At 47.7% G+C, this 71,251-nt stretch overlaps 1 protein-coding gene across 2 annotated transcripts; it reads left to right on the top strand.

Annotated features, from left to right (window-relative positions):
* The first annotated feature begins 13,192 nt into the window (after positions 1 to 13,192).
* Positions 13,193 to 40,769, top strand: Galnt12 (polypeptide N-acetylgalactosaminyltransferase 12). 2 transcript variants are annotated; one of them, XM_021160646.3, is made up of 10 exons: positions 13,193 to 13,603; positions 21,854 to 22,023; positions 26,080 to 26,269; positions 29,135 to 29,320; positions 30,010 to 30,127; positions 31,396 to 31,572; positions 35,607 to 35,738; positions 37,210 to 37,323; positions 38,041 to 38,187; positions 40,168 to 40,769. In XM_021160646.3, the coding sequence occupies exons 1-10, from the start codon at positions 13,248 to 13,250 to the stop codon at positions 40,306 to 40,308; spliced, it is 1,731 nt and encodes a 576-aa protein (XP_021016305.1). In that variant the 5' UTR covers positions 13,193 to 13,247; the 3' UTR covers positions 40,309 to 40,769. The 2 variants fall into 2 exon arrangements, with proteins under 2 accessions (XP_021016305.1, XP_085695435.1); XM_085839309.1 differs by lacking the exon at positions 29,135 to 29,320.
* Positions 40,770 to 71,251: the final 30,482 nt, after the last annotated feature.

The following is a 71,251-nucleotide window of genomic DNA, read 5'->3' as shown; positions in this document are numbered from 1 at the left end:
ATGGACTGTCACTGGACCTCAGACCCCTTTGAGATAAGACTCTCCAGAGCTTATTAACCCGAGATTCACAATCCTCATCAGCCCAAGCCTGGTCATGGGAATTTAGTAAAACCAGGGGTTGAGAAACTATCTTTTGATAGACCTCTGCTCTCTGCTCTGTGTCCCTTCCAAGGATAGGATAATGTGGGTCTAGGGGAGAGATGAGGATCAGTAAATCGGGTTGTGGAGAAGACTGGCTGGAAAAGGCCTATAGGGATCACAATTTTATGCACTCCCTGCCAGTGGTGGGTTATCCTGTCCTCGTATCTTCAAATTACTTGCTTGCTTGAATTAATATGCACCCTCCAACTCACTGGAAGCTCATACCCCACTCTATGTGTACTGAACTATATTATCTCCCAGGTATATGCCTATAATGGAGAAGAGAGTTGACCTTGACTCAGTGAAGGTCAAACAGGGCCCTATTCTGGTCCCAATCCTAGTAGCTGGTACAACTGTCATTGCACCTCAGCCTTGATCACTGGGAACCGAAACTTTGAAGAACTCAGCTCTCAGATAGACATAGGCCTAGGCCATATGGAAAATTCCATTTCCAGGCTAGAGATCCAAGTTGACTCCCTTGCAGAGGTAGTCCTGCAGAACTGAAGGAGGCTGGACCCCCTCTTTGAGAAGCAGGGGGGACTTTGCGTGGCCTTCAGGGAAACTTGTTGTTTCTATGCCAACCGATCAGTGCTAATTAGGGAAAACATTGCCATGGTCATAGAAAAGCTAAAAGAAAGGGAAGAAAGGAGACTGAGCAGATGACTGGCATCAGTCTCTGTATCAGTCTCAGTTTACCTGGTCTCCATGGCTGATCACCAGTGGTTCTTAATCTGATTGGCTAACAGTGAGAATCTGCATCCTCAACTACATAGCCAACTAAAGAACTTGTCCTTAGGACCAGTTATGCACCAGAACAGGATGAGCCAATGTTTTGATTTATGCCCATAAACCAGTGGTGAATATGTCTAGGTGGCTATGCCTGGTGGGGTCCCTATAACAAAAGTAATTTAAAAAATTAAAAATAGTAGAGCAAGTCTATAACCCCAGCCCTGGGGTTGTGGGGCTTATGGGCCTACATAATCAATCAACCTAGCTAATTGGTAATCTTCAGATTCACTGAGAGATCCTGTCTCAAAAACTAAGGTGGAGAGCAACTGGGAATGAAAAACAATGTTTTACACACACACACACACACACACACACACACACGAGAGAGAGAGAGAGAGAGAGAGAGAGAGAGAGAGAGAGAGAGAGAGAGAGAAAGAGAGAGAGAGAGAGAGAGAGAGAGAGAGCGAGCACTTTGGCATTGGCTTCACTGAAATTGGTTCCTTTCTTGTTTCTCTGCCGCTCCTCCCTTACTTGGGACCTGCAAGTCAGGACCTGGTTGGTCGGAACTCCATGAGATGGACCTCTGGCCCAGGACTCTGGTGATTCCTGGCTAAGATGACTTAGCTGGAGCTGAGATGACTTGGGAGCTGAAGCGACTTCTGAGCTAAGAGATGGGAGGAACCATGTCTACCACAGCTGCTTCACACACTTGCCTGGTGTCTGAATGCCTGGGGTCTCCTTCAGGGGCACGGAGGCCTGGCTCAGCCTCCCCAGCGTGGCAGTAGCTGTGCAGTTGGATGGCTTGCCTGGTGTCCTTGTCTTTTATGACCAGCTTTGGAACACGTCCACCCCGTTCTATTGACTGAAGCAGTGAGGAGTCTGCTGGCTCAAAGGAGGAAGTGGTCAAGAATCCGAAGCTTGCTTTCTAAGCCACCGCACTGTCAGAGCCAGATTTGGGGGAAGAGTGAGGACTTCATTACAGCTGTTTCAGCAACAACCTGATGTATGTGCATGGACAGGTCAACAGAGATTCACAGAGACCCAAAGGAACTGGGTGCTCACTTCTCCACCACTTACCGGAGGCCTGGAGCAGGCAGTGGGAACGGGTTCACCGTTCTCATGGATGACTTACCCATGATTCACTGCAGTTGCTTGAGCTCCAGTTCTTCAGCCTTTTCCAGCAGGAAGAAAGAAGCTGAAGGCTTCCTTTAAGAACTTTGCAGGCCATCTCTATTAACAGTCTTGAGGAAGTGTAAGTATGACTTGCCTGTCTTACCGAGAAGTTCCTCAAAGTGTGCAGGGTTGTGTTTGACACTTAATATAGAATCAGCACTGGCTATACCTTGCCTGTAAACAATGATATTTACCTCATTATTTGTAATCATATGCTATATAAATATATTAGTCAGGATGGTATGGGTTGCCTGGCCTCCCAATTGTTGTGAAAGACGATAGGTGCCCTGTACAGGGGACACAGGCCACAAGAACTGTAGGTAGGATTGTGAGAGATGAGAAGACAGATAAGGGTGACAGAAAGACACTTGTCACCCTCAGCAGCCAGCAGGTCCCTTAATCTCTTAGGGACCTGGGTTCGTGTCAAACCCAAATCCTGTCTTCAATGCTGGAAATGTTTCAGGATGATGAACCCAAACCAAGCAGAGTTTTTCATTTTCTTTCTTTGAGACAGGGTCTCACTATGTAGCCTTGGCTAGCCTGGAATCTGCTGTGTAGACCAGGCTGTCCTGAAACTCACAGAAATCCACCTGCCTCTGCCTCCCAAATTCTGGGAATTGAAGGCATATACCACTATGCAGGCCAAAGCTAGGATTTTATTGAAAATGGAAAGAAAGACATTCAAAGAAGAAGTAAAAGTATTCTTGGCAGCATGAGTATGGGTTTATAATTTATCAAAGGGTATTTTTGGTACGTATCTGAAGCAGGAGACTTATGAGCAAGATAGCTTCCAGGGTAAGAATCAGACATATTTTCAATAGTGGGTGTGGGCTGACCAAAGGAGAGGCACAATTAAATGTCTTAGCATTAGCCATACATGCCATTTTGATGTGCCTCCCCCACTCTCCTTCTTTTTTCTATTGGTGAGACAAGAGGATGGCTCCAGAGTCACTTGAGCAGAATCAAAATCTGCTGGAGGACACAGACAAGGTTGGTTCCTCCCCACCCCACCTCCAGGTTAGCTTTAGTAACAGAACGTGGCAGGGTATGAACGGAGAGGGAACTTTCTGATTGGAAAACATACTTTTAGAGGTTAGGAGAGGGTTGGGGAGTGGGGAAGAGAGGAAGGAGTCTAGAGAAAGTGAGGGAGAAGTGGAAGAATGACATTCTAGGTGGCTTCATGGGGTGGGTGAAACTGGTGGGTGAGATGTGTCTCTGCCCTTTGACATGTGATGTTTATGATTCCCAAATGTGCCTGCCTTCTCCTCCAGTCCTGGTACCTTGTTGGGAGTTTGCCCTACACATTCAGACAGGCTGTCTCCTTTTCCCTGCAGCATCAGGGAGCCCAGAGGGAACTGTGTGGACTAGCTGACAGATGCCTCACCTCTGGATTTTAGCATTTTTTCCATAAGTGGTGTGGTGGCTGGGAGCCTGTCACAGACTTCCTCCACTAGGAGCCTGCCATAGACTTCCTCCACTAGGAGCCTGCTAGTGTCTATAAGATTGCAGGCAAATGTGATGTTAGCCCTCAGTTCAAATCTCACACTCATAAGGTAAAACTCATAGGGTTGCCCGAAGGGTTTAAGACATGTCCTTTCTCTGTCATGAGGGTTTTGGTGAAAGTCCTAGAAACCTGCAGGTTCACAGCTGGGGAGGAAGAAAAGCCATGAGCAGCTGTAACTGTGCTGGGATTCAGGCTTCTTTGCTGGAGAAGTCAACTGGATTCTAAAGTTTTGTCTTCATTACTTTTTTATTGCTATGACAAGACACCATGACCAATGAAACCTATACAAGAAAGCATTTAGCTGCGTGGTAGTGATGAGCACCTTTAATACCAGCACTTGGGAAGCAAAAGCAGGCCAATCTCTGAGTTCAAGGCCAGCCTGGTCTACAAAGTGAGTTAGTTCTAAGACAGCCAGGGTGGGCTACGCAGAAAACCCTGCCTCAAAATAAAGAAACAAAATCAGAAATTGAAAAGAAAGAAAGAAAGAAAGAAAGAAAGAAAGAAAGAAAGAAAGAAAAGGAAAAGAACAGAAATGAAAGGAAGGAAGGAAGGAAGAGAGAGAGAGAACACAAGCAAGCATTTAATTGTGGGCTTGCTTACAGTCTCAGGGGTGAGTCCATGACCAGCATGGTAAGAGCATGGCTGGCAGGCTGGCATGGCACTGGAGCAGTAGCCGAGTGCTTACGTTTTATCTGAAGTTGGAGGCAGAAACAAAGACTGGGTCTAGGATGGGCTTTGGAAACCTCACTGCCCACCCATCTGCAGTAATACACCTTCGTCAACAAGACACACCTCTTAATCCTTCCCAAAACAGTTCTGCCAACTAGGGACCAGTAATTCAAACATATGAGCCTATGGGGGCTGTACTTGCTAGTTTTGTGTCAACTTGACACAGCTGGAGTTATCACAGAGAAAGGAGCTTCAGTTGGGGTAATGCCTCCATGAGATCCAGCTATAAGACATTTTCTCAATTAGTGATCAAGGGGGGAGGTCCCCTTGTGGGTGGTGCCATCTCTGGGCTGGTATCTTGGTTCTATAAGAGAGCAAGCTGAGCAAGCCAGGGGAAGCAAGCCAGTAAGGAACATTCCTCCATGGCCTCTGCATCAGCTCCTGCTTGAGTTCCAGTCCTGACTTCCTTTAGTGATCAACAGCAGTATGGAAGTGTAAGCCGAATAAGCCCTTTTCTCCCCAACCTGCTTCTTGGTCATGATGTTTGTGCAGGAATAGAAACCCTGACTAAGACAGGGGCATTCTCATTCTAACCACCACATTCTACTCCCTGGCCCCCATAGGTTTGTAGACATATCATAGTGCAAAATTAATTTAATCCAATTTCAAAAGCCCCTATAGTCTTTTACAGCCTCAAGACTGTTTACAGTTCACAGTCTCTTCTGAGACTGTAGGCAGTCTCTTAACTGTAACCTTCTGTTAAATCAAAATGAACAAGCAAACTACATACTTCCAAGATACAGTGGCACAACATAGACATGGTCATTTCAAGAAGGAGGATAGCGAGGAAATACTGGACCAAAGAAAGACCAAACCTGGCAGGGCAAACGCCAAGTCCTGGAATTCTGTCTGATATCGAAGGGCTTAGATGGTTCTTTAGATCTTTCACTCCGTCCAGCTTTGTTGACCGAAGCACACTTCGTTCTCTTGGGCTGGTTCTACTACCTGTATGCACCTCGCCCTGGCAAACAGCCCATGGCTCTGACATCCCCAACATCTTGGAGTGTCCAATACAATCCAGGCTCCGCCTTTGCAGCTTCATGAAATAGTTTCTCTGAACTTCCGTGCAAGGGCTCTCCTCTCTCTCAACCTCCGTGCAGGGGCTCCTCTCCTACATGCCCTACACCAGCAGTTTTTTCTTTTTTTTCCTACAGAGGAAGATTTAACAACCCCCCTAGTCCTGTATCCTTTCTGACTCTTACGCCAGAACCACATAGTTAAAGAAGCCAAGTTGTGCTAGCTTGGTCTGGAACCCTCTTTGAATTATATTTTCATAAGTGTTGGCTTGATGCTTTCCTTTGTTGAATAAGCTTCCCTTTACCTTAGGAGGAAAATCCTTGGGCATTTTCTTCTCATAAGTTGGAAGCCTTGCTGGGTAAGTGTGGTCCTGTCCTGGGGTACCACCCCTTTATTTCATTTCTCATCAGGCCTTTCTTTAAACTTCTCATCTCTTTGAGCCCAAGCCTTAAGTCTGACTTTCCTTTCCTCAGTGCTACTTTTCTCCTCAAACTGTACATTTTGTATTTCATTTTTCTCTGCTCGTTCTTTATCACTGGTGATCTGCATAAGAGTGGTCACTGATAACCACATGACAAGTCAATATTAGGCTGCCTTGAAATCTCCTCTGCCAATGAATGATAGTCTCAAACTCTTCAATTTAGCCTAGGGCAGTTCTTTAGGACAAGAGCAGAAAACAGTCTCATTATTTGCCAAAATATTACAAGAATGGTTTCTAGCCTATCTGCTAATATTGTTCCCTCTGAAACCTTTTGAATTGGACCTCTACAGTCCCACATGGCTCTTTTAGTGTTACTTGGATGGCTGGGTAAACCTGCTTGCAATATTCAACCAATTTTCTAGTCCAAAGTCCCAATGTATTCCGTATATCTTCAACAAACAACATGGTCAGGTCTGTCACAGATATATCCCAGTCCCTGGTACCAATTTCTGTCTTACTGCCTTAGTTAGGGTTTTACTGCTGTGAAGAGACACCATCACCAAGGCAACTCTTATAAAGGAAAACATTTAATTGGGGCTGGCTTACAGGTTCAGAGATTCAGTCTATTATAATCAAGGCATGAGCATGGCCAACATTCAGACAGGCATAGTGCAGGAGCTGAGAGTTCTATATCTTTATCTGCAGACAATTAGCAGAATACTGACTTCCAGGCAGCTAGGATGAGGGTCTTAAAGCCCATACCCACAGTGATAAACCTACTCCAAAAAGGCCACACTTACTCCAAAAGGGCTACAGCCTCTAATAGTGCCACTCCCTGGATCCAGCTTATACAAACCATCACACTTAGTGTTCTATTGCTATGAAGAGACATAACTAACAAACAAACAAATAAACAAACAAAAACAAAAAACCCAAGGCAACTTAGGAAAGCATTTAATCAAGGGCTTGCTTACAATTTCAAAGGGTTAGACCATGATCATCATGGCAAGGAAAAACTGGAGGCAGGCATAACACTGGAGCAGTAGCTGAGAGCTTACATCTTATCTGAAAGTTGAAGCAGAGTGTGTGTGTGTGTGTGTGTGTGAGAGAGAGAGAGAGAGAGAGAGAGAGAGAGACTTGGCCTGGTGTGGACTTTTGAAACCTCAAAGCCCATCCCAAGGGACACACTTTCTCCGACAAGGCCACACCACCCAATCCTTCCCAAAACATTTCCACCAACCAGAGACCAAGCATTCAAAGAGACGAACCTGTGGGGGCCATCCCCATTTAAACCACCACAGGGTTCCTTTTCCTCTTTCATGTTCTTCTACATTTTCCTACCTTTCTCTGCTGCCTTTGTTCCTCTCAAGGAGTCTACGCTCTGAAAGGGGATTTGGGCAGAAGGGTTTCAATCAATGTTTGGGAGCCAGTTCTATCTTTTTCTAACAGTTTTGATTGCTGGTGGCTGGATCTGCAGAAAAGGAAGACAGCCTTGAAAGAGAGTTGTTTGAGTAACAAACTTCAAGGGATCGACTGACACCACTTTGAGGCTCCCAGCAGACAGTGAAGATCCTCATGGACTCACATCAGGAAGACTAAAAGATTCTCTTTGGTCAACTTCCAACTCAACTAATTAAGTCGTTCTACATACAGAGGCTGCATCTGGTTAAATGACGGAAAGGCATTACTGACTTTGCTCACTGCTGTTGCCCTATATTGTCTGTAATCATGAAAATGAAATAAACCGTAGCATTTAATATTTTTAAGAAAGGGCACTGCCGTTACCCCAATAATAGCAGTATACGGTCAGCAATCTCCAGTAGATTCCCAAAACCTTCACTAGTAATAATTTTAGTTACTATTCTCATACCTGTGAGAAAGCAGAGTAAGGGAGCAGGGGTTTCTTTTGGCTCACAGTTCACAGGGCACCACAGCAGGAAGGCATGGCAGTACAATGTGACTTGGAGGGTCACATTGCTTCGCCAGGTGGACAGCAGGGAGGGGACACTGCCACACCCTCAGCCAGTTTTCTCCCTCATGCCTTTTCACTCAGTCTGGGACCACACCCCACGGGTTGCTGCCTCCCACATTCACAGTGGGTCTTCCTTCCTCACTCAGACTTCTCTGGAAACACTCTCACAGGCACATCCAGAAGCATGTCTCATATGGGATTCTAAACCCAGTCACGTTGACCATGAAGAGTAATCACCACAGTAGCAAATACTATATGTGCTATATTTTTCCATCTCTATTATTTATGATAAAGTTTAACTTAAGGCTAACAAAAATAAAAACAAATAATAAAAAGAAGAACAATGATAAGAACATATGTTAAATATGCATGGTCTCTGTCTTTCAAAATATTTTATTCCAGTGTATATCATAGCAACTTTATCTTTGTGTGTGTGTGTGTGTGGTTAGTTGAGAACTGGAGTGTAGGAAGCACTATAAGTTGCCTCTCTGATCTCTCTGAACTGCAGCATCACTGACTCTGCACTTGGAGCTGTTATTAAGTACACTAGGGGGACCTGACCACCAGCATCAGTGCTCAGTACCATAGCTATTTATCCACTATGCAAGACAGGTACCAAATAGCTTACATGTGGGTAGCATATACAATATGGACTCTCTAGACAAGAAGATGACTCATGGTCCGGACAGAACAGAGAAAAACAGACAAGATTTCATCATTTTACTCAGAGAGGTGTTAGGACCTAGGTAAACTATTAAGGCCTAAACAGAATGTTAAGGCCTAGGTGAAATGTTGAGGCCTAGATGGAAGGTTAAGGCCTAGGTAACTGTTACTTGGCCAGCCTGACATTATAAGGAAATTTTCTTACATGTTTCTGCTGTTCCTAGGAAACTTTCTCATGCCCAAGTTGATTATATATTCTGTTATGTTCTGAGCCCTTGAAAATCAATCATGATAGAAATCAGTAGATCTGCTTTGTATAGTTACCCACAATAAGCTTGGATGTGAACCAACCACTCAACAGCACTTCCTGCACCTGTGTGTGAGCTTTTGTGCCATTTTCCCTGGGATGGACTCCAGCGTAAGGGAGGAGAGACAACTGCACCCATACAAGAAACTATTTGGAGTAAGACTTCCATTTTGAGTAGTGGTCTAGTAAAGTTTAAATTCCCAAGACCTCCCTGGGAACTGACATCCTACTTGGCAGAAAGAGACATGTGGGTAACTGACATCCTGGTTGGCAAGTTAAGACACATATATTGGCAAATGAAACATATACTTAAAAAAAGGATCTATTGATAAGGAAGATGAGAGAGGTGAGGAAAATGGCCCGGCCAATTGTAAAAGTATCTTTTATCATCCGATGTAATTGTTGTCTTGGAGGCTTACTGTCTCCCTCTGCTAATCAAGGCCTAGTCCTGGAAGCTACTAGCTTCCATACAGTCTTATGAGGCCTAGAATGTTTTCAGCCTCTGAGATTTACTGCTGAATAAGCTCACCCTTACTACGGCTTTCTGAACTCTGGCTGGCTGGTCAACTCAGCTGTTCTGGCTCAAAACTCCTCTCTATGCTGATTGATTCAAACTGGCTTCTTTAAACTTCTGGATGAATTGCTCTGCTTGGCCTCATACTAACTTTGGCAATCTGTTCTAGTCTTCTGGCTCCTTCTCATTCTCTGGCTTGTTCTGTCTTCACCTGTGTCTAGCTTGTTCTCTTTCTACAACCTGTCTCTGTACAACTGTCTCGGCAAAACTTTCCTCTCTACCTTCTCCCTCTGCTTGCTGTCTCTAAGTAGCTTCCTTTTCCTCTCTGTTCTCAGGAGAGTTCTGCATATCTGATCCTGCCCAAACTTTCTCTGACTTGTCAGCCACTCAATTTAGACATCACTTTCAAACATGGGTGCTTCCTTCTACAAACTAACTTTACCTTCATTGTTTGGGCTTAAAGGTGTGTACTAAGGACGGGTTTGTATTCCAGCTGGAAAAGCCATATTGCTGGATTAAATCCCTCTACAGCCATCAGAGGTTCCTGTCCCATCTTACTCTACCCTCCTTCCTGTTGTGCCTGGTGACCAGTTCCCAAGGAGGGCACTGATGTTTAAATAGGAAGCTCCAAGTATCACGTAGTAAATACCAATGTCCTGGATTCAGGAGCCTGACAGATGACCTGCTTGTCATCTTCCTGCCTGATATATATATATATATATATATATATATATATATATATATATACACACACACGTGTGTGTGTGTGTGTGTATGCATGTATTTACCCAGGAGATAAGGCCTTATATGTAGCCCAGGCTGGCCTCTAAAACTCACATTGCAGCCAAGAATGATCTTTACTCAGCTTCCCAACTGCTGGGCTTCTAGGCACGCTTCACCACGCCTGGCTGCTTGTCATGTTTGGAAGTGGAGGGAGTCTCCCTGCACTTGCCCAGGCTTCATCCTGCTTCAGAACCCTCTCCCTGGATTAATGCCATTACAGAAGCTGAGTGTGCCCTTCGGAGCCAGCCAGGAGCTAAGCACCATTTGCCTCCATCCCAAGTTTTAGCTTTTGTTGGTTTCTTTGCTTTGACCCGGGGTCTCATAATGTACCCATGATCCCGTGCTCTGCCGGGACTTGGGATCTTCCTCCTTCAGCCTGGGATCTCAAGTGTGCCGCAGAGTCGATCTGGAGTTCTAGAATGGATATGGCCCCACATTAGTTCTTTCTGCTGGAAGGGCAGGTGTGAATTCGACATAGTTCTGTGCATCGGGTCCCATAGCCAGGTGATGTCAGCAAGGGCTAGATTATTTCTACTTCTGTGGAAAGAGATATGGAGGGCATCCGGGTGAGTCTGAGCCAGTCCGAGCTTGCCAGAAGTCCAGACCACCCTGACGGCCTATCATGTGGATTTCAGGTTGACCAACCAGCATCTACCATAGTCTGACTTCCTTATAGTGAATGACTTAGTCTCTCCTTCCCTAATTCTGTTTCATGCTGTTATAAAATACAGCAGCCTAAAACTCAGCCTGAAAGTATGGGTCTGCACCCCATATGGGGTGACATAACTAAATGTGGGGAACCAAGAAAAAATTAGCAATAGTAAAATGCAAAGAGCAAACATCTATTCAAAATAAAATGTAAGGAATCCCATGTTTTTCTGGTGGTCTGTGTTATATCAAGTGACTTTACTGCAGCCTCCGTTCTGAACACGCATTGTGTGTGCTTTGTGCTGTGAGCCATCCTAATTTGCAATGCTGGTGGAGCTGCCTGAACCCACCTCAACTCAAACTTGAGACTATTGTATGATGTGGACCACAGTGTTCTTTTGCTTGTTTGTTTGTTTTTTGTTTTACTGAACATACAGTTTTCACTTTTACAGAAACAAAAGTTTCTTCTGGGAAACCGAGTCCCTTACTGCCCATTCGTCAGTATGGAAGTATTAAGCGGGTTGCGTTGTGTAAAGGTGTTTGAGTTTTAAAGTAGCTGTTTGAGTTTTGATTCATAGAAAAAAGATCAGAGACTGGAGAGATGGCTCAGTGGTCCACAGTGGTTGCTGCTTTTGCGGAGGACTAGAGTTGGGTTCCCAGCACCTGTGTGGGGCAGTTCACAGCTACCAGCAACTCTAGCTCCAGGGGACCCAGTGCTCTTTCCTGGCCTCCACTGACACCCCCACATATGTGGTACACATTCACACACACACACATACACATAAATTTTTAAAAACTGGAGATTTTATTTTTCTATTTTATATGTATATATATGTATATATATATGTCATATATAAGGCAGAAACATATATAAAATATTATATATGTCATATAAATACATATGCATATATATACATATATAAATGCACCATGTGTATACAGTGCCCAGGGCACCCAGAATATGGTGTCAGATCCCCAGGGACTGGGATTACAGACAGTTGTGAGCTGCCAAGTAGATGCTGGGAATTGAACCTGGGTCCTCTGGAAGAGCAGCCAGTGCTCTTAATGGCTGAGCTATCTCTACAGCACCAACATAAATCTTTAAAAACAAATTTTCTTGGGACTGGGGCAGAATTTCAAAACAACGCTCCAAAATATAGTTCTGCTACCTGGCACCACACATTGGGGATATGTGAAATGGCACTCCCAGCATTGGGGATTTTTAAAATGAAATTATCAATCAACTCTGAAAATTATGATGATGGTTTGTGTCCTGTAGTATCAAATGCTTAGCCTTAATTTAAGTCTTTATATAAAAATAAGCAAGTCCACCCATCTGAACATGTAAATGGCTTTCTTTTATTAATAGTAAAATTATATGTATTTTAAAGATTGTTTTAAAATGAGTTTCTTTATGACTTACTATGAGTAAGTGGTTGATTTATATACTGGTTTTATATACATATACACCCAGAATTACACAAAAACGTCTGCCGTGAAAATGTGTCATTAGTGTCAAAATTAATAATAATAATAATAAGCCATCCTGAAAACGCTGCAGTGGCTGAAGGCTTCAGGAAGAGTTGGTAAGGTGGAGCAAGGCAAGTGGGTACAGGAACAGAATTTGTAAAGGCACCAGCCTAGCCTGGCTCCTTCCTTTCCCCACAACTAAAGGTAAAAGTGGCAGTTTGTGTACATTACTAAAGACATTTTATTCCTAAAAGTTAGAGGCCAGCCTGGGCTATGTAGAAAGTTTAGAGTCAACCAGGACTACAGAGTGAGACCATATTTCAGTCAACATCAGGGGCTGGGACTGGAGACACTATTTAGCTAGGCTTGGTGCCACTGACCTGTAATTCTAGGACTCAGGAATGGAGGCAGGAGGATCAGGAGTTGGAGGCCAGCCTGGGTTACTTGAGATTCCAACTATGATACAGCAACAAATTTTTGATTTAAACTTTAAATTTAAAACTTTTACCTGTATGCATGTATGTATACACAAGTGTCTATATCACACGTGGGGGTTGGAGGACAACTTGAGGGAGCCCTCCTTTCACCGTGTGGGGATGGATGGAACTCTGTCCTTCAAGCTTCGAAGCAAGGGCCCCGTGGCTCCCCTTTTCTCCTATAAGACCTGAACCAAACCTGATACATTACAGGAAAGGATGGTGTGTGTGTGTGTGTGTGTGTGTGTGTGTGTGTGATGGGCCTGCGGAGTGTAGGTGTCCCTAAAGCAAAGACTGAAAAACATAGCTTGGAAAACCATGGGCTCCAGACGAAAGTTAGTTATTCTAGGCGCCACTGAGTACCGCACAGAACCGCCTGCAGCTTTCATGAGTCTCGGCCAGCACATCCTGAACACATAGTGGCTAAGGTTAAGGACCTTCCATCCGGGATAGTGCTAGTGTCACGTAAGTTCAAGGAAGGGCCCCCAAAGCGCCCAGAGCACTGTGCTCAGCCCACACTCACGCCGCAGAGGTCGCCAAGCTCTTCGCTCTCCCAAGTGCGCACAGGCAGGTGGGCGCGGGAGGCAGCAGCCAGGAAGAGGGCGGGGCGCAGGTGGGGCGGGCCGGGGGCGGGGCGAGCGCGGTTCCGGGATCCGGGTCCAGCCTCGGTCCGAGGCCACGGGGTGCAGCTAGCGGGTGCATGTGGGGGCGTGCGGTGAGGAGGCGCTGCCCGCGGGGGCTGCGGCGCGGCCGGGAGGCGTTGCTGGCACTGCTGGCCCTGGCTGGGCTGGGCGCGCTGCTGCGGGCTCGAAGCAGGTCGGGGACGTTGGACCCGGGACCCCCGCGGACTCCTCTCCCCGGGCGTCACGAGCCAGTGCTGCCCAGGCCGCCGCTGCCCGCCGATGCTCTGGGAGCGCATGGGGAGGCGGTGCGGCTGCAGCTGCAGGGCGAGGAGCTGCGGCTGCAGGAGGAGAGCGTGCAGCAGCACCAGATCAACATCTATCTGAGCGACCGTATCTCGCTGCACCGCCGCCTGCCCGAGCGCTGGAACCCTCTGTGAGTAGTCGCGGAGCACTGGCGCGTGGGACGCAGCATCCTTCTCGGGAGGAGGTGGTGCAGAGCGGGGGTGGTGGTGGGGGGCGTATCTAGAGGGCGAAGAGGCGGGAAAGTTTAAAAAAAAATCAGAACGAACCTAAGAAAGTCAAACTGGTAACTGAGTGGTCCCTTGAATCAGACACCTCAAAGTTGTCTTTCTGTCGGGACAGGGTGAGATTCGAGTTAAGCACACAGAAGAGACCCCCTACTTCGTGCCTGTGAGGGCAGTTAGGACTGTGGGTGTGGCTGTGACTCCGGGGAGCTGACGGCGACTAGCACAGGGCTGACCCCATTCATTGGTGTGGGTGTGCTGTTGCCCAGGGATAGAGCAGAGCCATCGAGATGCCCAATGGCCGTGCCCGAGGCCGGGAGCCGCCTCCCTTTCTCTCTGGCTGTTGAAGTCCTAGCTTGGGGTGGAGGGCGGTGGGAAGAAGAGATTTGTGGGGAGGGCGCCTGTGACTCTTCAGTCCAGCCGAGCACACTCTTGTAGGTGGTGCAGGGCAGATCCTGTGTAGTCAGAGCCTAGTTCCTGTTGGAGCTGCTGGCTTTTCAACAGGTGAGAGACAAGGAAGCAAACACCCCGCAGCAGCTGCTGCTGCCACCTTTGACCCTGGGTCTCCCAGATGCCTCCACCCTTTAAATTTGTTAGAGAACTTTTAGTCCCCACTTGAGCTCGGTAGATTGCCTGGAAAACAGAACTCAGAAAGGGGTCCTGGTTAGAGCCACAGAGCCAGCCTGGTGTGATTATCAGGCGCTTGCCACCTTCTACTCCCCAGGCCTTGACAGTTCATTTTTTTTTTCCACTTTGGAAATGGACTCAGAGGGCATAGGCAACACTGAGCTGCGAGAGGATGAGATCAGCGGTCTGCTGTGCCCCTGCCCCCATCAGGGAGAGTTTAACAGACTTAACTGAATTTCTCTCACCTACTGCCATGGCTGTGCCCGAGGCCCTTTTCACTCTCTTTCTGAGTCAAAATTGCTGGGATTGGCAGGGATTCTCTACTCCTACCCAGTGCCTCAGGCAGCTTCAGCTCTTTGAAAGGGCAGGTCTTTTGCTCACTAGTTCTGCGGTCTCTGACAGTGGGATTCAGTCTTTAGTTGATTTGGCCTCAGTTTCCTCATTTGCCAACTAGGGAACTGATGAGGGTTAGTCTGTATACTCTGGGTGTCACCTGGGAGGGCCCTGTGCTGCTTACTTCCTCTTCCTCAACTGCCCTTCGTGTCATCTGCATTTGGCTGGAAAGTTATTCTTCTCAGGATCCAATTTCCTTTATGGTTAGGAGTTGTGAATATCTCTTTGAAACACTTTAGGTGACCTGTGGGGCTTACGGTTTCCTGTCTCCATGGTGATGCAGCTGCCTTGTGTCCTGCCGGGATTTGAGACTAGATCCTGCTGTGCCATTGACCCTGGAAATTAATCCAACCCAGCAGGATGGGCCTTGCCTCTGACTCGGGCAGCAGAGCCTGCCTCCTTAGTTTTGGCTGGCCTGAGAGAAAGGTGAACTGGAGCTGTGTATGTCTGGATCAGGACAGTCTTTGAGGCACAGCCTCCATATGGTTAGCAGTGCTGGGGCCTTGCAAGGGAGTCTCACTAATACTGCATAATAATAGTCTTACCCCTCCCCCACCCCCTTATTCTCAGGGAGCAGCTTCCAGATCCTAGTAGATGTCTGAATTCTCTCACGTGGTACCAAACCTTATGTATACTAAGCACTGTGATTCCGAGACAGTCCTGCAACAAGATGGCTGCTAAGTGACTACGGCTTGTTGGTGGTCAGTGTGAATACACTGGACAAGGAAGGGGATGAATGATTCATCTCATAGAAAGGGCAAGCTTTTATTACAGTATTTGAGGAGGTTTACAATCTTCCTTTTGTAACTGATTTGTTTCTGGAATTTTCCATTTGATACTTTGGGAATAAGATTGATTGAATAACCAAAGCTACAGAATGGGAACCCCCACACAGGATGGGGTCTCTGTAGTAGTTATGAGTCAATCTTGAGATTTGGGTTGAGAATTCAGATGGTATCCTGTGCTCACAGCATAGGGTCCCTCAGGAGTCCAGTTAATCAGCAGAGAGGTAACCAGGGTCCTTAACTGTCAAGGAGGGCGAGCCTGTAAGTTAACTTCCAGACAAACCAAAGAAAAGCCATGCAGCAGGTCACCCAGAAGGTCTGGGTAGATACGTTCTGTTTTCCTTTTTAGGTGGGAACAGTTATTTATCTGTTTTTATTATAAAAGCAAGATATGTGGGCTTCAGAAATTTTAAAATAAGAAAAGCAAAAACCCCAAACAGCTAAAAAAATGCCAACAAGAGAGCATTAAGGCAGGCATGGTGGTGCATGTCTGGGGCCAGATCAAGCAGAGCCACATAGCAAGACTCCAAAAGTAAAAGGAAAAAAAAATCAGCTTACAACCCCGGCAAAACTGTTATTAACATTTTGCTGTGTATCTGTCTAGACTTTTTCCAAGTATAGAAACAGACTTTGGAAAATATACACGAGATGTGTGGGTGAGAGAGAACATGAGCGTACACGCAAAGTCGAAAGTTTTTGCTGTCTTCACTTTGCCTTTTGCATACATGCCTGAGGACACACAGGACGGGTCAACCCAGAGACATCTGCTTTGGCCCTTGCTGGCAAGGGCAAGGTCTGGCACCGGGGTCCGATCAGTAAAGGGACTTTTGGGAAGTTGACTTTGCTTTCTTGAGATGCGGTGGAGGATCTGACAGTTGCGGGCACAGCTTTGTTTTGTTAGTTTAGTGCTGACTCGAGGAGGAAACAAGGCCCTTGGATAGCGGTCTAGTCAGCGAAGGTTCTGGATAGCAGCATAGTCAATTCATGGGTTCATGGTTCACAGGCCCTTCTCCAGTGCCTCTCATTTGATGCTAGTGAGGAGGGAGGATTTTACTTCTCGATAGCAGGCCCAAGTAGGGGGAGCCCATATAGTTGGGCTCTGCAGTCCTAGGGAATTCTCTCAGTGCCAGGGACCTTCTCTAGAACAATGAAATCAGAATTTCTGTGGCTCTGATGTGTGACCTGGCTGGAGCTGCTGACCTAGTTGTTTTGGACTGCTGGCTCAGAGGAATCATGGTATGATGGAAAGTAGAGGAAATAATTTATAATAACTGCGTTGAAACTAGCAAGGATTATGTCACAGGCCAAGAGTTGCTAACATTACACTAAAAAAAAAAAGTATTCATTAAATACAGTAATAAGATGATTGCTGTCTGCCACTCACATTCTGATCTAGGTATCAGGAAAGAAAGTGGAGTGACTGTGTTGTGGTGGTGTCCTCTGACCCATATCTGGTGATGTCATGTGTGCCAGCACCAGCCACACAGCTGTCTGCTGCTGGCTAGAGGAATGAGCTTTCTTGACCTTTTTGTGACCTTGACTGCTGGGGCTAGGTGTGTGTTTAGGCTCAGAGATCAGGACTTGGGATGTCAGAGGGTCTCAGAATAACTCCTCATAGTTGTCCACAAGACAGAAAGTGCCCTGCTGAGCTTGCAGGAGGAAGCTTGTGGGACTTCTCTTTTGTAGAGAGAGAGCTTATCTGCTCTTGCAACATTAACTTTCTGAAGCATCCCATATCAAGTGGATATTAAACTAGTATTTCTTCTGCTTTCCAAAAAGGATTGCAAAGCATAGAATGTTTTTTTAATCTTTGTCAGACCAAGCTTGTGGCCTTTAGCCAGTGACTCAGATCCACAGAACCTCCTTAGAGCCACAGAACCTCCTCAGAGCCACAGAACCTCCTCAGATCCACAGAACTTCCTCAGATCCACAGAACCTCCTCAGAGCCACAGAACCTCCTCAGAGCCACAGAACCTCCTCAGTTCCACAGAGCCTCCTCAGAGCCACAGAACCTCCTCAGAGCCACAGAACCTCCTCAGTTCCACAGAACCTCCTCAGAGCCACAGAACCTTCACAACACCTCCTCAGATCCACAGAACCTCCTCTGATCCACAGAACCTCCTCAGAGCCACAGAACCTTCTCAGATCCACAGAACCTCCTCAGCTTTGGATCCATTTTCCTGCCCCTTTTTTCCCCCACTCATTTTGGACCTATATGCTTTAGGCATATCACTAAATAGCTGTGAAGGTACAGTATGCTCAAGGCACCTTATAAAAAGGAAGCATTTAGTTTGGGCCTTGCTTTCAGTTTCAGAGGGTGAGACCATGACTGTCATGGCAGGGAGTGTGGTGGCAGGCAGGCAGGCATGGCACTGGAGCAGTAGCTGAGACCTCATATCTGAAAATTGGAGGGAGGGAGGTTGACTGACTTTTAAGCGGATATTTCTATCATTTATATTTATTGTGCACATTAATACTGATACTTTGGATTTGATTATGCCATTTATGTTATAAGTCATATTTGTTATATTCTTGTCTTTTGTTACTTGCTCATTTGGTTTTGTTTTACAACACAGGGCTTCTCTGTATCTCAGGCTGCCCTGGAACTCACCATCATCCCCCTGCCTTGGCCTCTAAAGTACTGGGATTACAGGTGTGACACACCATGCCTGGCTTGTTGCAATATTTTTGTTTTGTTGTTTTTTGAGACAGGGCCTCACTGTATAGGTCCAGCTGGCCTGGAACATTCTATATGACTGATGATGGCTTTGAACCCCTGATCCCCATGCCTCTACTTCTCCAGTGTTTGGATTGTAGGCCAGCACTCATGGTGTTGTGTCCTGACTCAGCCTCTTCCTGTCTCAGGCCACTGACATGAATACAGTGATGTTGGTCTAAGAGTCCCTCATCTTGGACTTCCTTATGGTTTGTTTTGAAGGATGGATCAACACAAAATGTCACAATTTAAATAACAATGGCCATTCATTATTTTATGTTTCTTTGATCAGGAGTTTAGGAATACCATAGATGGGTGGGTCTGGATCAGAGTCTCAGAAAGTCTCAGCCAACATGATGCCTGCATCTTGGTCATCTGAACCCATTATGGGGCAGGAGACTGTGACCCCTAGCGCACTTACCTGTTCACAGCCTCCCCCATGGGGCTGCTCGAATAGTCTCAGGAAGTGGCAGCTGCCTTTCCTGTGCCCCATTACACTGTAATATGGAGAAAATGTCACCCACCACCACCTTCTTTTTCCTCTTCCTTTTCTTCCTCCTCCCTTCCTCTTCCTCCACTTCCCTGCTTCTTCTTCTTCATGTCTTCTCTTCTTGTATGGTAGTTTGAAATATACTATTTTTGCTTTCTTCTTTGATGTTATTCCTTCTGAGGCTGGATTGAATTCTTACCTTGAATATCGATCAGACTCCTGTGTGTGGCTTACTAGAGTTTCCTGATGCTGGTACTGTTGTGCCCATGAATTACAGCCTGGGGTCTGAAGGTATCGCTCCTGCCTGGCTGCATGACAGCGGGATGTCCCTGCTGCCACAGCTCAATTTTCCTTGAGTGCCTTGGGATGCAGCTGGGATGAGACTGTGGAACTGGCTGAGGAGAGAAGCTCCCTGCCCCACACAGAGTCTCTCAAGAGGCCATTTGTGATTCCAGAGAAGCCATTACAGTGGTACTAGAGCCAGGCCATGGCCACGGAGCCTCAGGGCTCACTGCAGAAGTGGTTGTGACATTTATCCTGGGAAAATGTCCTACAGGGCCCTGGGAAGGAGCAAGGGAAGATCACTGTTTGGTGGGAAGGAGTGCCATATAGGATGCCTCCTATTGGATACGAGGAATGAGCCAGGAGCTCCCGAGAAGACCATTGGTTATAGACATCCGGTGTGTTCCCAGCCCTGTGCTCTGTGAGCTGAGCATACCGTTTGACATCACTGAACCTCAGCTTTAAAACCAAACCCGTGAAGCTGACGCGGGGTACATGCTTTTATTATTAATTGTATGTTTGTGTGTATGTGCTGGCAGGCCCAGAGATGTTGAATCCCCTGGAGTTAGAGTTACAGGAGTTGTGAGCCTTCTATTATGGGTACTGGGAATCAAACTGGGTCATCTGCAAGAGCAAATAGCACCCTTAACCACAGAACTAACTCCCTCTCCAGCCCAGGAAGTGATTTCAGAGGTAAAGATTAAATACTGGATTTTATGTGAGTGGAGTCCCATGCTGACATCTCTAAAATGAATCTGTTCTGTACAATTCAGTTGGCAACTTTTCCCTTTCTGGTTCCTGAAACTTTGTCAGCCGCCTGCTTAGCTTTGATGGATGACTACAGAGCAGAGAGCTAGGGTAGCCCCAAAAGACATTCCATTTCTAAAGCGTGGCAGAAACAGATACGTTAAGGAACAAATCTTTATTTTAGAGATACATGTTCAAGAAACTGTGGGTGCTGCGCTATGCAGGGGTTTCTTTACAAACAGTCTGAGATGAGGACGGTGGGGGCGGGGTGGGTAATAAACATGGGTTGAGGTCTCGTGTGTGTGAACTCTTGATGGTGGACAGTCAGCATGGGTTGAGGTCTCGTGTGTGTGAACTCTTGATGGTGGACAGTCAGCATGGGTTGAGGTCTCCTATGTGTGAACTCTTGATGGTGAACAGTCAGCATGGGTTGGGGTCTCGTGTGTGTGAACTCCTGGGTGGACAGTCAGCATGGGTTGGGGTCTCGTGTGTGATAACTCCTGGGTGGACAGTCAGTGGAAGTTTCTGGTCCTCCTGCCTCCTGTTTGAAAAACTTCAAAGTAAAATAAAATGGAAAACGTGCCAGGGGTAAGTTAAGTCACACATGTGCTTTGAGGGGCTAGGTTTCTAACCACCTGGTTTGGTTTGGCTTTTCTGAGTCAGGGTCTCACGTATCCCAGGCGGCGAAGATGACCTTGAACTTCTGATCTGCCTCTCTTTATGTCCCAAGACGATACGTGTACATCGCCAGTCCTGGTTTATGTGGTACTGGGGTCAAACCCAGGGGTTTATGCATGTTAGACAATCACTAAACTTCATGGGGAATGTCACCTCTGCAGAGAGCCCACTACCTCACTAATTCTATCTATGGCCACTTCCGTCTCGCTCCTCTGTGGTTCTTGTCCACTACCCTTCCTGACTTCCTCTGTTACATAGGTCATTTTTGTCATGATTGATTTGCTTCCCTGATTACTGTCCCCCGGAAGGTAAGCTCTAGGGATAAAAGCCCTTGCCTACTTGGCACATGGCAGGCAATCAGGAAATACTTGGTGACTGACTGAGGTGGGCCACCGAAGCATTGCTAGTTAGTGGGCAGCTGTGGGTTGTGCTCCTCTGTGTAGCTCTGTGTCTCTCGAGTCTCACCTGTCTTTCGAGGCCCTCTCTTGGAGGCCAGGAGACTGGCTGCTCTTCGGTGCTTATCTTCTTGTGGTGTAGCCAGCTCATCCCGTGGCATGGTCCCAGAGTCTGAAATCTGGTGGCTCTGCTATCATCTCGTTTTGCCATCAGCACTTCCTGCTGACAATTTCTAGGCATTGCCCCATAGTGAGCGCCACAGCCCTGAGGTGATTCTGAGGATAGATTGTTGTATCGACCAGGAGCCTTCAGTGCACAGTGACACAAACTCCTGACCAAGCCAGGAGATCATTGACTCCCAGGAGCCTTAGTCAGGGCCCCACCTCGATGGTTAGACAGGCTCAGTTTCACCCCCAGAAGCTGTCCCTTACTATAGACGCCATGTATCTAGTTTGTGTGCTCGGCTTCCAACCTTTGTGAGGTGTAGTGACTTTTGCATGCTGGGGAAGGTGGGCACAGTTCCTGGGTGACAGGAATCGTGTGACCTGCACCTGTTGAAATGGAGGAGCCCCCGTGCTGGAGCTCCGTGTGGCCGCCATCTCTCCAGGACAGACATTTTCCTTCTTAGAGGAGATCAGGGCTGAGCTGCTTTTGGAAAGCATAGGGGGTTTTCCAAGAAGAGAAGGGAGGAGGAAGCAGAAACTGCCAGGAGGAGGGAACAGTCTGAGCCGAGCCGGATTGGAATGGGGTGGACAGATAGGATAGCCAAGACCCGAGTGAGTGACAGGCTCTCTCCCTTGGATTCTGTCTAGTTTGTGTGTTGTCCAAGTCTTGACATTGCTTTACGGTTTGAAACCAGTATCCCATAAGCAGGCGTTATGGTTACACCTTCTCTTGAGCATCTTCTGGAGCTCAGTGAGAGATCTTTTAGTAGATTATTTCCCAGGGGAAGCCTAAAGACTATGGTCTGTGTCCCTATCGTCACTCCATCCCCAGTGCTATACGCTCGGGCTTTTCTGCTGTTGAAGTTACATTCTGTTTACAGGTGCAGAGAGGTGAAATACGATTATGATAACCTGCCCAAGACTTCTGTTGTCATAGCATTTTATAATGAAGCCTGGTCCACACTCCTTCGGACAGTTTACAGTGTTCTTGAGACCTCCCCTGACATCCTGCTGGAGGAGGTCATTCTGGTAGATGACTACAGCGACAGAGGTAAGCCCTGTGTCAGGGGCTAGGGGGAGAGGGAGAGGGAAGAGGGACTAGGTGTGCTCAGTGATAATTTGAGGCATACTCTAGGGTCAGCTATTGGCCAGCAGGGAGAGGAGGCTGTACGTGGAGAGCCTTGGAGGTCACCATAAGGTATTAAGATTTCAGGAGTCTGGTAGGAGCCACCTAGAGAGCTTCAGAGGGACAGGTGGGTCGTCAAGAGGTCAGTGTGCTCTATGAGGAATGGCCAAGGGCAGGGGCAAGGCTGGGCAGGGATGGGAATGGGGGAGGGGAGGGCAAACACAGGGCTGCCTTGGCTTAGCTGTGACTAGTATATCCATGGAGTGACCCTCGCCAGTAGATTTTGGGTGACTGGCTAAAGTTGAGACTGTTGGGCTTAACTGAGGAGAAGTGTCAGGAATGAAGCAACAGAGATCACTGAGTGTCATTGCAGTTTAAATGTAACTGTGTCATTGTCCTGAGCTATCACACACTCGGCAGCTGCTACCTGTGGGCTGTGTAACAGCCGGGCTGTGCTCGGACCTACAGGTGCTGGGCTGTTCTCACAGACAGAAATTCACCTGGGGTGACAGGAGTTTGGTGTAATAGGTCAAGATGATGTCTGGACTTGTCCCCTCCTAACACATGTCTCCCCTCTGGGGGATTCTGCAGCTCCAGTCTGCCTGGCCTGGCCTAGCACCTCACACCCCACCATTCTGGTCTGCCAGAAAAGTTAAAAGGATGCTGCAAGAGACTTACCCTTTTTCTAGACGTTCCCAACCTTCTTCCGTCAGGCAGAACGTCAGACCATAGCCGCACCCAGCTGCAAGGGGAATTAGAAATTAATCTTGCACAGCTGTTAAAAACAGTGAATTTATGAAATTCTTAGACAGATGGATGGATCTGGAGAATATCATTCTGAGTGAGGTAGCCCAATCACAAAAGAACACACGTGATATGCACTCACTGATAAGTGGATATTAGCCCAGAAGCTCAGAATACCCAAAATACAATCTGCAAAACACATGAAACTCAAGAAGAAGGAAGATCAAAGTGTGGATACTTTGATCCTTCTTAAAGGGGGAACAAAAGGAAGGAGTTACAAAGTTTAGAGCAGAGACTGAAGGAACGACCATCCAGAGACTGCCCCACTTGGTGGATCCATCCCATAAACAACCACCAAACCCAAACACTATGGCAGATGCCAACAAGAGTTTGCTGACAGGAGCCTAATATAGCTGTCTTCGAGAGGCTCTGCCAGTGCTTGGCAAATACAGAAGTGGATGCTCACAGTCATCTATTGGATGGAGCACAGGGTCCCCAATGAAGGAGCTAGAAAAAGTACCCAGGGAGCTGAAGGGGTCTGAAGCCCCGTAGGAGGAACAACAATATGAACCAACCAGTACCCCCAGAGCTCCCTGGGACTAAACCGCCAATCAAAGAAAACACATGGTGGGACTTGTGGCTCCAGCTGCATAAGTAGCAGAGGATGGCCTAGTTAGTCATCAATGGGAGGAGAGGCCCTTGGTCCTGTGAAGCTTCTATGCCCCAGTATAGGGGAATGTCAGGGCCAGGAAGTGGGAGTGGGTGGGTTAGGGAGCAGGGAGAAGGGGAAGGAGATAGGGGATTTTTCGGAGAGGAAAGTAGGAAAGGGGATAACATTTGAAATGTAAATAAAGAAAATATCTAATAAAAAGTAGCAGAAAGAAAGAAAGAAAGAAAGAAAGAAAGAAAGAAAGAAAGAAAGAAAGAAAGGAAGGAAGGAAGGAAGGAAAGAAGGAAGAGAGAATTACAGTCTTTATTCTGTTGACTGTGAGCTCAGCTAGAATCCCTGGCAGGGAGGAGACGGAGAACAAGCAAGGGCTGGAGTTTGATGTTGAGCACAGCCTGGGGCCCCTGAACTCCAGGTAGAGGATCCCTGGGTCTGAGGCAAGCTCTACCCTGGTCTGGCCACACCATCATGGTACCTTGGGAAGTCACTCCTATTCTCTGAGCTGCAGGTTCTGCCCTGAGAATACATTTATCCACTCCTCTGTCAGAGAATTACATGGAAAAATAAATGAGGTCACATGCAGCCCGCTCATACGTCTCACTGAGGGCTTGGACCCCACGCCTACCCAGGGACTCCACAGCTTTGAGCTCTGGCATTAATGAGTTCAGTCTCCATAAAGGGGTAATCATAAGTCCTACAGTATAGGATTGCTCACAGTGAGGACTACGTGAGATGAGGCTAGGGATGCATGTTAGTGCCTTGAAAATACTTATGCCTCGTTAAATGATAACTTCTGTTTGTATGAAATGGTGTCAGATTTGTAAACTTAGCTCTTGTCTACCATACCAACACTGATCACCAACCAAATGGACTGACATCAACATCAGAACCAAAAATCAAATACCAGATTGCTTATATTATCTGGTGGGAATTAGACAGTTCTTGAGCAGACAGAAGTGCAGTCCCTCACAGTGGGGAGTGTTGAGCTGCTACTGACCTTCCTGTGGTGGCCACATAGAGAGCAAGGGAGGAGCCACGAGGCCTGGGATGCCATTGGCATGGCAGCTCCACTTGCCTTCTCTTTGCTTACCAGAACTGATTGTGGGGTAGGGGGTAGGGAGTTGAGGGTCGACTCCTCAGCCTAGGGAACAGCACAGGCACACCCCACATCAGTTACGGCAAACCCACATGTGTCTCAGGGTGCACACACCACACTGAGGTCAACTGTCATGGCGTGGCTTGTAAAGTCACCTTCTTCATCTGTGCTGTCAGCTCACGGGCAGTCATTTAGAGCTTAAACAGAAAACCAGTGAGGAATGTTAGTGTGTTAAGCACGTCTAGAGAGGACATAGAACATTCACTAATGGATGAGAACTTTGGGTGGCGAGGGAAACGCTCTCTCTTCCCTTTCTTTGGCTCAAGTGGGTTCCCATCATCCTCCCCTGACCCTCTAGTCAGAGTGTGACTCCTTGTCCTGGAATTAGGAGACTGGAGGCTAGTTGTTGCCTGTCATCTTCATGCGTAACCTCTTCTGCAGACCGAGATGTGCACATCCCCTGACAAGCTGTGGTAGCTGCTACCCTATAAAGTGCTGATTCCAAACAAGGAAAATGTCTGCTACCATAATTACTGTTTTAATAAAAACTATGTCTTAGGCAGCTTTCTGTCACTATCGCAATACCTGATGCAGGCCGCTCAGAAGGGAGAAGGGGTTTCTTTGGCTTACAGTTTGGGGAATTCCGTTTCTCATCTTCAGCATGCTATAGTGGAAGGCGTTGGTGGGAAGTTATACTTCCCAGCCTGGGGCTGGGGGCAGAGGGGGTGACAGGAGTCCTGTGTCCCCCCTGGAGTGCACTCTCACAGCAGCCTCAGGGCCTCCCCATAGGCTCCGCCTCCAAAAGGTTCCACCAGCTCCCAACTTCACCATCCTGGTGAGGAAGCTTTAGTCACAGTGCGTCCACAGAGGCAAGGGACCATATTCAGTTGGTTTCAGCTTTTATGTGCACAAGTCAACCTCTGAGGGACTTTTAAATAAAGGTTTATTTGGTGGCTGGAGAGTGGGCTCAGTGGTTAATAGCGGTCACTTGCTGTTCTACCAGAGGACCTGGGTTTGGTTCCCAGCACCTATCTGATGGTTCACAATGGTCTGTCACTACAGTTCCAGGGGATCTGATACCCTATTTTGGCCTCTGCAGGCACCTAACAGGCAAATGATGCATGAATCTACAGGTAGGCCAAACATCCATGCACACATAACATTAAAAATCAGCCACAAGTGTGCGTGTATGTGTGTGCATGCATCATATGTATTTGGTGCCCTTGGAGGCCAGAAGAGAGTGCTGGAACCCCTGGAAATGGAGTTATAGACTGTTAGGGACAGCCTGATGTGGGTACTGGGAACCTGGATCCCGTCCTCAGGAAGGGGACCTCAGATTTTTAACAACTGAGCCCTCTCTGCAGTCCCTTATGAAATACTTTTTAGCATCGGGCAGACACTGGATGGTGGGGGCTGGGATGTTTGCTCTGCCAAAGATGTGGGACAATGACCACTGTTCTGTTTGTGTCCACAGAGCACCTGAAGGAGCGCTTGGCCAACGAGCTGTCACAGCTCCCCAAGGTGCGCCTGATCCGTGCTAGCAGGAGAGAGGGCCTAGTGCGAGCCCGGCTACTGGGAGCCTCTGCGGCCAGGGGCGAAGTGCTGACCTTCCTAGACTGTCACTGTGAATGTCATGAGGGGTGGCTGGAGCCTCTGCTGCAGAGGTGTGTGAGACCCCATGGGGGTGGAAGCAAGGACAGATTTACCTTGGCTGCTGAGGGGGTTGGGGTGTCAGCCCACATCTGGTACCCTTCAGCAGGATCTCTGTGATGGTGCAATGGTAAATGAAGTGGTGTGTGAAAGGTGCTTAGAACTGGCAGCTTGTTGGGAACTGCTACAGTGCCAGCTTCTTATAGCAGAGCCATGGAGTATCATCAACCCCAGGCTTACAAAGTTGTTGCAGACGAACTCTTCATGGGGATGTGCATTTGCATGTGTGTTTCAAGCACGGCTCACTTAGCCATGGATACTGGAGTTACTCAGCATTCATTAAGTACAACACTTGGGGTCCTTGAAACTCAGACCCTAAAAGAGGTAGGGAGGTGTGTGTGTGTGTGTATTTACAAGTATGTGCATATAGTACTAGAGGTTGAACTAAGAGCTTTATATATTTGAAGCATATCCCTAGAGCCTGCAATTTAAAAAAATATTAATTTCTTTAAATATCAGAACTAAAAAATGCAAGTATACATGAGCAGAAAGAACCTAGCCTGTATTTTTACCTTTATGCTAGTTTAGTTGTAAAGTATACTTTTTAAAAATAAAACACACACACACACACACACACACACACACACACGTCTTCAAGGCTGTTCCCTGTCATCCCCAGCCTCTTACCTAGCTGTCTACACTGTAGGTCTGGCTGTGGTCCTCTGTGTCTCCCTCTCCCAGGCTTCCCAATTGTCTACTATAGAAGGCAGAAGTTAGCTAGCAAGCCAGGAGTTCCCCCAGATGGAGCTCTGTTTAGGATCCCCACTGTAGGCAGACAAAAGGTCAGAGCTGTCATTAGTGACGGCCTCGGGGTTTCTCTAGAGCTGAGCTGGAGGCTGAGGTTCAGATCTATATAGTGTGCTATCTAGAGTCTGGCCAACCGGCTCCCCTGTCTCTCCCACAACGTGCAAGCAGATGGCTACCCTTGGGGCCAGTGTGAAGTCTGTGGATGCCAACCTACCCCCTGAGCTGGTGAGCTAACAGAATATCAGAGTGGCAGACTCTTAGACTATCAGCGCAGCTCCTCCCTGTGAGCAAGGCCATTCTGCAGATCCATTGAAAATACCCAGAGGATGTTTGTATCTGACTCTTAGAGTTTCACTGAGCTTCTAGATGGGTTCAAAGCTCACTAGGACTTTGGCACACATTGGAATGAGACCCATAGGGCTGCAGGCTGTGCCTGATAGTCTTAGCTGTATCCTGGCCCTTTCCCTCCAGGGGCCTCTGGAAATAGACGTCTGGGTCGTCATGTCAAAGACTGTTCTTGGTGTGCTGCAGGCGGAGGATGCTGAGTAATGCACGATGTGCTCTTAATTCTGGAAACTTCCCCATGCATACATCTACCCCCAAGGCAGAGCCCTGCACCCGAGTATTAGTGTGGCATTTCCTCAGGTTCCTCTTTGTCTAAAGTTGGGCTCTCTGTGGTTCCCACCAAAGACCTGCAGCCAAGCAGACCTGTCCTTAGTCTGCTCCACCTTTCTAACCAACAGTCCCTCAGTTTGTTTGAAGAGGTGGGTGTTGACAGATGCACTGTCTGCTCCGGCATGGCCTTTGCCAGTCCCACCTCAGCTGGCATCTGCTGTCTCTCTGACTTTGTTCTGTTGGTCTAGGACAGGAGCGGCTCCAGTCTACCTCTCTGTTTCATGTGTCCTCTATGCCGAGATTGGAAGGTCTTACTTACATTTGAGATAGCTTCCCTCCCTGCTGTAACCCAAAGAAATGAGTTCCCAAGGGGAAGTTCCCTTTCAATTCATTTTCTCCCATGTGTCAAAGGTAATGATGTCACGCTGATGGACAGTTGGTCTTGGAGAGTGTTTGTGGATAGCAAAGCCAGCATGTGTGCAGGCTGATGATGTGTACACACACAAGTTAAGACGTTTTAGTTCACTGCATTGTTCACAGTAACAGGGAAAGAAAAGCGGTGGTTCCAGGTTTTCATCCACTGAGCTTACAGACATGCCCTTGGGAATCTTCATTTTAGTCCTGTGAGGACACATCTCCATCTTGTTATCATAGAGGCAATAGATTTTGAGACATCAGGTGACTTGGCTGATACAGTATAGCAAATAAAGAGCAATGTTCAAATCCTTAAAGATGAGAGTCTAACTATGAGCCTGACCTCAGGCTACCTCTTCCTCCTCCTCCTTCTCCTCTTCCTTTTTATTTTTGACATAGTTCCTCTATCTAGCTGTCCTGGAATTCACCATGTAGACCAGGCTGGCTTCATACTCTCCAAAGAACCATCTTGTCTTCCTAGTGCTGAGATTAAAGGCATTTACTACCATGCCTGGTACATCTTCTGGTCTTAAAATAAATTTTTTTTATCAAAAAAATTAATTGCATCACATTTAGAGATAGAGCAAGCATGCATGGGTACCTCACACTGCATGTGTGGAAGTCAGAGGACACTTTGGAGGAGTCAGTCTCTCTTCCCACCAGGTGGGTCCCAGGGATTGAACTCGGGTCATTAGTCTTGGCCATAGGCTCCTTTATCCACCAAGCCATCCCAGAGATAGTTGTTTCTTGATGAAGCGTTTTGCACTCCTGAGAACTTGAGCATGTGTGATATTCACACGCCTTGATTCTTTGAAAGAGATTCAGATTTAGCCAGAATGCCCGAGGACGGGAAGAGAGGAGATGGAATTGTGGGATGTTCCCATTTCAGTTCCTCTCCACCTTCTCCCATGCTCCATGGTGGCCCCCAACATAACCCAGACCCCCGAATAAGGGAGGTGGGTCTTCTCACCCAGGAGTGGTCCTGCTGCCCCCCTGCGAGGTCTGGAGCAGACAGATGAGATGGATGTGTTGGGTATTTACAGGATCCACGAGAAGGAGTCCGCAGTGGTGTGCCCTGTTATCGATGTGATTGACTGGAACACCTTTGAGTACCTGGGCAACTCGGGAGAGCCCCAGATTGGCGGCTTTGACTGGCGGCTGGTATTCACGTGGCACGTGGTTCCCCAGCGGGAGCGGCAGTTGATGCGGTCTCCTATAGATGTTATCAGGTCAGGTTAGCCTTCCTGGCCACTCATCTCAGAGCCTGTCCTATGGGAGGGATGGCTTCCATTCTCTACATCGGTGCTTCCCCAGAGCATTTATCTTATCAAATATCTTTGCTACACAGATAGACTTTATATTGGTATCTTTCAGCTAATTAATTAAAAATTTTAATAGGGAGAAGCATGCATAAGCTAAAATTTGCACTTTTCCCTGATTGAGCTGAAGGTGGAATCCTGGGCATCACACTTGCCAGGCAAGTGCTGGCTCCCCAGCCTCTGATCTCTAAACTTCTAACAGCACTGGGGTTTTCCTGCTCAGGCCATTGTTCATGTCAGGGGGTGTGGCCATGCTCCTTCTTCCCAGACCTCGCCTCCTCAGGAAGCTTGGATCTTCCCTCCCCTCCCTCACAGGGCTCTGGGTAGCCTTTGTCACACATGGAAGACTTGGCTGTTCAGCTCATCTGAACTTCAAAGCGAGGGCTGTGGGGTGTATCTGTGGGCCTCCAGGCTCTGCCTGGTGTAAGGCACAGAGGGAGCGTGAGCTCAGGTGTGCTTGTGGATGGATGAATACATGAAAGCCACTCAGCTTCGTGGATCAGAGACTCGGGGGCGGGGGTGGCAGGGTGAGGGTTGCTCAGCCGTTCATGAGGGCTTTGTGTCTCTTGCATTGAAATATAGGTACTACTTTTTTCTAGGTCTCCAACTATGGCTGGGGGCCTGTTTGCTGTGAGTAAGAGATATTTTGATTATCTGGGGTCTTACGATACAGGAATGGAAGTCTGGGGAGGAGAAAACCTTGAGTTCTCCTTTAGGGTGAGTAGTCTTGTTTGGACTCATTCTGTGTTCTAATTTCTCATATTCTCTCTCTCTCTCTCTCTCTCACACACACACACACACACACACACACATCTCTCCCTCCCCCCCTGTGCTGCCCCCCCTCTTCAGCCTTGGAGGCATATCCAATTAACCTGAAAGACATTGACAAGCACATCTTAGCAACATGCTTGATGTCTTAGTCAGCTATTTTGGGAGATGTACTTTTACATTTCTGCCAGACTTGTGCTGGAAACAGCACAGCAAGTCTTCTAGCGTCTCTCTCTCTCTCTCTCTCTCTCTCTCTCTCTCTCTCTCTCTCTCTTGCAATTGAGGCTAGGAGTGGCCATGACTTGCCCATGCTCACTCAGAACGGGTACCAGAGCCAGAGTCCTGGGCCCACCTCTTGGAGCTGCTTTCTGACCTCTGTGCTCAGCTTAGGAGGCGGCTCCTGCATGTAGCACAGCTGATAACTGTGGGGCGCTGTCTTTTAAACAGGCATGTTCACAGGTTCACTGTACAAAGTCAGACACAATTGATTGAGTCTGTGGTCTGAAGCTTGCCCTCTGCCGCAGGCCTGGCTGCTGCCCTGGAAGCCCCTCTTGCAGAGCCTTAGTGTCTCAGCCATCTCCTCGTCAGCAGAATCTTAACGTGTTTCAGAATCAAAACCAATATTTTTAGCAATGTTTTCTGTTGTCCTACCCTCTTGAAAACAGTTAGCTAAGAAGAATTTGGCCTCCTCCCTACCACACAGTGTTCACACCCTACATTATAAACACCAGATGCTAGGCTCCTTCAAGAATGCCTTTGGGAAAACGAGGCCCCAAGTGACCTGAGTTTTGGGTGTGATTCTAACAGTTTTTCTGCCTCTTCCCTAGGTGTCAGGACGCTCTGCCTCTTCTAGAAGCTTCCTCTCTACCTTTCAAACCTCTCTTCTTCCTTGCTGCTCTCTTCTCTTCTGTGGTGTCAGGTAATGAAGGCACATCCGACCCGCCGAGGAAGTGGGTTGCTGGCGTGGTCTCTAGGGCCCACGCCAGTCAAGTGCATGAGCTGTAGCCTGGGCCTTGAGGTTCTTAGCTTCTGTGTCTTGCCTGTCTCAGGGCTGCTTTCTCATTCTCTCCCTTTGTGCCAGGTGCATGCCAGTTAGTGGCTTCTGTCCCTGGGGAGGGTGAGCGCCTTGGAGGGTGCCACCTCCAGACTGCACTCCCTGTGGACCGGCAGCCATCCCTTGCTCACTGTGTGACCTCCCCTCTCCACGTCCATTGCAGATCTGGCAGTGTGGTGGCACACTGGAAACGCACCCGTGCTCCCACGTGGGCCACGTCTTCCCTAAGCAAGCTCCCTATTCCCGTAGCAAGGCCCTGGCCAACAGTGTCCGAGCTGCAGAAGTGTGGATGGATGAATTTAAAGAACTCTACTACCACCGGAATCCCCAGGCCCGCCTGGTGAGTGAGAAAACCTCTTCTTCCATTTATGGGTAGGAATACCCAGTCAGTTCTCACAATCCACAGAACCATGTTTTATAAAAGCTGCTACAAATACTGAATTAGTGATTTTCATGCCATTGCTTCTAGCAATATTAGGTTCCTGTGAGGCTCAGACACAATAGTTTTGCCAGCTAGTTGGGAGTGTTAGGCGTATCAGGACATACCATTCATGTGTTCTGTTTGAGGACTCTTGATTGATTGATTGATTGATTGATTGTTGGTTCATCAACACTGTTTGCTTAGCCAAGGGCACTGGAACCCATGTCTGAACAGCTCTTACCTACAGGTATTTTCTTTGCAAGGCACATCACAATCTCACAGAGAAAACACCTTTAGATAAGAGCTGTTAGGTATTTTTCTCTTGTGTTTATTTATTTGTGTGTGTGTGTTTATGCTTAGGCATACGCATGCTGTGGCACATGTGTTGTGGTCAGAGGACAACTCTAGGGGAATTGCTTCTCTCTTACTACCACGTAGGTTCCAGGAATCAAACTCATGTTGTCAGACTTTGTGGCAAGTGCCTTTAACAGCTGAGCCATATTGTTGGCCCTGCGTCACTTTCTTACATTTAGGAATGCAAGAAGCACTGACTGGTAGTCACTTTAGATGGCTGTGTCTTAGTTATGGTTTACTGCTGTGAACAGACACCATGACCCAGGCAAGTCTTATACAGGACAGCATTTAATTGGGGCTGGCTTACAGGTTCAGAGGTTCAGTCCACTTTCATCAAGGCGGGAACATGGCAGTGTCCAGACAGACGTAGGGTTGGAGGAGGTGGTAATTCTACCTCTTGTTCCAAAGGCAGCTAGGAGAAGACTTACTTCCAAGAATCTAGGAGGAAGGTCTCAAAGTCCACCTCCACAGTGACATACTTCCTCTAACAAGGCCACACCTACTCCAACAAGGTCATACCTGCAAATAGTGCCACTCCCTGGGCCAAGCAAATTCAAACCACCACAGCTGATAAAGTCAGAAACACGGTGTGAAATCCAAGGCCCCAATAGATTGTGGAAAAGACACTTTTACAGTGTGAATGCAACTCAGAAAGGCATTGGCCTTGTTAGACCTTCCTGGGAGCATGCGTGTTGAACGATTTGAAGGGATTATTTGTGGATGTCCATGACAGTGCGACTCAACACGGAGGTAAAGAGCTAGAGAGCAGCCAGGTCTGGCTGCGCCGGTATGTCCAGTCTGGGTTGTGTGGCGTCATCTGTTGGCACTGCCAGTCTTGGCTGTGCTGACACATTTAGTCTGGGTTGTATGGTGTCATCTGTTGGCACTGGTGCAGGGGTCTTGGCTTTCCTCTTGAGCCCATGTGCTCGGGTTGGGAGTTAAGCACAGATTATTGTCTGAAGTTCCTGCTCAGAGCACACCTGACTTCTTAGCTGGCAGTCTCTTGTGCCCTTCATCCTGCACTCCCTGGAATGGTTCACAAACCTACAGCCTTATTCTTCCACAGCTATATCCCTGCACCCATGGAATCCAGCCACCCATTGAGCTGAGCCCATATTCCATGTGATGAATGAGACCCTATGAGAGCAAGTTAGTATCTCTCTTCAGGACCATACCTCAGGGGCTGCTTGTGCCTCAGAGCCTCATTCTGTCCCTGCCTTAGAGACCTATGGATCTGCCCCACCCCTGCTCCTGTCACAAGGCTTTGGGTCCATGGCCTCTAAACAGCCATCTCTGTAGGTCAGAAGCCAGCTCTGCATATCTAAGGGCCACTTGCTGGCACAGGAGGTCGTTAAGACATCTGCCCTGGCCCTTGATGGAAAATTCTCCCAAGGCCCTGCAGGGTAGCTACCAAATTCTCATCTTATAGCTTTGAAGTCTGACACACAAGGAGACAGGGGAGGAATGGGAGGAGGGGGAGGGGGAGGGGGAAGAAGAGGAGGAGGGAAGGAGACTGAGAAACTAAAGGAACCTCCCTAAGGCCTGGTAGCTCAGGGGAGGCGGTAGCAGGCCTGGGGCCTGCATGCCAGGGGGCTTTTCTCAGTTCAGCTGAACCCAGGAGCCAACAACCTGATCTGCTGCAAGGCCCTGTATCTTAGAGGCTCCCCATCATCTGCCTCCGCTTTTTCTGTCTTGCCTAGAGCAACAGACTAAAATACCTGCTCCTCACTGCCAACCAGCCTGGAACTCTCAGCTGCTATTCTCAAAGTGTACCCCTCTCCCCAGAACAAACATGTCAGTAGGTGTTGAATGCAACTGTATGCTCAATGCTAAGGTGGGCTTTGGTTAAAGCGGTGGGCACTGTGACTCGTTAAAGAAAGGACTTGTGGGACCAGTGAGATGGCTCGTGAAGGGACTTGCCACCAAGTCCGAAGACCTGACTTCAGTCCTGAGGACCCACATGATGGAAGGAGCAAACCGAGTATCACAACTTGTCGTCTGGTTTCCATATGTGCATGCAGGCTGACACAAAACAAATGAAAGGTTATTAGAGGGAAGTACTGGGGATGTCGTAGACATTATTTAATCCGGACCTGGGGTTTCTACCCTGCCTTGTCAGTTCCTGGATAAAAGACACAACTTTTATTATTTATAGTAAGCTTCAAACAGCACAAGAGCTGGGCAGGTCTCTACCCTTCTATGCTATCAGAATCTACTCTCCTATCTGAAACCCGAGTTATCACTTACTGTGTCTCCTCTAGGCTCCAGTTGCCCAGCCCTTAAGCCCATGCTTTATTGACTCCTAACTCATGGTGTCTTTCTTCATCACCCTTCACAGTCTTCTCATGATGGTTCTCTTCAGACCCCAGACCCGGAATCCTAAACCCCACCTATGTCTCTTCTGCCCAGCTGTTGGCTGTCAGCATCTTTATTTACCAATCAGAAATAATTTGGAGGCAAGGTCATATAGGGTCTACGTACGGACCCTGGTCTTGAGGGCCCGCACTTGGCATTGCAATAGATGTGACATCCAGATGTTTATATGTTGCCGTTCCTTGGTGTCCCTCACCAGTCTTCAGCAGGAAAACAAATTAGAGCAAGGACAGTCATATCTCAGACCTTGCTGTTGTTCTTGTGTGAACATTTGCTGTGCTACCTGGTGGCAGGCTTTATTTCATTACTCAAAAGCTCTTGGGAGAATGCAGGACAGTGGTGGCAATCGCCTTTAATCCCAGCACTTGGGAGGCAGAGGCAGGCGGATTTCTGAGTTCGAGGACAGCTTGGTCTATAGGGTGAGTTCTAGGACAGCCAGGACTACACAGAGAAACTCTGTCTCAAAAAACCAAAAAAAAAAAAAAAAAAAAAAAAAAACAAACCAAACCAAAACAAAACCAAAACAACGCTCTTGGAGGGCAACGGGGGTGCCTGTAAAGTCAAACACTTGCTCGCTGCAGTCTTGAGCTCATATTAGTGAGTCAAATGTTCAGCATATGTTTGTACTTCACTATACTGAACATGCCGGTCACTTATAGTAAATGATATCTAGGCCACTTGCCTGTGTTTGAGAGTGAATATTCATATATCAATAATAAGAAGGGTACAGCCGTAAGCCATCCCATTCCTCTGGTTAGACATAAGAACAGCCTGTGGCTAGAGTCCACCAGGGTGCATGGGTCCAGGATATTGATGTGGGGGCTCCTAGGCTCTGTCTGCAGGTGCCTTGTCTCCTGACCCCATAGCTCTGCCAGTGTGACAGTCTCTTCTGCTTATTGCCTTTGATGTGACTGTCCCCACTCTAATGTGTTATTCTGTTGAAGACTGACATGTGACACCCTCCTCCCCAAAAGGGCAATAAGTATCTGGTCCCTTCACACTGCTGTCCCCCTGTTCTTCCTCTTAAAAATAAATCTCATTTCACTTGTTTTATGTGACTGTGAAGGTGCCAGTGGTGCACATATGGAGGACAGGGGACAATTTGAATATTCTGTGCCCAGCACCCAGCTCAGTAAGAGTGTGGCTTGTACATTAGCTAGTGATTTCATCGAGAACAGCTGTGGATAGGCAGCCTGTAGGGACTCAGCGTTCTGTTGTTTTCTCAGGAACCCTTTGGGGACGTGACAGAGAGGAAGAAGCTTCGGGCCAAGCTCCAGTGTAAAGACTTCAAGTGGTTCTTAGATACAGTGTACCCAGAGTTGCACGTGCCGGAGGACAGGCCTGGCTTCTTTGGGATGGTAAGTGGTGGGTCATGGTGGAGTGGATGTTTGCCTTAGGTCTGAACAACAGTCCTGGGGAGGAATTCCCCATTTGTGAGCACCCCAGACCTCCCCCGTTTTCACCCCTCTGGTCTGATCATGTATGTACCGTCCTTTCCTCTCCCCTTGGGCGTCTGGGCCCTGGGTCCGCAAGGTCAGGACTGGAAGGCACCTGGAAATTGTCAGGGGTGAGCTACTGTTTGTTGTTTAATTAACTGGGATGTCTTGCTGCATGTGGAGATCCGAGAACAGTTCTCAGGAGTGGCTTCTCTTCTGTCACTCTGGGACCCGGGGACCAAGTTCCAGTCATTAGACCTGTGTGGACATGCATGCACCCATTGAACATCTCACCAGTCAGTTAATTGTGGGGCATGGGCATATGTGGGGTTTCTGTGTCTTAGTTTCTGCCAGTATTTTCAGATTACTTTAATCTTAATGGCCTGGCCAGTTAGTGATTTGTGGCCCTTAGAAACAACACAAGCAATAGCAGAGGCAGAAGACTCCCTTCCAGTCATCCAGAATATGTAGAGAAAAAAAAAGAGGCCAAACAAGGCGAGAGTCTTGATTTTGCTAGGAGCTGAACCATCTCCCTATGGGCTAACTGTTGCCTATCTGAGATGCTGCTGTCCCATTTTGGATAACTACAAAGCCAGGGTTTAGTGTTAAATTATGTTTTCAAGGTGAAAGTGTTCAAATGTACCGAAGCACCGGGAATAGTGTAATGAGTCCTGTGTCTGTAGTCAACATTCTCTTCCTCTTGCTTCCTCTTCCCTGTCCTGCCTCGGTGCTTTTGGCTATTGGTGTCCTGTGATTTCCTTCTGTACACTCAAGTGGGCACAACCTGCCACGTAACCACGAAGCCTGCCACATTTTCACTAAGCCTGCCACGTAACCATGAAGCCTGCCACGTAACCACGAAGCCTCGCTCCTGTTCACTCTGCCACTCAGCGCACACTCCTCCATTTCTCAGGTTGCTCTGTGGGTGGTTGCAGATTCTAGTGGGGATCCACACACTGTGTCGGGCTGTTGCAGCTTGCTTTGGAAGACTCCTTTAGTCTGAGCCACACCTCCTCATTTTCTCTGCCATGACTGCTTTTACCCCAGCCTGGTTGTGTGCGTACTGTTTCACTCGTGGCACTGTCGGTAAGCTGTACCTCTCTCCTCCGTGTTTCCTAATCGTGGAAGTGAGGCCACACCCAAGATTGTGCTAGGGCAGCAAGAAGGCTGTGACCGAGCAGTTAGAGGTGCAAGCTTTTAGGCCAGGTTTGTTGTCTTAAAGTTTGGCCATGTTCCCATCTGTTGTTAGCATAAGAAAACATTATAGTGACTGGAAAGAGCTGGACAAAGCGACAGGGCTCCTCTCTCATTGTGTTCTCCCCGCTGAACCTGTGTGGAGTCCTTTTGGTGTGTGGAAATCTAGACTGAGGTGCCACCTCTGTGTCTTGTTTAGCTCCAGAACAGAGGACTAAGAGGGTACTGCCTTGACTACAATCCTCCCAATGAAAACCATGTTGAAGGCCACCAGGTCCTTCTGTACCTCTGCCACGGGATGGGTCAGAACCAGGTAGGTCTGGGCCTTGATGGGGAGGGGCAAGCTTTGTTGCTCTTCTTTTAAAACACTTTTTAAAAAATATGTATTTATTTGCCTGTGTATGTGTGTGTGTATATACCTACTCTGTGTGTGTGTGGTGTGTGTGTGTGTGTGTGTGTAAGTCAGAATGGCGGGGGTCAGTTCTCTCTTCCCTCCATGTGGATCCCAGGGACAGGACTCAGGTGAGGTCGTCAGAGCCTTTACCCCTCTCACTAGCCCTCTGCATGAGTATCACTCAGTGGCAGAGCACTAGCCTAGCATGTGGGATTCACGGTGTCTGTTACTTTGGATGTGGCATGACAGAAAAAAAAAATCCAGGAGTAGGGTCTTATCTAGGTTTAAATAAGAGGTCAACTTAGTACCTCAAGATACCTGGAACCGTACTACAGGGTCATGGCAGTGGTGGTGTGGGGTAGGGGTGGTGCTCTAACCCACCCTCACTTATTTCCCGTAGAGAAGTGGTTCTCAGCCTTCCTAATGCTGTGACCTTTCAATACAGTTCCTCATGTTGTGGTGAGCTCCAGCCATATTATTATTATCATTGCTACTTTATAACTATGATTTTGCTACTGTGATGTGAATGTCTGATATGCAGGTTGAGAAATTACCACCCTAGATAAACTTGTGCAGGGCGTCTTCCTCCATATCACAAGGTAAGCTGACATATGTTGGTTGTTAAACTGTTGTTAGTTTTTCGAGTATACGACCCGGAAAGAAATACGCTATAACACCCGCCAGCCCGAAGCCTGCATCACCGTGGAGGACGGGAAGGATACCCTTGTCATGGATCTCTGCCGAGAGACCGTCCCAGAGAACCAGGAGTTCATCCTACAGGAGGTCAGTGAATGCAGCTTTCGGTGCCATCTGCCCACTGTGCGACTGTGCGGAAGCCAGGTGTACTCTAGCCTGGTCCCGGTGGTTCTCAGACACTGGAAACTTCACTTTGACCCTGGGGGAATGACTGTGAGTCTATGGCTTCTGGTGACAGTGAGGCTTTCTTCTTTTTCAGTCTTTTACATTATGAGCTGACAGTGAGGGTTTCTTCTTTTTCAGTCTTTTACATTATGAGCTGCTGTGGGTTGTAATAGAAAGTAGAGTTGACACTAATGTGTGGGGGTGAGGTGGGTATACGAGTGTCGTAAGTGACCCAAGTGCCAGAACATGAGGTTAGACCCAGGCATGACCCACCCTTCTTCTCTGAGCATCATTTCACCTTGCTCTGAAACAGGCTTGATAACAGCAGCCTTGCTCTGCTCCAGGAAGGACTTAGAGATTCCCGGGACTTCCTGTGGAAGCTGTGAGGGCCTGTAGAGAACTCATGGCTGTTTGGGATGGGACCAAAGAGGCAGCCTGGGATAGAGCTGGCTTTCCATATACTGTTGATTGACCCATTTGTGAGCAGTCCGAAATCCCATTCAAAGTTGAAATATATTTTCCTGTAGAGAAATAGAATAATAAGCAGTGGAGTTTGCAGGCTCCCTGGAAGAGCTGCGGTGTTAACCCTGTGGTGTTAACCTGTTTGACAGAAGAAAGTAAGATCTGGATATGGTAGCACACTCCTATGATCCCAGCACTCAGGAGGCTGAGGCAGGAGGATTGTGAGTTCCAGGCTAGCAAGACCTGTCTTAAAATACAATAGTTTAGGAAAAATAATCCACACAGTCCACAATCTGTTGTCCTCTTCCTTTTGCATTTTTCTTCTACCCCACCCCCACCCCCAGAGAACTATAGTACAATCTAGAAACAAGATTGGTCACATGCTGCGTTAAGAATTCCACTGTAAGGCTGGCGGGATGGCTCAGTGGGTAACATGCTTGGCACACAGGCATGAAGACTGGAGTTCAGACTTTCAGCACCCCCACCCCCCGGAAAAGCCCTGACAGGTCACCTGGGAGGCAGTACTTAGGAAACAGGGATTCCCAGGACAGGCTGGCTAGTTAAATTGATGAGCTTTAGAGTCAGAAAAGGCCCTGTCTCAAGTAAAGAAGGTGGAGGTGTGATACCTTGTCATCTTCTGGTCTCTGCATACACATACATGAATGTGTAGACGCCTATGTGTGTGAACGTGCATAGCCCCCACACAAACAAAGATTTTACCTTAAAGTTCACTGGTCACTTTGGAGACGTGGGTTTGTGTAGAAGGCTGGCCAGAGAGATGCTGTAGCGAGCCCCTTACTTTTAGCTTCCTCAGGGGGAAACTTGGAGAGCCATGGAAGGGTGAGGGTTAACAGCATCTAGCAGTTAGCAAAGCCTCTCCCTCGGAACCAGGAGCCTATGCACTGTCACTTTTGGCTGCTGGCCCCTTGTTATGTTTCTTACACTACAGAGGAGAGAGGGGCAAGATACACAGCAAAGAGAGGCTCTCCATGCCCACAGCAAGTATTGAGGAAGCAAGCTGGCTGTCAAAGACTGCCATGACCTGGGATGTGAGACTGTGACCAGGCTGAGAACAGGTGACCTGGGGACTCAGGTCCCTCACCTGGATATGCTGCCACCAAGTTAGAATGTCACGTGATGCTGTTAATCGGCTCAGGAGAAGGAAGTCATGGTTGGAGTTAGGTGATGGAAAGACATGAGGGAGGTGTATGTACATAAAGGATCTCGGCTGTGACTTCACTGAAGGAGGGGCGTGGTGAAGAGCTAGAGGCTCCCTCCCATCCTCTTGAGTAGCCAGCAGGTGGCGCTGTTTTGCATTGCTGACATTTACGAAATGCTAAAAGTCACTCCTTGGGGTCTTCAAAATCTGCCTTAAGGGAAACGTGGCTTTTCTGAGGAATCACTAAAATCATTTTGAACATACAATGTTTTCATTTGTAGGATGGCACTTTAGTTCACAAGCACAGCAGGAAATGTGTGGAGGCCACAGAGAAGGTGTCAGACGACGGCTTTGCACCATACTTACGGGACTGTACCAACTCAGATAACCAGAGGTGGTTCTTCAAGGAGCGCATGGCGTAGTGCATCGCCTTGCCAAGGAAGACGCCCGCCACGGCTGTGGACTGTGTGCCCAATGAGATGGACAACGTACACGGTTGTCATTCGTGAATGTGCTGGGTGTCACAAGAGTGTGAATAAGCTTTGTACAGATTTTGAAAACTTTAAAAATGTCTCCTGGCATCCTGCTTTCTGAGGGCAAAGATGTTGCCTTTGGAAAGGATATTTTCCTATCCAGATGTGCATTTTACAATGGTGCCTTTTATTCTCATTAGCAAAAAAAGGTAAATACTTTATTTTGATACATACAAAGCATCCTGGGTGTTTGTAGCACACTTTACACAAACTGTTAGTACCTCAAATGAATGTTGAGTTAGAGTTCTCTCAGGGGGATGAGGTGGACACTGGAAATACTGTTTTGATTTCTTCAGGTGTGAGTGGGGTGAGATAGTCTAGATTCATACAATAAAGAATGCTTTTGCTTATGTGTTGATGCCACAGCCAAAATTCTATCATAATGTTCATACTGACCAAACCAGGCTAACCACATCTGAAAGCTCAAAGAAACTACATGGTTCGCCAAGGCCCTGTAAACTTAAGAAGGTATTTCCAGCAAGAAATGTAATGTTCTACATGAAACTCAACTTTTAAGTTTTTCCTTAAATAGCATTTGACTATTTAATAATATTATTTTATAATATTATTTGATTATAGATATTATTGCTTATAGTATTTGCTTATTGAGAGTTGGTGATGAGGCAGCTGCTGTGGACATTGCTGGATAATTCAGCTGTCCGAATGACTCCAGATCAGCTCCAAGAGCTCACCAACTTGGTGAAGCTCATAGGAACAATTAGAAATGCCACCAGTGAACTGAGGGTGTGGGTCTCTGGCTAGAGGGCCTGCCTTGCACGCATGAAGCCCTGGGTTAAATCCCCAGGACCCCATTTAAAAAAATCAGCTTGACAGCACACCCCTAATCCCTGCACTTGGGAAGTGGAAGCAGGAGAATCAGAAGTTTAGGGTTATCACTGGATACACAGTTTGAGGTTAGCCTGGGCTACATGAGACCCTGTCTCAAGAAAACATCAGTCAGAAGGTAGACTGCAGATCCTATTTTAGTCCCCGTCAATTGCGAGAACACAAGTGCGACTGATTAAAAGCATTAGCGTATTTCTCTAGCTCTTCTCTCAGACATGTATCCTGAGGGTGTCCTTCTAGAGTGAGGCTTAACAGCTCCTCAGAATCAGGTTTGCTTTGCCTGGACCCACCTGCTCTGTACTGTAGTTCCTGTGAGCGAGATGGAGACCAAGAAACTGGGTGTGGGGGTGGGAGCAGGTAGGGCTTAGCATGTGTGTGTGGGGTCTCTGAGATGTTACCTTTGATATCCTCCGCCACCCTCTTTTATGTGTATGTAGTGTGTTTACATATCTGAGGTACATGTGTGTTGAGGTCAGAGTTTAAATCAAGGTGTCTGCCTTGATCACTCTCTGCAGACCTCCATGTCAGCCAGGCTTTTCTGTGGATGCTGAGGGTCCATCCTCTGGTCCCCACTCTGTGAAGGCAAGCACTTTACCCACTGAGCCATCCCACCCCTTTAGATTCTCATAATAGCCCCGTATAAAGTGCAAAGCACAGCGAGTGTCAGCAGGTGTTTATTCAGAAGCCAGTACAGGATAATGCAGATGTTTTCTCTCTGTGGACTAGGCAGCCCTTCATCAGTGTAGGGTGGGGTGGCTTCGGCACAGCTCAGCTCTCATGCTGAGGCAGGCAGGGTCTGGCCTTCCCCTTGTCCTACTGGGGAGACTTGTGGGTCAGGGGAGGGTCCACAGTTCTGCCTCCCTCTGCCTTCTATAGTGTGGTTAGGTGGGCCTGGTGTAGCAGAGAGCCTCTCCCCAAACAGAGGAAAACAGCCTGGGTGGGCCAGACATGCAGTCGGCGGCATCCCAGACTGCACCCTGCATGTGGGCGGCTGCACCGGTGTCTGTGTGCCTCAGAGGTGGCCAATTGGCTCTGCTCGAGGACTCTTCACTGATCTCTTCCACCAGGAGAAGTAAGCCTCAGGGTGTGGGAGGACCAGGAAAACAATATTCTCTTAGTCTTGAAGATGTTATAATATTTGAGGCGGCTTTCCCTTCAGTGATGGGTGAAGGGTCTAGAAGGCCACATGGGTGTGAGGAAGTGCCCCCAGCTGTCCTGCCTGTGTGTTCCCGTCCCTAGTGGGTGGATGCAGTGCTGGTGTGCAGAGTGGCTGAGGCAGCTTGCTTTGGATCCTAGGGTTCTGTTTTGCTTTTCTATCTGTGACTCACAGAAGAGCATCAGTCCTAGCCTGCCCTGCAGGGGACCTGGGTGTGTGATGATAGATGTTTAGGGTATGATTTGCCTGGGTGACTCCTGAGTCCTGGAGGAGAGCCTGAGGCTCGAGTGTCCGACCTGTGAACAGGTGTCTCTCTCACAGGGTTCGTTCATACTGGCAGGTGGCTGTGGCTCTTCTCTCCCCCAGGACTAATAGAATCTACCGTGACCACCATCGTCTGGGGGAGCCCTGACCTGGAAAGAAAGAGGTTAGGGTTAGAAGTGTTAGCAAGTGGGCCATGGGAAGGAAATGGCATGAAAGGCAAGAAGCAGTGCATCACAGATCCAGGGAGGAATGAGACAGGCTTGTGTTAGGTAGGGTTCTCAGAGGGACAGAACTGATAGATGACTATGTAGATAGGTAGGTGGATGGATGGATGGATGGATGGATGGATGGATGGATGGATGGATGAATAGATAGATAGATAGATAGATAACTAATAGGTGAATATGGATAGATAGATGGGTGGGTGAGTAGGTGGATGGATGAGGAACAAAATTGATAGGTGAATATGGATAGATAGATAGATAGATAGATAGATAGATAGATAGAGAATTGATAAGTGAATAGGTGTAGATAGATAGGTGAGTGGGTGGATGGATGAGGAACAGAACTGAAAGGTGACTATGGATAGATAGATAGATAGATAGATAGATAGATAGATAGATAGATAGATAGATGATTAATTGAGAAAGTAGATTTATTAGAATGGCTTACAGGCTATGGTCCAGCTAGTCCAACAATGGCTACCTCACTCTTCCCTGGCTAGTCTACCAATGGAAGGTCCAAGAACCCAGTAGCTGTTCAGTCCACGAGAATGGATGTCTCCACTGGATTTCAGTATGCACTGGGATCTCAAAGAAGCGGGCTCTAATCCAAGTGAAGGAGTAGACCTGCCAGGGAGAGTGAGAACAGTCAGACAGAGAAAGCAAGCTTCCGTCTTCCATGTCCTTTATGTAGACTCTCAGTAGAAGGCGTGGCCCAAGTTAAGAATGGATCTTCCCACCTCAAAAGACCTAGATTAAAAAGTGGGTCTTCCAGCTTCAAATTATTTAAGAAAAAGCCCTCGCAGCTGTGCCCAGGCACTCGTTACTTCCAGATGTAATCAGGTGACAACTACGAATAGCCACTGTCATGCCCACTTTGCAAACCTCCAAAGACCACCAAGGAGCTGATTCTGATGCAGTTGCACTGGGTCTTTATTCAAGCTCGAGTGTGGGCCACATTGCAGGCACTGATGCGGCTGGACGGGAGGGTGAACCCCCTTGCTTAGTTTCAAGCAAGCTTTTGTTGAGGCAAGCAAACAAGCAAGGGGATTCCAGCCTGGCACACATTTTGTTGCGGGGCTATTATGGAATTTGTTGCCCTTTAGAATGATCGGCTGGTGCTGGGAGCCCAGCTGTAAACTTTCATAAGTAAATATCTTTAGGTACAACAGTAACTTCTGCTTTCCTCCTCATGGGTGGTTGTTAGGAAAGACCTGAAACTAGTGCTAGGTGCAGGCTTGTTGGTTAACTCAAGTTCTTTAAGATGGAGCCTGAACCCAAGATGGAGTTGATGTGGTCTTTTAGCCAGAGGAATAGGGAGCTGGGACATGAACAGTCAACTGAGGAGTAGAAAAGAGTTGTGGTGTTGGGGCACAGGTGACCAAAGCCTTTGCTGTTATTCAGGGTATCTTAGCACTTTCCCTGCAGGCTTTGAACAGGTATGTTCAGAGTTGAGCCTCTTCTGCAAAGCCATACCGAGACAGGTGGTCTTCATAGCAGATCACCTTTCTACACTGAGTGTGGGTATCAGTGGGGTGAGTCTTACAGGAGAGTGGTCACCAGGATGATGGCTCTCATAAAATGATGAGAGTCCAGTACAGATTCATCACCTACCTGCATGATGGCTTAAGTATGTCTTTTGGAGATGTCTCTGCCTCTGTCTCTCTCTCTCTCTCTCTCTCTCTCTCTCTCTCTCTCTCTCTGTCTCTCTCTGTCTGTCTCTCTCTCCCCCCCACACACACATAAACTCACAGGGTCCTTCAGTTTCCTGGTGTAGACACCAGTTCCCGAGTTGTACTTGACATTCTGAGGTTCCACATATCGTTTGCTTGAATTGCAAGGATGTTATACTTCTCTGAAAAGTAGAATCATTTGCATCTGGATGTTTTGCTTATTTGGGAATTTTTTTTAAGCCTTTCTTCCATATTTGTGGGGTAGTTTAGCTGGGTATAGGACCATCCTTGGCATGTCGGGTTATTCCAGGACTGAGGTCACTGTAACTTCACAAGTCAGTTCTACAGAACTCTGCTCCGAAAAGAATGGCCGTTCTCCAGTTTCCACTCTGCAACTCTTCTGTGTTCAAGGTCCAGCATTCTTGTCTTCACCCAACCTCTATTTAGGAACCACAAACATTCTTTGCTAGGCTCCTCAACATTTCCTCCATGCTGAAAGTCTAGGTTCCAGGTGTCCGTTGGATTTTCCTATTGTAGCCAAGAAGTTAGCAGGTGAAGTCAGCGATCACCTCCTTCCTCACCACTCTTGGGGGTCAAAGGGCAAGGCATTCTCAGCTTTCCTTTCCTCTGGATCTCGAATGAAAGCAAGCTGTGTTCTCTGAGACATGAGCTCTGTCTCCCAGCTCACCAATAGCAGGAATCAGTCCCTGTGCGTTGTGGGACTGAAGCTCAGCTCCTGGAGGTCACTGCTGAGAACCTGCTGCTGGCTTTGAAGAACTAAGCCACCATGTTGTGGTGTGGCTAGGTCCCAAGATGGCCTCTAGGAGCCAAGTTCAGATTGACTGTCTAGGATCAGAGATCAATCAGTGGTTTTCTTCCATCCATAAGAACACAAATACCGAATGTACAGTGGGGTTGGAGTACTAGAGACCCTCTGCCTATTACTCCTACAGATCATTCTAGAAGATTCCATTGTTTTAGACTGATTAAAAATTCCCAAGAAATAAAATTTCCTCTCATGACAAATGTCTTATTACTCAGGAATAGAACATTGTGTTCTATTTTATATATAATTATAGATAATATTTTATCTATAATTATTCTTTCTTCCTTCCTTCCTTCCTTCCTTCCTTTCTTTCTTTCTTTCTTTCTTTCTTTCTTTCTTTCTTTCTTTCTTTCTTTCTTTCTTTCTTTCTTTCTTTCTTTCTTCCTTTCTTTCTTTCTTTCTTTCTTTCTTTCTTTTTTTCTTTTCAGTTCTTTGAGACAGGGTTTCTCTGTGTAGCCCTGGCTGTCCTGGAACTCATTCTGTGATCAGGCTGCCCTGGAACTCAGAAATCTGCCTGTCTCTGCCTCCCAGGTGCTGCCATATGCATTGTTTCTTTATGGACTGTCCTAGCCATCTCGGTTCCCCCTCCTTTTAGAACAGCTCCTCACACATTCCCCTGCACTGAGGCAATCACCTGCCATTTAGAGAAAAGGTGCATTTGGGCTCAGCAGTTCTAGGGTGAGGCTCAGGGTCTGTCAGCCTTCTTAGGGGATGCAGTTGCTTCCGGGGTGTAGGTTTCCAGCACCTCCCATTTTCTTCCGTTTTCTTTATTCTTCCCTGTTTCCTCCTCTCCTTTTTTCTGACAACCAGCAAACCCCTTCCCGATTCCCCCCTCTTTCATCTCTTGATGTACCCCAGGCTGGCCATAAATCCTCTCTGTAGCCCAGGCTGCCAAGTCTCCCAGGTGCTAGGCTTACAGGTGTGAGCCACTGTGTGGCAAATGGGCTGCAAGACCTTAACAAGTGAGAGCAAGAAGGAAGCAGGGCTGGGCTGAGGTCCTGCATGAAGAGAGAGAAGGGCAAAGGGAGGTTCCAGCCAGCCCCGCCATCCCACAACAGGCGTGCCTTCCTGAGTGACACACTAGGTGGTGGTGTCAGCTCGGAAATAGGACAGTGCTTCTGTGGAAGACAAGACAATGGCTTTTAAACTCCTGTAGATGTGAGATCCATGGGATCAGTAGATACCTGGCAGGCACCCAGAGGCCACCCAGTGCCACGTGTGGTTGTTGAGGGAGATGGGGGCTGTCGAGGAAAAGATGTGCTTGCAGACACAGCAAACCAGAGCTGAATTGTCATATTGGTGCCTCGCACACTGTTTATAAATGTCTTCTGGATTCGGCTTGGTTGAAGTTCTGGAGGTGTCAGCGGGGCCTCGTTTTAAACTGAGCCTTCACAGCCTGGCTGTGCTGTGTTTGACTGTATTAGGTTCCAATCTTGGGAACAAGTGTTGAAGGTTTCACCATCTGGCCTGGCATATCACAGCTGCAGTATTTACTTGACAAGAATGACTGGGAATACGGGCGTGCTTCCTGGTGGGCTGGGGAGATGGCTCAATGGTTAGAGCACTGACTCCTCTTCCACAGGACCCAAGTTTGATTCCAGAACCCACATGGCTGCCCACAACCATCTATAACTCCCATTTCAGGATATCAAACTCCCTCTTCTAGATCCCTCAAATGCCAGGCATGAGTGTGGCACACAGATACACATGCAGACAAAACACTCATAGAATAAAATTGAAATAAAGAACAAGGTGTATCCTCCATTTCTTTATTCATAGCTTTGGAGATTTGCTTTCTACAGGGGTTATGTTGTCTGAGCTTGTCAGGTCGGCGGGGGAGGGGGACACTGTGGCTTCCCCTGTGCAGCTTTTACTCAGGATGATTATAATTACCACAACCAAAGCACTGTTGTAAGCACATTCTACCAGTGAGCTCATTGGATTCGCAAAATACCTGCCAAGATGCTAGGCCACACAGACCCTGGCCCTGTTTTAGATAGAAGTATTGAAGAGGGCTGAGAACTGGTCTTAGGTCACATCGCACCCTGGACTTACTCCAGAGTTGAGTGGTTGCTGCTCTCTTGCTTCTCAGAAGGGAGGAAAAGTGACTCACAGGTCCCCAAGGGTCCCACAGCTCCCACACCCTGATGTCAGGCCGGCTCCTCAACTCTTAGCCCACTTACACAACGCTAGCTATCAGCAGCCTGAATGAATGAGTCTGTCCCACTTGGAGAGCACAGAAGATTTTGTGGCTGTTATACATTTCTGTAGAGAGTTCCAGAACAAGAAGAATCCAGGGATCGTGCCCCATGTGTGGAACCACTTAGGAGCCAGACTGCCGCTCCCTCCTATGTGAATGCACTGAGCAGGTAGAATTCCATCTGTGGCTTCACCCTCTACTATCTTTCTTTAAAACAGGGCAGGGGCTGGGGGAGGTATTTCCTCATTCTTGCCTTATGAGATCCCTGCTGCCCTGCTGGAGAGGCCACAGTCAGAGCCCACATCAGCTGTGATTGCTCCATCTAGCCCTTCCTCGCCATCTTCCACTCAGTCCCTGTGGAACGGAGGCTTCTGCCCCAACTGCTGAATCATGAAATGTCTGTGAATCATCTTGAAATTTTTATAAGGCAGGGGTCAGTGAGAGAGGCTGCTCATGGGAACCTTAAGAGAGATTTCAGCACCCTACAAGGATATACCAGATGTGTGTGCCCGTTGACACAGCTCTGGTGTGAAGTCAGTCAAGAAGGACGACAGAGCACCACTGGATTCTCATGGGCCACCGAGCCGAGAACACAAGTGACTGCTGTAGGCTCTGCAGGGACTTCAGGAGTCAAATGCTTACCTCTCTGTCCCTGCAGAAATCCCGACTCTGTGTCTCCAGCACACACGGCCAGCCTCAGCCTATCTCCTGCCACTACATACACATCCTAACATACATCCAGGCGGTGCTGGCATAGGTCTCCCTGGGACTTCTATTCTTGCTCTAGATCTCACTGGAGGCCACCCAGTGTGTTTGCTCTTACCCCCTGGTTGGTCCTTAAGAAATCAGATGTTCTGGAGTCTCCTCTGCCCCAGGATAGCCCTCCAGCCTTGCTGCTTCCATCCTGCTGGGGTGTGGTTTTCATAATTTACGAGGGAGAGAAGCAAGTGCCAACATTAAATCTACATTTAACTGGAAGTCTGAATTCGCTTCTGACCAGGCCACACTGACCTCAGATACCTCAGAGGTGAAGCAAGTGATGTTGCTGGGTAGGCTGTAGGATAGACACGGCAGAATGTGTGTGTGTGTGTGTGTGTGTGTGTGTGTGTCCACAAGAAGGAAAAGGCCTGCTGGTCACGATGGAACCTACCTAACATCCCACCACCCAGGAGGTGGAGCTGGGAAGATGAAGGGCTAGCTTGGGATATATAATAACCTGCACCTCCCCCATCCACAAAGGTGGAGAGAGCTGGTGGTATAAAAGAACAAACTCCTCTGTTTTCCCTACCAGGAAGTAATAATAATAATAATAATAATAATAATTATTATTATTATTGTTTAAGATGGAAACATCTTGAGGAAGCTGGGTAGTATGCTATTTGACACATGGATGCAAATCCAGGAATAAGTAGCAAGCATGAGGGTGAGCTCTCAGTCTGGAGTGGGAGCACTCACTGAGTGGGAAGGGGAGGGCAGGGAGCATATACCAAGCAGTGGTACTTTTTGCTCTGGCTTATTCCCAGAGATAGCTGGGGACAGAGGTGTCAGGGAAGAGAGACTCCATTGTTGCTCTTCACCAGGGTCCTGTGATGTCTGCTACCAGCAGAACAGAAAAGCACAGGTCTTCAGAGATGACCAAGCCTCAGCCATCCTCCATAGTTTTAATGTTTCAACTCATCTCACTCATAATTACTTTAGCTCTCTGGAAAAAAATAGATTCCAAGAGTTTCAGGAAGTCTAGGGGTCATTTTGGTCCACGGACAAAGAGCAATGGGATAGGGGGCTGCTGTTTCTCAGAAGCCTCCTGAGCCACACATAGATTCTTGTTGATAAAAACTGTCATTCAGCCAGGTGTGGTGGTGCATGTCAGTAGTCAAAGCAGTTGGGAGACTGAGGCAGAAGGAATGCGGTGAGTTTGAGGCCAGCCTTGACTACAGAGTAAGTTCAATAAATAAGAATAGCAGATAACATAAACAAATATACAAATAAAGACAAAAATGTATCTTTAAGAACACCTCTAAGTGGAATCTGATTCCAAACCCTTATCACTAGAGAGACGACTAAGGGCCAAGGGTGGACTTAGGTGGTCAGGAGAGGTGAAGTCGGGTGGTACTGTAGCTAGGACCGGTGCTACCTTCAGTTTGGCTGCTTGGACTCTGGGCAAGCCACCTTACTGATGAGCCACTCACAACCAAGGATAAGGAGAGTAGGGTCTGGGCTGGGAGGGAGCACTGAGCTTCATGTGAGTTAGGGTGAAATGCTGCTCCTCTCAACCCCCAAGCCAATTTGATGATGCACAGGGAACACTCACTGAGGGAGGGATGCAGAGTCCTCCCAGGCAGGACTCCAATGTCTGAGACCTAGAGAGAGCTGGGAACAGAGTGGTGTCTGTTGCAGAGCTAAAGAGCACAGGCTTCCCTCCCTCCACAGGGGTGAATTTTCTTTACTCTTCTCCAAAATTACTAAGATCTCTGAGGAGAATAAGAATCTGAGAGTCATAGGAGTCCGGAGGGATCTTTTCATCGTGGAGTTGGGGTGCCACCCCAACCCCTCAAAGGAACCAGAAGGGGTTGGTTCATGCTTCCTGCCTGAAGATGCGTGGCTCCTCTGAAATCCTCTGGGCTGGAATTTGGAGAAGCTGAGAGCTTGCCCCAATGTGAGTGGACTTCATTTCACAGCCTTTGGAACCAGAAACTGCAGGGAAATAAAAACTGCCTTTTCTGGGTAAGAATCTGTGATGGTTCTGGGAACTTGTCCATAGAACAAATTGATTTATGGGGACCCAGCTGTGAGGAGCTGCACACAACAGGGCTCAGCAGAGATATACTCCAGATGTGGCCTCATTAAAGGCAGGGCTAGAACAATAGGGCCCAAAGGCATCCTCAGTCTATCGGGCCATGAAGACAGGGTGGCCAGGGCTCTGTGCTGTCATACCACTGTTGTCTCCAAGCTGGAAAGCCAGCGAGAATGTACTCTGTCCACCAAGTACAGATGGAAAACCAGAGGCCCAGAGAGGGAAGGCACCAGGCCAGTGTCACACAGCACCAGAACTCTCATTTCCTGCTGCTGGCCCAGGGTCTGTCTTAGCTCAATACTGTCTTTGATTCAAAGTAGAGCAGGCTTGATTCTGCCACCTTCTGATGGTGCCTTTGGGTCTATCCTGTTGCTGTGTTATCCATACTCTGAAAAAACAAATGGAGGGAGAAAGGGTTTGTTTTAGTGCACAGCCCTATGAGGTCTGTTGTGGTGGGGAAGTCTGTGGTGGTGAAGCAGCAGGCACAGTCAAGAAACAGAGAGAGGTGTGTAGCCAGTCTTTGGCTACTTTGTGGGTTCTTTCTTCCACCCTGCCCCACCCCTTTGTTTCCACCCTTTCAACCCCAAGACTAGATAGGAAAGAAAAAAGGATACAGGGGAGAGGGGACAACATTGCCATTAGACTGCTTCTTGTTGAGTTCCTTGGGGCAAGTTTGATCTTTATTGTCAGGATACCTTAGTTTATTCTTTCTTCTTTGTGCATAACTACTTAAACCTTGGCCACCAATAACCAGCAGTATCCAACCAACAACCCCCCAGTCTCTTGGGGCCATGGCAATTATATACCCTCTGAAAAGTCCCCGGAATTCCATGTGTCACACAGTCGCAGAAACGATCTGCTGCTGGGAAAATCACGCCCCTGCTAGAGCAGGAGGCGCAGCATAGTCAGCTCTCTGTGGACCACCTGAAGCAAGCAGCCTCCTCTCTCACACCTGGGATTACATGAAAACATGTTCCTATAACATTTCTGTGTCTTTCAAAGGAACCAACCAAAATGCCAAAATTGTCACTGCAAGGGTGAGTGTTTATCAGTCCTCAGCTGTCTTCCTTCATTTTATACAACCCAGATTGCCCTGCCCAGGGAGTGGCTCCACCCACACTTAAGATGGGTGTCTACATCAGGGAACTTAAAATCATCCCCCAGAGGCAAGGTCCTGTAGAGGCTTAGCTCCTGGGTGGTGTAGACTGAGTCATGTTGGTGATAAACACCAGCCATTGCAGATGGGGAGACTAGTCCTAGTGTAAAGAGCCACACTGCTGTTGGCCTGAAGCCTGACCAACCCTGAGTGAAACACTCCCATTTCCACCATGCCACCTGAGCTCCTAAGACCTCCATGATCCCATCCTTGGGCCTCACACCCTAGAACTGTCCTCATGGGCTCCTGTTCAGGGTGTCTGGTCTCTCTTGCAAGGACACAGGGAGCAGGTTTGACAGGGGTAAGGACACTCGCTTGCTCTGAATCTCTGATAGGAATAGATTTTGCCTTGGGAGCTTCAGAACTACACCCTCACCCACAGTCTCATACACGGCTGGCTTCCTGAGGTGTGTGCCGCTGTGTTTAACACTTTATTTCCTCCATATGATTACAAAAAATAAGCCAATTCTAACATTTCATGGTTTCATTAAGTTGCATAATCTTTTATTTGCTTAATTTTAGTGAGTGTTTTTATTTATTTCCAATTTTTTAAAATAACAAAGTAAAAAATAATAAGAGCAAAAAATGTAAGCTCATTGTCAAAAATTTAGAAACTACAAAAACATATTATCAAGAAGCCACTCACTCTGTGTCCAGAGAGACAGCACCACTGGAGCATTCCCTCTAGCCTTCTGTTTACTTTTATTTTCTGCTTCATTCTGTTTTTGTTGCATTGTTGAAGGAGCCACTGAACTAAAGCCATTTCACTTAGAGTGTGTGTGTGTGTGTGTGTGCGTGTGCGTGTGTGTGTGTGTGTGCGTGTGCGTGTGCGTGCGTGCAATGCAAATGCAGAAGAGAGAGGGGGTAGTGGGGAGAGAGAATATGTCTTAACTTAAAAAGTACCCTTACTCTCTTTCATGCCCCACTGTTCTTTTTCTTGCCCCCAAGTAGTGCCTTTCTATTTTTATGTGATATTCATAGATATATAGAATGATAGATAGATAGATATAGATAGATAGATAGATTATAGATAGTAGGAAGATACATATATATACATAGATTATAGATAGATGATAGATAATAGTATATATACATACATATGTAGATGATAGATAGATAATAGACAGATTATAGATAGATAAATAGATTATAGATAGATAATAGATGATAGATAATAACTGATGGATAGATGATGGATAAATGATAGATAGATGATAGATAGATAGATAGATAGATAGATAGATAGATAGATAGATAGATAGATAGATAGATAGTGTACCTAATCTAGATTCTACATGAGAGAAACATTTGTCTTTCCAACTCTGGTTGATTTTATGTTTGACCTGATGATCTCCAGTTCTTGCATTTTCCTGCAGATGAAAACGCCAGTCTTCTTCACAGCTGAGTAAAAAGCCATCCTCCGTATGTACCACAATCTCTTTAGACATTTACCTGTTGCTGGCAATCTAGATTGGTTTCATATTTTGCCAACAGTCAATGGTGCTGCAGTAGACATGGTTGTGCAAGTATCTCTGTGGTGGGGATTGAAGACTTTCAGGTCCACGTGCCCAGGTGTGCTGAGGCTGGATCAGAGACCCTACCAGTCTTTCCTTAACCACAGCTTCCTTCATGTTGCTGACAATATGAATGATCCCAGCACTCCAGAGGCAGAGGCAAGTAGATTTCTGTGAATTCAAGGCCAGCCTGGTCTACATAGTGAGTTCTAGGAGAGTGAGGACTATGTAGAAAGACCTTGTCTCAAAAAAAACCAAATCAAAGCAAACCAACAAACCAAAAGAAAACCCTCATGCCCAGTAAACACAGTCCATCCTTCACGGGATGCAGAATTAGGCCGCTGGGCTTACATGCACAAACTCATCTTACTCCTTCTGAGTCCTGGGAGAAATGCCTCAACTAAGCTTTGATCGCATTTGCCTCTTGCTAGCTAGCTTGCTTTCTGCTTGCCTTCTTTTGAGAGAGGGTCTCATGTAACCCCAGCTGACCACAAATTCCTGATTCTTCTGAGGGCTGTGATTATAGGTATGTGTCACTACACCCGGCTGTCAACTTTGTCATACGTGCCAAAGTTTCTAACAATGATGAGCACCATTTACTGTGTGTACTGCGTGTATGAGACACCATGATGACTGACTTTCATACATTGAATTTTCATGACAACCTCACAACGGAAGTGTTTGTACATTATAGATGCATGCTTTCGTCATTTCATTTGAGAGTGGGGGGATGTATACAGGCCAGAGGACAACTTGGAGGAGTAAGTTCTCTTCTTCTCCCCGAGGTCTTGAGGATGGAAGCCATGACATCAAACTTGCACTTTTTACGGACAGAGCCATCTTGCTGGCCTGTGGGGTTTTTCTAGCTGAGGAGAAATTGAGTTTCTGAGAGATTGGTTCCCATCTGGGCTGAGGGATACTGAGTCTAATGAGATTATAGCCTTGTCTAATCTGGTCGCTTTGTCTCTTAATTTAGCCAGAGGAAACAGCGTCTCTCAGGACAGCCTCGTCGGGCCTGGCTCTCAGATGCTGTTCTTTGCAAGGCAAGCCTTGGCACCTGTGCTTGGTGTATCTGCCTCACTCATTCTGGCTCCCAGGCACCTCTCCCCGCTTCTGAAAAATCTCTCAGACATAGCTGGGCTCATTTAGAATTCCTGGAAATAATAGTTTTCAATCCCCCTGTCCAGTGTGCCTGTTATATGCAGCCCCTAATACTTGGCTGCTATGATAGTGTAAGGCAGTCTGCACTGGTGCCTGGGCTTTCCTGTGCTCCTCAGCAAGCACAGTAGAACAATGTACTAAGAGTAGAGCCCATCTAAAGAGGGCCATTCTACCGAGTCTGACATCTGGTGTGTAGAAGCATCTCTTCTCCCCAGCTATAGCGAAGAGATGGCTTCTTGACTATGGATCCCCCAGACCCCAGTCTGGCCCAGCTCTTGCCAGCTGTCTGTCGTTGGTGAGGAGACCCCGCCCATGTCCACTGCCCTCAGAACTGTGACACAGCATGGCTCTGCCTCTTCAGCTCTCCATCCTCACCCACATGGCTCGGAGGAGACTTCCCTTCCGGAGGGTGGAGTTGCAGAAGCGCACTTTAAAATACGGGTTGGATTTTCATTTTTTTGGTTGTTTGCTAAATTTGGTCATAATCGTGTCTTCTGGTTCTAAAAAGAGTGAAAGGAAGCAGCTGTCCTCAGGGAAGGCCCTGCAGCAAGCAGGGTGGGGGAGCACCACAGGCCACTCGGCCTTCTGCTTCCTTCCTGAGCATCTGAGGCCAACTCTGAGGAACGGAAGGGCCTGGCAAGACCCAGGAGAAGTCCCCACAGTCTCCTAGGAGCTCACCACAGCTGTTGACACTCTTAAATGCACCAGAGCAGTGGGCTCTGCCCTGTGGGAACACAAGTGTGGACATTGATCCCATCCTATGAGCCATGACAATTATGATTCCAGATGGTAATTCCAGGTGAGGTGGCACACTTAGGCAGCGTCTTGTCTAGGAGCCATGGCTGAGAAGCAAGTCAAGGCCATCTGACCCCAAGTTTCCGTTGTTTCCTTGAGGAGAGAGGCATTCCCTCCCTTGCCCTCTGCCTGTCTGTGGCTGGAGTATAGGCATGGTCATATGCATGACATTGGGTCACTGGATAGTCTAAAGAGGGGACTGGAGGAAGGCACGGTCTGGTTCTTGTCAGATTAGGATGGTATCGGGTTACCAGGAAAGGCCAGTGGATAGGCCCTAACGTACAGTAAGCTTCTGAATCGTGGGTCGGAACTATTGAGGGAGCCACATCTGTGTCAGGACCATGCCTTGTGCCAGATGAGCTGAAAGTTCACGCAGGGGTGGGGAGGAGTGGACTTGCAAGGGAGCACGGCCACAGCTGGCTATGGAGCTATTTCTGCATTGCATCACCCTTCCTTGAGCATGTGTGTCCCACTCCTCCCTCAGTGAGCTGCACAAAGCTGGGATTTGATCACACTGTGTGGTTTGGCTTCTGTCCCCAACCCCAAGCTGGACCTTCCTGCCAAGGTCACGGGCCTTTCATTTGCTGGAGTCCTTGAAAACTTTTTTTTCCTCGTGTTCCCACACCCCCTTGCTCTGTGACCTCACAGCTGACACAGAGACCCTGTTGCCCAGGGTTTCTTCCCCATCTTTTTTGTGGCCATCCTTCCTTTATTCTGGAGCCGCATTTCCCAGGATCCCATTGGGCCCTCTTGTGACCTGCATGTTCTAGCTGGTGATCACTATCACAAGTGTAGCTTGAGATGAGCAGTCAAGGTGTTACCCAGTGAGAAGTGCAGTCAGCCTCAAGAACCACAACCTGAGAGGCAGTTGACAAGTCCCATGGGTGGCTTTCTTCTTGTACAAGAGGAAGTCTCTCAAATTCAAGTTCATACCTACAAGGAACAGGCTAAATCTTCAACTATTTCCATACTTAGACCCAGTCAGTAGCTTCAAGTACAACTATGATCAGAATGTGTGCACAAGGCCTTGGTCTCTTTCACTGTCTGCTTATACACTTCTATCCTGAGGAAGAGGAGACACATACATATTTATTTATGTCACAAATCTTACGAACCAGCTCCATCCTGGGTTCTGGGACCCCTTAGCTACAGAGGGGGCTGATACCTTGTCATCAAGGTGTGGGGAGGAAGACAGGAAAGAGGGGAAGGAGGCAAGCTGGCAGCGTTTTGTCTAGTAGCCATGGCTAGGGAGCAAGTCAAAGCCATCTGATCCCAAGTTCCAGTTGTATCCGTGAGGAGTAACAATATTCCCTGCCTTGCCCTGTGCCTGTCTGTGGCTGGAATCTAGACACAGTCAGATGGTTGACACACTGGGGCACAGGGCATAACCCTAGATGCTAGATGGCAGAGTGACACGCCAGAAGGAGCCTGTGGCCTCTGACTTGGAGCAGCCTCTCTTAATTCAGTATGACTTCCAGGTGTTCCCAGTGGAATCGTATGTGTTGCTCAGCTCAACCCCGTAGCAGCTCAATCTGCAGGCTTGTATTTAGAGAGACTGGTATATCAACAGCCACGGGCAGTATCAGTGAGCTCCCATTCACACTATACCTCCTCTTCCCCTTCTGTTTCCTCTCTTCCCTTCTTCCAGTTAATTGACTTCATTTCTCCTTTTATCTTTTCAGATGTCATGTATTTATTCTTTGACAGCTTCATATATGTATACACGGCACTGGGATGATGTCCAATCCAGATCTTTCCTCCTATCCCCTCCCCCCACCCCCCAGCTTCTGCCATGGTGGATATAGAGGTGATTAAAGCCCTATCAAGGATAGGGAGACACAATGAGAGTCGAGTAGAGGTTTTCCAAACACAGATTCAGGGAAGGCTCTTCCAGGCAGAGGAAGCAGCTTGTGTTGGGCTCAGAAGCCTGCAAGAGCCGGAGAGTGTGGCGATCTGTGGGCTCAGAGCCATGGGCGCTGGGAGAGTCCAGGGTGGGGCTGAGGAATGAAGATTGGCTGGACAGGGACTTGCTTTACTTGAGAAGCCCTGCCAGGGGTCTTCTTCCTCCTGAGGTGGACCCAGTAAAGCTTTGCAAACAAACACCTCCCGCCTTCATGTTCCCTGCTGTCCTCAAGCCTCTTGCTTCTCTTCCGAGTGATTCCCTGCCTGGCTTCACTTAATTTCCACAGGAAACTGGCAAGAGCAACATCCGTCTAAATTCCCCCCGAAACTCACTCCAGATTTCCAGGGTCAGGGAGGGAGGGTCTCTGTGAGGTCAGAGGTGACAGTCCCAGGATTAGTGGGCTTCTGCTGACTGACCCTAGGTGACAGCAGAGTCCCTGTGCCAGCTCCTGGCAGGATACAGACGTTTAGAGGGGCTTCCCCAGGAGGTAGATGAGTGGCGGGTGGGGGAGGGGGCTAGCGAAGGCTTGTTCCCATGGGATCCTGACCAGCTCTCTCCTGTTCCTCTGGGAGGGCGTGGTCAGCAAGTGCTTTAGTCTCTCAGCTGCCCCTGCCAGGGAGGCTGCTTTCTTCACACAGTTCTGAGACGCTGGCCTCAGCCCACTCTCATTATTTAGTTTGCAACTGTACCACCAACTCATTCGCTCGGGGGTCAGTTTTTCTTCTGTGACTCAGGGGACAACATAGAGCTGATATGGGGGCAGGTTTCTGTCCTAGGGCCCTCCCTGTCTCTGAGCCTCTCTGCACCTACTGACATACAGTCCCCAGTGGGTCTCTGAGGTGGTGCAGGGGCGAGAGGTGGTGTGAACATTGAAATCACATAGACAAGTCCTCCTGGGGGCCCCTTGGTGGCTGCGTGGCCCTTGATGGGTCTTTGGCCTTGCTGGCCACCATGCCCTTATGTGAGGATGAGAGAGCAGGCCTGGTGAAGATGACAGGGACACCTGAAGAAAATGGTCTCATTTTCTTCCCCATGACAAAATAGAGTTAGTCACTTAAGAGCTAAGTTAGCACAAGTGAATTATTACTCTCTGTGACATGACCCTGAGCAGACCCTGGCTGTGTCTGTGGAAGGTCACAGAATACTTCTAAAGCATGGCTGCTGACTGACTGGTGTGACCCCTTAGTGTGTCTGCCAGCCCCCCAGCCCCCACACACATGCTCCATCCTCTACCCCAGGATCGAGGGGCTGATATGGGTGTTAGTATAGGCAGGGTCTTCCAGACTTGATTGCCCAGGTTCTCCATCCAGAGAAAGGACAGTGTTAGGTTACCAGGTGCCCTTTTGGAGAGGTCCTCCATCCTGCAGTTCTGCCTAGAGGCAGGTCTCTGGATCCTCTGCTGGCTCCTCCCACTTTCATAGCCAGGCATCTATGAGCATCAGCGTCCTGCTGCTCCATGAGTGGACTTCTGTTCCCATCTCACCTCTCACAGTTCCTGGCTCCTTGGTTTGTATCTGTGATTTGTATTCCCCCATTTCACGGACATCCGACTTTGGCAATGAGCTATAAATGGGAGGAGCGCAGAGGCTGTGCTGACCCTGGTCATGTTCCTACTGTCGGGTACCAAGCTTGGGAATTTGTTGGCTCTCAACAAATACTTGTTGAGTATTTAAATGGATGTCTCACCTGGGAATCTAGAATTTGGTAGCAAAACAATCACAACAGGAAGAGGAGTCACCACGAGGCATGTGTGGCACACAGAGGCTCTGGCCAGCACTGTTGGCGACACTCAAGGCACTTCCCCTATGTCCCTCCCAACACCCTGAGGGCCAGAATAGCATCTCCAAAAGAGCATGCTCCATGGGGGAACTGTTTGAGAGGCCAAGAAAGAGAAAGACAGAGGTATGTGGTCTTCTCCGTCTTGGGAAGTTATGGTGACCTTGACAGGGCAATTTCAAAGGCCTGGATATGGGGAAGAGACCATGCTGCTGCAGGGGAGTAGACTGGAGTGCGGGAGGTGGCGCCTGTGCGTCTAGTGGTGTTTCTGAAGGCGTCTGAGGGGAGAGATGACCATAGCTGTTTCTGTCCAAGCAGGATCGCACCAAAATTAATTTGGAAATGTTTCTGAATAAAAAAAAAACAATTCATTTATAAGACTGTCAGTCCCTTGTCTCGCTGTTCGCTGGAAAGTAGGATATCAGGGCTGGAGGGGCTCAGACACACTTCTCTCTTTCACTGGATGAGGTGCCCGAGGCTCCAGAAGGGAGGGACTCACCCAAGGTCACACGGCCAACTAAGCAGTCACACTGGATCTCAGGCTCCTGTGTGTCCAGCCCAGGGCTCTTTTTCCATCTTTCTCAGTTTTGTTTTTTTCTTTCCTTTGTTCTTCCTGAAGACTGCACTGGCTGCCGGAAAAGGAAAGCATCGCATTTCATTATTTTTAGTTTATTCAAAATGAATAAAATGGGTAGTGGGTTTTTCCTTATATATCAGAACCAAAGCTATGGCTTATGTAACCACAGAATGAATGAGAATGGCTCTGCAGGGAAACAAAGATGCCTTTGAATATTTAAAGCTTCGGGGTAAACCTCAGATCAGCCCAGATGACAGGGCACAGCTATCCTTGCGAAACTGATGGAGAAGGCTAGTGTGTGTGTGTGTGTGTGTGTGTGTGTGTATAGACTCCATCCACGAGGGATTTTCAGGGCACCAGATTAAAGCCCTGAATTGAGGCTCCTTAGTACTGACTGTAATTGTTATTTTTGCTAACATGGGGCAATGCATGAAGGGTCTGCCCTCTCCACTGTTTCTCTGTATGTGCGTGTTCATGTGTGCTGATGCGGTGCACAAGTGTACTGTATGGAGGCCAGAGACAACCTCAGGTATTGTTTTTCAAGAGTCATCTGCATTCTATGTGATAGTCTCTTGCTGGCCTGGAGCCCATGAAATAGGCTAGGCTGGCTGGCCATGGAGCCCAAGGGGTCTGCTTCTCGATGTCTCCCCAGCCCTGGGATACAAGCACATGCTGTTGTTGTTTGTTGTTGTTGTGTTTTCCCTTACATAGGTTCTGGGGATAATACTCAGATCCTTGAACTTGCAGAGCCAGCATCCCCGACTAAGCTCCCTCTTCAGTCTGTTCTTGATCACCTCTAATTGGACAGTTGGGCTGTGCTAAGCATCTGAGCATGCCTCTCATCTCCAGAACTCATAGTAATCTTGTAAGATGGAGACTCTGAACCCAACAGACAACAGCTCCGCACTCGGTCCTTCTAAGCTCCCCAGCCTGTTCTGCTCTCTGTCTCTTGGATCTGGCAGTGAGGGGAAACCTTCAGCATTCATTCTTCGGTGACAGGCTTGCTGCTTTGAGCACTCTCCCTGGGCTCTGACTCTGAAGAGGGGCAAAGAGACCTTCTCTGTTGGAGCTTTCTCTTGCAAACCAGCTCTGATGGGGTTGAAGTGGGCCCAGGTGACTGTCCCAGCTGATTAAGGATGGGAGGGAAGATGGAGAGATATTAATGACAAAGAACATAAATGTCTTGCTTGAATAATAGATGGTTGAGATCCTCTCCAGTGCGTCTGTGGGGTGGCAATTAGTTTAACAGCATAGACACCCCCTAAATTTGTGTCTCTGGGTCTGTTTCCTTCCTGTTTGGCTCTGCCTGGTCCCTTGGGAAGCTATGCCTAAGGGTTCCTCCCTATTCCATTCCCATGCTTCTTGTGGTAATTTTCTCATTCTCTCTCTCTCTCTCTCTCTCTCTCTCTCTCTCTCTCTCTCTCTCTCTCTCTCTCTCTCTCTGTCTCTCTCCATACAAGAGGCTCAGATGGAATAAAAGTGTTTCATAGGGGAAATACTCTATTTGGACAATTTCACGCATGCACATAATACATTTTGATAATGTCTAATCTATTCACCATTCCTCTCTCTTCACCCCCTTCCCCCCCTCCTGGAACCTTTATCACACTTTCTGCTCCTACATTCACGTCTTTTAATTTCAGTGTGAAATAACCTACTGTGTGTAATCAGGGTAGCTTGAGTGGGTGAACATGGGCATGGACTATTTACTGAATGAACATGGGCCCCTTACCAGTGGCTACATCCTTAAAGGCGAATGACTCCTCATCCCCGGCAACCATGAGACCCCTCTTCCATCCATCCTGGACTGCTCGCTGGCTTGAGGCTGTCAGAGATCCACAGCTGCTGAGGGTTCAGAAGTACAACAGGCACCTCAGGGCCAACAGGCAGTTTCACAGCACCCCTTCCCCGCCCCATCTTCTAACTTCCCGGCCTTCATTCGACAATTTAAGATGGCTTCTGGTTCTATCTGTATATTTGATCAAAATGTCAGTAGTATATGGTATTTAGACTAGAATTTATCAGCCCCATTTTTCAGGTGAAGAAACTGAGGCTCAGTGGGTTAATGGGACCATTTCAGACCTGTGAGTCACTGGAGAGTTCAAGTCCTTAGCTCAGGATCTACTCCCCGACTCCGTGTTTGCTGGCATTTATTAGTTAGAAATAAGAAGGGAGCCGGACACAGCAGTATTTCTGCAGACCACCACTTGGGAGGTGAAAGAAGTAGAGCAACTGTTCAGGGTCCTCCTTGACTGTGTAATGAAGCCAAGGCTAGCCTGACCTATGAGACCTGATCTCAGTCAACAAGACAGAAAACGGAAGTGCAGCATAGCAGCACATTTGCACCGTCATGGCTCTTCCCATGGCCTCCCATCTGACCTCAGGCTGTGCCCTTCTATATTTTCCTCTAGCTCCATGGCCAGTCTTCCAGTAAACCAGTGACTCCTAAGACCTGAGTATGCTTCAGCACACCCACTTGTCTGCGGGCCTGGACTGCTGACCTCCTGGCCTCTCCATCTGTCTCTGAGTTGACTTCGCCTGTGGCTATGGTGCTTATTTCTGTTCTCTTTCACTTCAGGTCTTGGTCAAGGTGGATCTGAACAGGCTTTGACTGTTTTCTGTACTGCAGGGTATCTCAGGGCCACTTGAGCTTCGCAGTGAGACTTGTCATTGTATGGAGTTGTCGGGGACATCCCAGAGAGACCTGGATAGCCCATACTCAGAACTTACTACCTTCTCATCCATTCTCCACATGTAAGCTGCACAGACCTCTATTGGCCAGACTCCCATCTTGCCTCTGCTCCCTGCATGGCCCCACTGCCTTCCATTCTTTTGTCATGTCCTAGGACCCCCCATCCCCCATGTCCTGTCATCACTACGGTTTTCCTATCTGACTTGTGCCCCATTTCTGGTCACAGCTGTGTCAGCTGTTGATATTCTCAGTCCCCACATTGGGGAGTCAACCTCATTATGGAGCCCTGACCTCCTCAGCTCCTAAAGCATCTTGCACCAATGGCTGTTTCAGCTGGGGTCACAGCTGCCCCCACCTCCCCCTTTGCCTGTATGCTTTTCACTTTCGCTGTCATGGGGTCCCTCTCCAAATCAAAACTGACCATGGGCCAGCCTTCAAAAGTCGTTGGTTGCAAAGTTTCTGTGAAAATTGGAAGTTTGTCTGCCATACTGGTATCTCCCCAAATATCCAAGGGTCAAGCTGTCATTGAAAGAACACTTAAAAAACAATCAAACAGGCACAAGGCTCCCTATCACCAAACACCCAATTAAACCTGGCATTATCTACACTCAGTGTATTCCACGTCTATGATGGGATGAAACTCCCATTGTCTGTCACTGGAGTCAGCCGACACATAGTCCACCCATCCTGGTCAGGTGGATGAACCCACTATACAGGTGCTGGACAGGCCTGATTCCCTCCTAACAATAGGAAGGGGCTTTGCCTATGTTTTTCCATAGGACCAGCCTAGGCCTATTTGAGTCTCTGCCAGGATTGCCCAACACCATACCACAGACCAAGAAGATGGATCAAGGACAGAAAAAACAGAAGAGATGGACCCCTAGCCAGACAAGATCTCTGGAAGGACATCTTACCTAATGGCCGCTGCCCAGGATGTGTGCCCCCCACAGGCGTCTCCTTCCTCTGTTCTTATGGCTGTCTTTGCCATCCTTCACTCTAACTGCTACTGCCCAGCCATTCTCTAACCTTCCCAATACCCAGCACTGGAGAGTCTTTGCTAGGGACACCTACAAGGAACACAACGAAATTATAGGAACTCCGAACTGCCCACTGGGAAGATGTCAGACCAGGATTGAAATTCCTCTACACTCCACATCTATCTCCACTACCCCAGTCCTTTCCTCTGCTTCCTTCTCCCCGGGAGACTTTCCTCCACCTGTGGAGACTGCAGATGTTGGAGCTGCAGAATTGAATCCCTAGCTTCGGTGGCACCATGCTTGCCAAACTCAAAACTCATTTTCATCAATGATTCCTAGGATGAGCAATGGTTACGGTACACCCAGTACACAGCCAACCTCCTTCCCCTGACCACCCACCCTAACTCCTCCCAGTGCTTCTCCTGTGCTCCTCTCTTGCAGCCATCATTGTCAGCTGCTCCCATTAGCATCTCTCTTCATGAACCCCACGGGTCATTATCTACACAGAAGTTACAAAAACATTTGTCTCTTCAACCTCCCCCTCCCCCCTTGCCTTGAAGGGTCCTTGTCAAGATCTCACCCTACATGTTTCTGTAACATCATTGTCACTAAGCCAATATAAGCCACTACCCTCCCCTTTCTCTGGTGCCCAAACATTACCAGTTCCTGCATTAAACCCCCTTTCGAAGGTTACTGCACCCCCATGATAATTGTTCCCCAGGTCTATCTCTATGAGCCCAAGGAACTCACTTTACAGCTGGGAAGAGACCTAAGAAGACCAGAGGTCTTCACCTCTCTCCTTGTAGGGTTAGGTATTCTGTCTGCATGGGTGCAGCCAGAACTGCTGGAGCTGCCCTTGCCAAGACACACCATCCTGCCAGCGACTTCCAGGACAAGCTGGACCAAATGGTAACCTCCACTGTCGACTGTCTCAAGTTTCTTCAAAAGCAGGTAACCTCCCTATTGGGGACTGTGCTCCAGAACCAAGGGTTCTGGGCTTAATTACTGCTGAGCATGGAGAGACCTTCATTTTGTTGGGGCAGGAATGTTGTCTCTATGTTGACGAGTCTGGACTGATGGAATAGGATATACATATGCTCAAAGATATCCAAAGGGATCTCAGAACACTCTATTCGCATACTACTCCAGCTCCCTGGTACTCAAACTCTTTTGTGGCTTGCCTTCTCCCACTTCTTGGCCCTGTATTGGCCATCAGGGCCCTGCTTCTCCTGACACCATGCCTCATCCAATTTTTAAAACTACAGATATGTAGCACTGCAAAACTCACTGCTAATTGAGTTCTGGTTCAATACCAAGCCATCCCCAGCTTAGAAGCAGAGGGGGCACGATGATAGCTCACCATTATAAAATAAATCAGGAGGAGATGTGGGGAAACTCTGCTAATTAAGGTTGAAGTCTACCACTGACCAGATGGCTTTCTGAAGCTTTCAGTGCATTAAGGAAAGGGAGGCTTCTCCTTTTCTGACCTTACCTGGGGAGTTCAACACCCACCCCTCTGCCTCTACCTGCAGGATGTCATGTAGCCTTACTTAGATTACAGGTTCAACTTCCTTTCTACTCTGTAGATAAGAACATGGTCAGCTAGCACCTGAGATTCCCGAAATGCCAACGAGGCATTTCAGTACCTTAGCCTTCAGCCAATGACCTTTGCCCATCCTGTATATTCTAAACCCTGTCCCCCAAATTATACAAGCCTTGAATCATCCCAAGTGAAGCTGATCCGTCTGCCTTCAGCTGGTCCCGGGATTGTCACTTACAGGGCTTCTGGAATGCTGCTCCCTCCCCATCATCTCGGCTCTCAGTGTCCTTGAGGACCATATTGGCCAGTGATCCCCAGGGGACAGGCAGGGTCACACATAACTATGAGATTTTTTGATCTGGCCCAACTACACCTGAGGACAGGCTTTCTAGGAGACCACGTGCTTGTATAACCTCTTCCCTTCCTTCTGCTACCACATGTATCCCCTGGAGGCTTTTTTCTTAAGGACATTTCTTGGTCCCTTCCTGTGTTTCTCAGAAGTTTTACCTAGATGCATGCTGTACTTCTAGCCATTGAGAGACCTTCCCACATCTTTGCCTTCCATTTCCCCCAGGCTTCACCTCTCCTTTAGGTATGTTTGCTCACTTGAGTTACTAAGTGACCAACCATGCTGTGTGGGATCATGTCTGTTTCTGTTCACTTCTGTGATGGATTGTTTTAATAGCAATTTAACACTATATATAGAGACTCATCATCAAGGAGGAGGAGAAGGGTCTCTGTGAGGGATTGTCTGAATTGTGCTGGCCTGTGGGTTTATCTGTAAGGGACTATCTGGATTTCATTAACTAAAGGAGGAAGACCACTGTGAGTAGCACCATTCTCTAGGTGGGGGATTTTGAACTGTGTGAGAATGGAGAAGGGAACCTGAGCCTAAATATGCATTTAATTTTATTTGAGCATGGAAGGACTTTCATTTTGTTGGGGAAGGAATGTTGTTTCTATATTAATGAATATGGGCTGATGAAACAGAATATATGTATACTCAAAGATATCCACGATATCTCAGGGTATGCTATTTGCCCAGTATCGAATTTATTCCTCTCTGTTCTTTTGTTTTTGTTTTGTTTTGTTTTTCGAGACAGGGTTTCTCTGTGTAGCCCTGGCTGTCCTGGAGCTCACTCTGTAGACCTGGCTGACCTCGAACTCAGAAATCTGCCTGCCTCTGCCTCCCGATTTCTGGGATTAAAGGCATGTGCCACCACGCCCGGCTTCCTCTCTGTTCTTGACTACGGATGTGATGGGCTAATTGCTTCAAGTTTCTGCTGCCTTGGCCTCCCCACAATGGTGGACTGAACCTGAAGCTCTAAACTGAATAAACACTTTCTCCCCCAAGTTGTTTTCTCCCCAGGATATTTTACCACAGCCACAGAAGATGAAACTAAAACAGAAAGCAGCATAGACCTCAAAACAGAAATGGAAACCTTTTGTAAACTATACCAAACAGAGGGTCTGGAGGGATGGCTCAGTGGCTAAGAGCATGAGCTGCTCTTGCAGAGGACTGGGGTTCAGTTCCCAGCACCTACAAGGTAGCTCACAACCATCTGTAACTCCATTTTCACGAGATTTGACATCTTCCGGCCTCTCTACAAGCTCTGCACTCATGTGATGCATATACAAACAGACAAAACACTTATACCCATAAAATAAAAATAATCTAAAAACCATGCCAGGTGACAACTAAGGACTATATTAAAAGCTTTTGCAAACAAGAATGAACAAACATCTTAATCATTTTTAAAAGTATAGCTGGGAAGCAGCTCACGCTTTCAGTTCCAGCACTTGGGAGGCAAAGGTGGCATGGAGCTTTGTACACTCAAGGCCAAACTTGTTTACATAGCCCAGGTCGGCTGGGCCTACATAAGGAAACCCTGTCTCAAAACAAAAGGCACAGGAGCAGACTAGTCTCACATGCACCTGCATAAGAAAGAGACACACGGCTCTTACCTCTTGATTCTTGCCCCCTTAGTCCCCCTCTCTCCATCTTCCCTTTCCGCCTCTCTCCATGTGGCCATGGCTAATCTCTACTTCCCTACTCTCTCCCTCTCTGCCTTTCTACAATAAATGTCTAAAAAACAAAAAAACAAAAAAAAAAAAAAAGAGAGAGAGAGACACACACACGGAAAGGGACAGACACAGGGACAGGCAGAGTTCCTAACCCTTGGGAAAGGGTATCAGTGAGCAGCAAATAAAAACAACAGTGAAAGGATATTTAAAAATGATTTAGTTGCTGAGACTTATTTTTATAAAAATACCATTGTCAGCAGGGTGTGGTGGCACACAGCATTGATCCAGGTGCCTTCGAGGGAGAGATAGAAAGAGCTGGGAAGTGTTTTGAACTGGGAGATCCAGTTCAATCATGTTCCACATTGACTTTGAAGCTCTATGAGACCCTACCTTTGAAAAATGAAAGCAAAACCAGAACCAAACAGATGGCCCTCAAATAAGATCATGGGGTCAAAGAGGAGCTAGGGAGACAAGCATTCTCACCCAGGGTTGGTGCAAGGACAAGGGATGCCCACAATAGGTCATGGTTCCCTCAGGCAGAATGCTGGGTTCTTTGCCTCTACCCCTGTGTCTTTGTACCTGGAATGCAATGCCCTGTGTTGGTCAGTGGACACTTCTTAAACAGGACGGAGGCGATTGGGGAATATCCATCAGAAACCTCAGGGTTTCACTTCCTTTCCTTTAGGGATCCCAATTCCCGAGGGTATGCTTAGCCATTAAGACAGAAATGCTTCTTTAAGATCATCCCTCAGAAAACTGGACACTACCAAAATGTCCTCAGGGTGGCAAGCCACTTACACTCAGAAATCTGCTCTCATTTATCATCTTTGAACTGGACACATTTGGAGAGTATTGAGCATAGCGGATCATGCTATTGATAACCCTAAGTGGAAAAAATTTAAACTCTCTATACACTGTGATCTTGATTTTTGTCTTTTAAAAAAGTCACATTCGCTAATAGTTGGCTGAAGAATTTTTTTTTATTATCCATTTCTTTGTTTTCTCTTAATGTTCCAAAGTTTCAAAAGTAACTTTATAAAAGTACTACTTTTATAGTCAGAATAAAAGAAAGTTTTAAAATGGAAAGTACAGTTAATACCAAACTTGTGAGCAGCCACAAGAAGGGCGGTGACTCGAGGTGGCATGTGTCCCACCACCACTCTCAGAGGGTCACTTTCTGGTGGTTTAGAGAATTGGCCTCTTGAGTGAACTTGATCTGGCTTTATTTAGACAACAATGGGATGGAACACTGTCATACTGGTGTTCTTTGCGTTTGTTTTTCCATGACCTGGAAAATCTTAAAATACAGTCTCTTCTTTAAAAAGAAAAGAAAAGAAAACCCACAGGTCCTTTGACTGGAATTGACTCTCCCGTGGCTCACTGGTCTGTAAAAGTCATTAGGATGCAACAAGGGGTTGACCTCCATTCTTTGTCCTAGCTGAAAATTTCCCCACGGCTGGCTCGGGATTCCCAAGAGGAAGGCAATTAAGTGACCCAGCAGGATTGTGTAGGGCCTTGGTCTAGGCTTATCTTGATTAGGAGGAAGTGGACGTCTACTTGGTCCAAATTTAGAGTACAGAAAAGAGCCAGATGTTTGAGACTATGACAAGCATTATCCCTGTGGGTTTGCCTTTCTTGCCATTTGGCGAGTGTCTGGCTTTGCCTGTAAGGGCACAGAGCAGAGAAGATGTCAGGGTCCACTTTTCAGCATGTCTGCCACAGCCTGCGTCCACAGAGAAGCTCATCTTCATGCTGTGTTGTAAGGAGCCTGGGCACAACCCTTTAGGCTGAGGAACCTTCCACCTTCCCTAGATTGATGTGGATCTGATAATCGAAGCTCCTCATTGATCCAGATCTCCACCCGAATGGCTCCTCCACTGCAGGAGGAGGTAGGGATTATTGCAGGTAGGGGTTCTTTGTGGAAGCATCAGGAGCTAAGCACACACAGGAGAGGTGGCACACAAATGACAGCGGTCTGGTTTGAACTTTGCTAAGCATCTTCTTAGCCATTGACCTTAGACCTTCATTGACCTTAGACACATAATCTCTTGCCTCTCTGCCCAGTCCTCTCATCTCCCCAGGCTGGTGGTATTGATATTAGTGATATGACTGATAAAGTTCGTAAGCGTTATCTTTCTTTCTTTTATTTCTTTGGTGTATGGTAAACATGCAGCATGATGCTTGATGCAGCCTGGAGTTTGCAGCATCATTAACTCTTCTTTGCATTCACCCATTCCTTGGAGGAAAGTCGCTGAGCTGACTGAGCTAAGCACCATGCCAGGAGCTAGGACCTCCGACAGGATAGTACACAGGATCCTACCTCCATCCCATAAGGCCCAGGTTTTAGGGCTGAGACCCCAGTGGGAACTTTCCAATAGGACATGGCTCAGTGTGGTGTCCTGTCACCTCTGGCTGTCTCCCCTCCACAAATATACCAGGCACCTTTGCTCCTTATGGCTCAGAGGTGGAGACAGAGTGATCGGGATCAAGAGTCCATCTCCTAGACTACTGGAAACTTTTAAGGTGCAACTTAACCACCATCTGTTGGACACAGGAGCCTTCTCTGGCCCCCAAAGCAAATCTAGAGCATTGCTGCATCAGCACAGTGTTCTGCTGAATCTCCCTGCCTTGGCTTCCTTCAAAGACACTGAGAGCTTTTAAGGGCAGATTTTCTGCTTGATTCGAACCCAGGCCCCAGTGCCCAGTATGGGTAGCAGACTGTAGATGTGTAACAAATACTTGTTGGTTAGCTAACTTACAGGGAATGAGCCACCACAGAGGCCATTGCTGCACTTCCTGTGTGAAAGAAAATCCCTTTCCACCATGATGTTTTATGAGACCATGAGATTTGCTCTACAGAAACCCAAGCCTCTTCTAATCCCAGCGGCAACCCTGAGAGAGATGAGCTTCTGCCACAAAGAAAGTGCCTGCCTGAGGGACTTGTTCTCAACATGGTTTGAGACTGTAACTTTGTCAGCACTGTCTTGGGAGAGTGAGCCCCTTGTCCTGGGGCTGGCCGAGGGCCAGTCCATTTGCTTTTCATTGTGTGGGAGATGGTTTAATGGGAGTGGAGTTACTGAGGCTGATGTTGCAACAGAAATAATTGGCTGTAAGGCTCCATGTGCTTCAGGGACCAGGACACAGAGATCTGATATTTTGTTTCCTCGTTTACTTTGTGGGTGACTCAGGGATGGCTCCTTCTCTGCTCTGGACCTTGTCCAAGGAATGGTGATTGTGGAGGGGAGTTGGGGTGGCTGATGATTAATCTAGAAGGTTCCTTCCTGGTCCGATATGCCTTCTCTAGCTTTCCTCCTCGTATCAGATTGATGGAAGGCCAGCTCACTCAGAGTTAGTGGAAAGTGGTTTGGATGGAGTTCTGGGAGAAGGTCCAGCCTCCTGAGCTCAAGGTCATGGTTTAGGAACCAAGAGCTCAGACAAACCCTGAAGCCATGGAGCAAGATCCACCCACGGGATGGGGGAGGGGTGTGCTCAGCACATTCCTGCTGAAAAGTGTAAACGGAAAACAGACTAGAGTCCTGGGGGATAATGACCAGATCTACCAATCATGGATGTCTGGGTGGCTCTTCCAGAAAGAACATGTCTAGGATCCATGTCCTAAAGTGAGGAGCCGTGTCCCCATCCAGCCTGCCTTAGCATGGAAGGATCTTGGGGGTGGATTTGCTCAGGACACACTCTGAGGTTCTTGGAACTTAAGACATAATGGAAGGGTCCGTGGAGAAGAGATGAAACTCACTCACCCTAGATACTTATGGCATATAGGTTTAAAAAGAACTAAGATGTGATCCTGGCATGGTGGTTTATGCCTCTAATGTCAACCATTGAGATGCTGAGGCAAGAATACCACTGCAAGTTCAAGGCCAGCCTAGGCTAAGGGTGAGTGAATTTCAAGGGAGTAGAGGTGAGTCAATGGGTAGACATACTGGCTACTCTTCCAGAGGACCCACGTCAGTCCAGCTTCAAAATAGAAATAAACAAAATTTAAAAAGAGAAGAGTGAGTTTCAAATCAGCCCAAGCTACAGAGTGAGACCATGTCTCAAAAGAAAAAAAAAAAAAGGAAAAAGCAAAAGGAGATAAATTGTGAATTTTGCTGTTTTAACATTTTTCATCTATGGTTCTGCTGTGCCTTCACCATCAAATTCCTGAATATTTCATGGCTTTCAGAGAAATCCTCAGTTTGTGGCAGTCAGTTCTGTTCTAATATGTCCAGCCCTACCTCTCACCCCTGCCCCCGGCAGAAAAAGATCTATCTTCTCTTTCTCTCTGCGAATTTGCATTTTCTATATTTTTTCCCCATACATGAGGCCAAGTAAGTTTGGCTTTTTTCATTGAGCACAGTTTTCAAGGCTTGTGCACATTGGCCAGTAGAGAAGAGTTAAAAATCCTGCATGCCACCAGATGAGGTGGCTCACACCTATAATCCCAGCACTTAGGAGGTGTAGACCGGACGATCAGGAATCCAAAGCCAGGCTCAGCCACATAGTGAGTCTGAGGCCAACCTGAGATATAGGAAACACCACCTCCTCTCTCTCCGCCCCAGCCTCAAGTGCCATGCAGGCAAACCCACAGTGTGAGCTCAGTGTGGTCCATCACGCATCAGGCAAGGGACAGGAACTCCCTTCTTAACTCCCTAGGGACAAGATGATAACTTCCTTCAGATAGGTGGGCAGACTCTGCCAGGAATTTCTGGAAGAAAGCAGTCAGTGACAAGAAGTTC

The sequence above is a fragment of the Mus caroli genome, unplaced genomic scaffold (assembly GCF_978045245.1).
Source record: "Mus caroli unplaced genomic scaffold, Mus_caroli_1 scaffold_6, whole genome shotgun sequence".
Classification (NCBI taxonomy): Eukaryota; Metazoa; Chordata; class Mammalia; order Rodentia; family Muridae; genus Mus; species Mus caroli.
The sequence above is the reverse complement of the archived record's forward strand: the minus strand, read 5'-3'. Positions and strand labels throughout refer to the sequence as shown.

Coding starts and splice junctions, on each gene's coding strand:
- Galnt12 (XM_021160646.3), top strand. CDS start 13,248: ATGTGGGGGCGTGCGGTGAGGAGGCGCTGCCCGCGGGGGCTGCGGCGC. Junction 22,024..26,079: donor AGATGACTACAGCGACAGAG/GTAAGCCCTGTG, acceptor TTGTGTCCACAG/AGCACCTGAAGGAGCGCTTG. Junction 35,739..37,209: donor GGCCTGGCTTCTTTGGGATG/GTAAGTGGTGGG, acceptor TGTCTTGTTTAG/CTCCAGAACAGAGGACTAAG.